A 72089-nucleotide genomic window follows, 5' to 3' on the forward strand; every position below is an offset into this window, starting at 1 on the left:
GATCACGAGTCCAACACGTGGTCCATAGCAATGGTGAATCACACACACACGCACACACATACACACTCACATACACACACATACACATACACACACATTTTTTTTAAACATACACACACAAACATGCACATACACACACATACACACACAAACATACATATACACACAAACATACACACACACACACACACACACACACACAAGGACACACACACACTCTCGGTGGCGGAGTGGTAAAGCACTGGCCTCACAAGCCAGAGAACCGGGGTTCGATTCCCCGGCCGGGCGGAGATAAATTGGGTTTGTCTCCTTTCACGTGTAACCCCTGTTCACCTAGCAGTGAGTAGGTACGGGACGTTAGTCAAGGAGTTGTGACCTTGCTGTCCCGGTGTGTGGTGTGTGAGTGGTCTCAGACCTACCCAGAGATCGGCAAATAATGAGCTCTGAGCTCACTGCCGTAGGGTGGTGTCTGGCTGTCTCGACAGAGACTGCAGCAGATCCGAGGTGAATACACACACACACAACCAGGATGACGGCTTCACGGATGATTTGTTAGTGTTTTAACATGTCTAGCTGTAGAAGCATATACATAGATTCCCCTACGTACCCCATTATAACGGTGGTGGCCGAGTCAAAGCATAGCTCACCCTTCACCCATCCCACCCCCACAGACCTCTCTTCTCTCCCAACCGCGCGCGGCCGGTCGCCGCAATACCCACCATTGCTCCGGGTCGTGACGTCAAGTTTTTTTCCGCACGCCATATAATTGGTGTGCGAGGTAAACACTGTCATCAGGGCGGCAATGTCACTGGTTAGTGATGCCCCTCACCGTCCTCCCACACACGATATGATTGGTGCCCATTGTGGGGGAGGAGGGATTACCCAAGAGCGGAAGACACTGTCAACAGGGCGGCCATACCCCTGGTTTGTGTGGCCCCACCCACCGTCCTCCCACAAACGATATGAGTGGTGCCCGTTGTGGGGAGGGAGGGCTGGGCCGAGGCCGGAAGGCATTGTCCACAAGACGGCCATACCACTGGCCCGCCCACCGTCCTCCCACAGATGATATGATTGCTGCCCGTTGTGGGGAGGGAGGGCTGGGCCGAGGCAGGGAAACACTGTGAGCAACAAGGTCACACACCACCTGAGGTTAGCAAGGCCCCGCCACCGACCGCACTCCATCGCGTTAGGCCGAAAGCTGTCATCAGTGCCTCCAGACAGTGCGGTTTCTCAGCAAGGCTATCGTTTTCAATTTGTTTCTCTAGGCTTTTCTCTACTTTTGAAGTAATGTGTGCATTTATTATTTATTTGTGTGTGCCCTGTAGATCCATGTATCTACTCTACTTCCTCATGTATTACTTAATTTTCTTACCCGTGTGCCCCAGCCTATCTGTGGGTCGTCACAATTCTTTACGGGGCGTGAGTGAACCTGACTCAGAAACGCCGCCTTACCTCGATCAAGGCATAGTATTGTGGTAATTGTTTTTGGGAATCCTAGTGTTTGCCTTCGTTCTGGAAACTTTCCCTCAAAGTGTTATTTTCTTTCGATTAGGAGCCTTTCCTGAAACTTCGAACCACACCTGTCGTAACTTTAGATAAGATACGATTAAACTCCCCTTGGTTGGATAAATCGGGGACTTTGAGAAATTACTTAAAGTGAATATCAACCCGTGGCCCTTTGAGCTCTTTTCGAACTCGTAAGAGTCCCTCCGAATACAGTCCGGACTAACGTCGAGACAGACAACCCAGAGCTCTGGTTCCAGACGGACCTCTAACTTAGAAACCTCTTGGCAAGGGACCTTACGTCTTCGGCTTCAGAAGGCCTTCAAGATCTTCAAAATTCAAACATACCAACGTTTGAGAAACCAACCCGGTAGAAAACTGTGACCGGTAAGTTCTCAAACTACGTACCTGTAATTAATTATCAAACCTCAATTTTCATAGTATCACAACATGTGGCGCGGGTGTACACATTAAGTTTGATTGAGACAGCTGTGATCACAGGTACAACCATATGTTTCCGTATTCATTGATGTAAAGTGCCGCTTCGTGTACTCGTGATATTACTCACTGTGGTATCGAAGAAAGGGACGAACTGTCCGATCCAAAAGAAGAGATCAATGGCGGGTCGTCTTACTGTTCGAGCCGGATTCTCCGAGGTGGACGACGAAGCACCCCCTCCCCCTCACATCGTGGACGATGAAACATACCCCTTACATTGATTTCACTACGGACACTTAGTGTCCTAAGACTCCTTTTAGTTGCTGAGGCAATATTTCTTGTTCTTTTCTTGGAGTTCCTAGCCATACATTCGAGGCACCAGCGTTCGAACATGTCAAGTCATAATCTCCATCCCACCCCAGCCCTTTTCAATAAGGAAAACCACCCTTGATTCAGTGGAAGTAAGTCTCCTTGGTGCGCATAGGCTGGACGTCACAAGGGGTGACAATTATGAGTGCCCGACCGCAGACCTTTTGGTCTATAACGAGGTTGGATAGAAAAATAAACCCTTTTAGATGTTTATCCAAGTCGTGAATTTTAAAATTTTGAACCATATTGTATTCAACTGCCTCAGCTGGAAGCTTATTCCACTTATTTACGACGCGGCAAGCAAAATTGTTTCTACCTATATCGAGGTTAGACCATCCATTGTTTCACGTCCTGTTACTATTCACAGTGAGAACATGTTCAGTTTCAAAATCTGAAAGTCTTCCCTTAAGTCCCAACCGTACGAGAGAGAGAGGGAGAACGAGAGAGAGGGAGAGGGAAAGAGAGAGAGAGAGAGAGAGAGAAAGAGAGAGAGAGAGACAGACAGACAGACAGACAAACAGACAGACAGACAGACAGACAGAGAGGGAGAGGGAGGGAGGGAGAGAGAGACACAGAGAGAGAGAGACAGACAGACAGACAGACAGACAGAGAGGGAGAGGAGGGAGGGAGAGAAAGACACACACAGAGACAGAGAGAGGCAGAGAGAGAGAAAGAGAGAGAGAGAGAGAGAGATAGAGAAAGGGAGGGAGGGAGGGAGGGAAGGAGAAAGAGAGAGGGGGAGAGGGAGAGAGAGGGAGAGGGAGAGGGAGAGAGAGAGGGAGAGAGAGAGAGAGAGAGAGAGAGAGAGAGAGAGAGAGAGAGAGAGAGAGAGAGAGAGAGAGAGGGAGGGAGGGAGGGAAGGAGAAAGAGAGAGAGTAAGAGAGAGAGAGAATAAGTTTTCCATCTTATTCTTAGTTTTCTTTAGTCTTCCTTTTTCATTTTTCTTTTTCGGTTTTCTTCTTCTTCTTCTTAGTTTTCCTTCTTTTACTTCGTTATACTTCTTAGTTTCCTTTATTGTTCTTTGTAGTTTTCCTTCTTTATCGTCTTCTTCTTCTGATTTTTACTTCTTCGTCTCAAGTTTTCTTCTTCTTCTTCTTCTTCTTAGGTTTTCTTCGTCATAATCTCAATTTTCCTTCGTCTTCTTCTTAGTTTTCATTCTTATTTTTCCTTCTTAGTTTTCTTCTTTTTCTTCTAAAAATACCCTTCTTCTTAATTTTTCTTCTTCTTTTTTTCTTAGTTTACCATCTTATTCATTTCAGTTTTCCTTCTTCTACTTTCTAATTTGTCTCCTTTTAGATTTCTTTCTTTTTCTTCTTAATTTTCCTTCTTCCTCATAGTACTCTTCCATCTTCTCCCTCCTAGTTTTCCTTCTTCTTCTTCTTGGTTTTCATTCTTCTTTTTCTTCTTTTTCTTTCTTTTTCGTTTTCATTCTTATTTTTCCTTAGTTTTCCCTCTTCTCCTTATTATCATTCTTCTATTTTTTTCTTCTTCTCATTTGTCCTTCCTCTTCTTCTTCTTCGTTTTCTTTCTTCTTGTGTTTATTTTACCTTCTTTGTTTTTCTTCTTCTACTACTCAATTTTCCTTTTTTCTTCTTTATTTTCCCTCTTTCCTTCTTTTTCTTCTTAGTTTTCCATCATCTTTCATCTGAGGTTTCCTTCTTCTTCTTCCTAGTTTTCCTTCTTCTTTTACATTTATTTCTTTTTCCTCTTAATTTCACTCTTCTTGTTGGTATTCCTTCTTCCTGGCAGGGCAAACCCTGTCAATTGCGGGAAACCGCTTTTATATATCATATTATATAATATTGTACTATATCATATCATATTAAGTCATATTACTTCATATTATAATATATTAAGTCATATTACTTCACAACAACAAATCTGGCCTGAGCCGCAGGCCATCCTCTGGCTCTGAGGATAATTCAGCTTACTGCCTGGGTCAATCAGACTTGGCCTTGTGTAATGGTGACATTTCTTGTGTTTTTATGTATATATTTCCAGTTTTGTTTATTTATTAATACATATATTCATTATTGTATATTTTTGTGAGCATTTTTGTAATCGCAATGCGATTCGTGCCTGTCTTTCCCGCCAAATGCAAGATTGGCTTGGGTTAGTCTTGTTCACGTCTTCGAAGTGTACGCACGTCTGTCAGTGCTTTGATAAAATTACTTTAAACAAATAATTATTATTTTTATTCAGCCACCCCATACACTTGGAGCCGGAGTAGGAGGGGAGTGGAAGGGGAACGGGGTGGGATGATGGTGGTGAGGGGGATTGGAGGGGGGGCGGGAGAGTGTCAGGGGGTTGGGGAAGGGACAGGCGGGGGTGTAGACTAAAGAAATTAAAAACATAAGCACATAAGAATGAAGTAGACTGCAAGTGACCATAAGGTCTACACTAGGCAGCTCCGTATCCATCACCACCTGTCATCCCCACCCCCTTACTTTATTCATATACACACAAAGGACTTGGAAAAAAAAAATACCGAGAAACTGGGATTAGTTTCAAATTCTAACAAGAAAAAATCTCAGAGATGCTATTTCTAGATGTAAATATAACAAAAAATAATAATTGTAACAATATTTTTATTATGAAACTTTAAAAAATAAAATGACAATGTTACCTTATACATAAACACATAGAGGACCTGTAGAAGAGCCTAGAGAACAGTCGGTGCGATTGACGTCATTTTTTTTCCAATTGTAAGCAAAATCCTATTATGAAACTTGCCAAAATAAAATTACTATCTTACCTTATTCATATCCAAAGGACTTGGAGAAGACTTTTACCGAAGAATCTGGAGAATACTTGGTGCGTTCTCACCTTCTTACGCCTGTCAGTTGATCAGTCTTTTCCATTTTTTTTTTTTTTTATCAAATTCTAAAAAAGAAAGAAAAAAGGGAGACAAATTTATTTATTTATTGTTTTATCTTTATTTTATTTATCTATTTATTTATTCGTTTATTTATTTGTTTGTTTTTTAGACTGCGTCACCTATGAACATGAATGAGAATGCAAAGAAATACTAAACTAGAAAGTTCAATTAAATTCAGCTATAAGAGATGATAATAATTTTAAAGAAGCTAAAATGTGAAAGCATTTGGGCCAGATTCTAAAACTGACTTAAAAACCATCAAAGTTGAATAAAAAGACCTATCATATTTGATTGCATAATGTTTGGTGGATATACGAATATCATGAGAGGTTCTTTATGTACATGTTTGAAAGGAAATTTTGTAATCAATGGGCAATTCCAGCAATAGTGTACGCATATGGGACTTTGCAGGTTAGTGATAAAAAGGGCGATATGCGGTTATAGTCTACGGATATGAAACCATCAATTCCATAGAAGCAATTTGTATATGTACTGTCACTGTCAATCTTATGTGTTTATTTATCAGATGCTATCGCCACTGCCGCCGCCCTTGTGCTCCTTGCTTATGGATATGGCGACTCACTTCTTTTAATTATAATCTTCTGTGTAAGAGAATGAAAATGTAGTAATCTTCTATATCTTCCGTTTATTCTTATACAGTGAACTCTCATAAGTCTTTGCAAGGAATCCTCATAGAGCACGTATGCAACATCCTGCGTGAGCTTTATAGTGACGTAGTGATTTCCTTAGTCCAATGATCTTTAACCTTACGTTTAAGATCCTCCCCAAAGGCGCGGTCTTACATTCGTGAATCAGTTGAATTCTCCCCTCCTCCCTTTTAACAATCAGATTCTTTGTTTTAATTCTTTACAGCAATATTGTTTACATAGAATAATCTCAAACCTCTGCATAATTCTCACTTAGGTTACAGAGGAATGTCATCCCAGCAATGCACTCAAGCTCCCGTGCTCTTATTTATAAACAATATTTTTATTACCTACACAAGCACCCGGACCTGGCTTCGCCAGGTGTGCTTGGCCTACGGCGTAGCTCGCTTCGCTTCGCTTGACAATATTTCGTAAAGATTCTCTTAGCAATATTTCGTAAAGATTCTCTTGGTAATATTTCGTAAAGATTCTCTTGTTAACATTTGGTAAAGATTCTCTTGGCAATATTTCGTAAATATTTTCTCATTAATATTTCGTAAAGATTCTTTTGTCAGAATTCCGCAAAGATTCTCTTTTTCTTGTTAGCACCACTTTCTTTTTCCATGGTAATATTAGTGTTTCCGGTGATGACTCATTTCCGGGTTGAGCCTTGCGTAGGAGGTTGGAAGGTTTAGAGAGAAATATTTTTTTATGTTAGTGGAGTGGAAATTCTCTTGGCAATATTTCGTAAAGATTCTCTTAGCAATATTTCGTAAAGATTCTCTTGGTAATATTTCGTAAAGATTCTCTTGTTAACATTTGGTAAAGATTCTCTTGGCAATATTTCGTAAATATTTTCTCATTAATATTTCGTAAAGATTCTTTTGTCAGAATTCCGTAATTCCGTTTTTATGTATATAGATTCTCTTGGCAATATTTCGTAAAGATTCTCTTAGCGTTATTTCGTAAAGATTCTCTTGGTAATATTTCTCTGAGTTTGAGTAAGATGTGTCCCCGGGAGTTAGTGTTTCCGGTGATGACTCATTTCCGGAGTAGGAGGTTGGAAGGTTTAGAGAGAAATATTTTTTTATGTATATAGACAAGGCGAAAAGCGGACTAAGACAGCTCGCTCGGGCTATTACTTACAAACAACCTACTTATAAAAAGCAACAATCTGTCTTCTATCTCTCTCTCTGGCCACTTTTCTACCAGTCTCTTACACTTACACTACGAGAAAGAGGAAGAGGAAGAGGAGAAGGAAGAAAAGCAGCAGGAGGAGGAGGAGGTGGAGGAGGAGGAAGAAGAGGGGGAGAAGGAGGAGGAGGAGGAGTAGGAAGAGGAGCAGGAGTAAGAAAATGAAGAAGAGGAGGAGGAAAAGGAAGATGAGGAGGAGGAGAAAGAAGAGGAGGAGTAGGAAGACGGGGAGGGGGAGTAAGAGGAGGAGGAGGAGGAGGAGGTAGAGAAAAAGGAGGATTAGTAGGAGGAGGAGGAGAGGAAAGAGGAGGAAGGAGAAAAGGAGGAGGAGGAGTAGGAGTAAGAGGAAAAGAAAAATGAAGAAGAGAAGGAGGAGGAGGCATAAGAAGAGGAAGAAAAGGAGGAAGAGGAATAGGAAGAGGAGGAGGAGAAAGAGAAAGAGGAGACGGTAGAAGAGGAAAATTATGAAAAGGAGGAAGAGGAGAAGGAGGAAGATGAGGAGGAGGAGGAGGAAGAAGAGAAGAAGGAGAATAAAGAGGAGGGGAGGAGGAGGAGAGGGAAGATGGGGAAGAGGAGGAGGAAGAGGAGGAAGAGGAGGAGGAGGAAGCGGTAGAGCAGGAAGAAAAGGGGGAGAAGACGAGGAGGAGGACGAGGACGAGGAATTGGAGGAGAAAGAGGAGGAGGAGGAGGAGGAGGAGGAGGAGGAGGTAAAGGAGGAACAGGAGGAGCAGGAAAGGGGAGGAGCTAGAAGACGAGGAAAAGGAGGAATGGGAGGAGGAGAAGGAAGAAGACCTAGAAGAGAAGGAGGAGGAGGCGGAAGGGGAAGGCGAGAAAAGGACGAGGAGGAGTAGGAAAAGGAAGATAAGGATGAGGAAGAGGTCGAGGAGAAAAGGAGGAAGAGTAACAGGAAGAAAGAGGAAGAGGAGGAGAGGGTGGAAGAGGAGCAAAGGAGGAGGAGGAGGAAGACAAGGAGTAGGGGTAGGAAGAAGACGAGGAGGTGGAAAAGGAGGAGGAAAAAGGAGAGAAAGAGAAGGGAGAGAAAGAGAAGGAAGAGAGGGTGGAGGAAGAGAAGAAGAAAGAGGAGGAAGTGGAGGAGGAAAGGAGGAAGATGAGGAAGAGGAGGAAGTGGAGGAGGAGAAAGAGGATGAAGAGTAGGAGAAAGAGGTAGATAGAGAGAAGTAAGAGGATTAAGAGGAAGAGGAGAAGGAGGAGGAAGAAGAAGAGGAGGAGGAGGAGGAAGAGAAAGAGGAGAAGGTGGAAGACGAAGAGGAAAAAGAGGAGGAAGAGGAGGTAGAAGCGGAGGGAAGGAGGAAGAAGAGGAGGAGGAGGACGAAAAGGAGGAGGTGGAGGAGGTGAAGGAGTAAGAGCAAGAGAAAGAAGCATAAGAGGAGGAGGAGGGGAAGAGGAGGAGGAAGAGGAGAAAGTGGAGAAAGAAAAGGAGGTAGAGAAAGAGGAGAAAGAGAAGGAAGAGGAGGAAAATGAAGAAGAGGAAGAGGAAGATTAAGAGGAGGGAGAGGATTAAGAGGAGGAGGAGGAGGAGGAAGAGGAGTAGGTGGAAGAGGAAGAGGAAGAGGAAGAGGAAGAGGAAGAGGTAGAAGAGGAAGAGGATTAAGAGGAGGAGGAGAAGAAAGAAATTGAGGTTTAGAAGGAAGAGGAGAAAGAAGAGGAAGAAGAGAACATAAGAACATAAGAATGAAGGAGACTGCAAGAGACCATAAAGCCTACACTAGGCAATTCCATATCTATTATCATCTGTCATCCCCATCCATAAAGTTGTCTAACCGTTTCTTAAAACAACCGATAGTTTCAGCGCTCACTACATGGTTACTAAGTCTATTCCATTCGTTGACCACCCTATTAGTAAACCAGATCTTGCCTATTTCCTTCTTAAATCTAAATTTGTCCAATTTAAATCCATTACTGCGAGTCCTGCCCTGTTGTCTTAATATGATGGCCTTGTTTGCGTCACCCTTGTTAAAGCCTTTGATCCACTTGAACACCTCTATTAGATCACCCCGCACTCTGCGTCTTTCTAGAGTAAGTTAAGGTGCCTAAGACTCTCCTCATAAGTTAAATTTCTGAGCCCATATGTCATTCTGGTCATTCTCCTCTATACTAATTCTAGTGAAGTGATGTCGATTATATAAGACGGATACCAAAAATGTACCGCATAGTCAAGAATGAGTCTAACTAACGCTAGATAGAGTTTGATAATTACCTCTGCACTTTTATTCGCAATCGTCCTATCAAAGGAACCTAATGCTCTGTTAGCTTTATTCCTGGCACTAATGCAGTGTTTCCTGGATTTAAGGTCGGAACTCACTAGTACTCCCAAGTCTCTCTCGGACTCAGTTTTCTCTAAAAACGTGTTGTCTAAGCTATATCTATTTTCGGGGTTGTGTAGCCCTACGTTTAACATGCTGCACTTTGAGATGTCGAAGTCCATTTGTCATTTCATCAACCATGTGAACAACTTGTTAGGATCATCCTGCAGAATTTCTGCGCCGTCTCCTGGCCTAATGGGACCTTTCGCAGTGAGCAAATTGATACTAGACACCGCCAGATTTTGTAATTCTTGCCGGAAAATAAATACTTTTTTGAGCAAGTTTTATAAGCTTACAGAGGTGTATCGTTGTACATTATTGTGTCTGAAATTTAAGTCAATTAATTTCATGATTGCAAACGGCATATAGCATTGTTTGAGCCTATATTTATAATCACAGATGATATTCGTAAAACAGCCTATAATTGTATCAAGCCAAGCAATTTGTCATTTTCTACCAACTTTAATGGACGTATACTGATATATAATTTCATTTGAATGCAGCAAGCAATAGGCAAATCCATGTAATGTATCGAAAATATAATTTTGCATCGAAGACTTAATTTTTTCGGTACAATAAACTTTGTCTTAACTTATATATATATATATTTTCAATCTGACGTGCAGTTTGCCACGGCACACGTAAAATTAGTCATATTTGTTTGAAAATAGCTCCCAGCAGATCTAAGAGGCTATTCTTTAAAAAAAAATGTCGTTAACTTCGTACGTCCGCCACCACTGTTGTTATTTTTTTTATCTCACTGATTATCTTCATATACAGGACGTGACAGTGACATCCATTATTTTTCAACACTCTCAGATAAAATGCACAAACCGAAATCAACATCCTCTTATTTTTACTGCTCATAGTTACTTCAGTAAAAATAATCACCTATTTTTAGTTTTACCTTATAATTAAATTAACAAAGCCTTATCACACACCAGTAAGTAAAAATTATAACATTAAGAGTCATGTTTTTAATTTTAAATACATTTATGCAGCAATTTATGGCGTATCTTTTTTTTAAATATCGGTTTCCAAATTAGCTAAGTCACCCCTTTGCCTCGTGAAATCCGAGACAATTGAAAATTCTAGCGCTAATAGGAATCTACGAGCTTGACTGCGAAAGGTCCCATTAGGCGTCCTATTTTAGTGTCGTTCGCAAACTTACTAACATCACTATTAATCCCATTGTCCAAGTCGTTTATGTACATAATGAACAATAAGGGACCCAAAACCAACCGAGCCCTGGGGAACTCCACTAGAAACACTCTCCCATTTGGATTTTACACAATTTATGGTGACCCGTTGTTTTCTGTCATTAGTCCAAGCTCTAATCCATTCTAACACTTTTCCTCCTATGCCATGGGCTTTGATTTTATTTAGTAGTCTCTGGTGGGGCACCTTGTCGAACGCTTTGCTAAAGTCAAGGTAAATAACATCGTAACTATCATTGTTATCTGACGCCTTATATACTTTAGTGTAAAAAGATAGAAGATTAGTCACACATGATTTACCATTGGAGAAACCATGCTGTGAGTCACGAATCAAATTATGTCTCTCGATTCCAAAGGATTACAAAGGAGGAACATGCCGACAGGAGACCTTTTGGTCCATAACTAGGTCGGATGTAAAAAAAATTATAATAATCATAAATAGATAAATAAATAAGTAAATAAATAAATAAATAAATAAATAAATAAATAAATAAATAAATAAATAAATAAATAAATAAATAAATAAATAAATAAATGAATAAATTCATAATATAAATAATAATAAATAAAATAAATAAAGAGGTTAAAGTTAAATAACAAACAAACAGGTAAATAGTAAGTAATAATAAATGAACAGATAAATGATAATAAATGATAATCAAGCAAATAATAATAAACAAACAGACAATAACAAACAAATAAACAAATGATATAAAACAAATGGTAGGCATTACAACATCTTGCTTAGGTGTTTATCTAAACGAATCTTAAAGCTTTGAACTGAACTACCGAACTACATTGTATTGCCTCTGCACAAAGTTTATTCCATTCATTAACTACACGGCTGGCGAAGTTGTTTCTATACACTTCCAAATTGAATATATTTCCTGACAGATTGAGACCATTATTTCTTGCTTGATTCTCATTCAGTGTGAAAATTTTGTCACTTTAATGAGATTCGGTGACCATGCGGAAACAGCTTATTCAAAATGTGGACGAACTAACAATATGATCTTTGATTCTATTAACTATTATTGATTCAAGCATTTTTACCTATAACTGATGTCAAACTGATTGACCTGTAGTTACATATAGACGATTTATCTCCATTTTTTAAAACAGGAACAACATTTGCCTGCCCCCAAGCAATAAGCACAAAACCAGTGTCTACCGACTTATTAAATACTTCTGTTAACTGGTTGTAGATTTCAAATTTACACTCTTTAAGCACTCGGGGAAAAATCGTCTGGACCCGGGGATTTTGTAGCTTTAATTCTTTCAATATGTCTAACTAATCTTACCTTCGTCGTTTTTAATTGGGCCCACCCTTTCCTTATTTTTTTGTTCTGTAGAGATGAAAGAAGCCCTTTGGGTTGGATCTCGCTTGTCTGGCAACCTTAATTTCGTAGTGACGTTTCGCTGTGCGCGTGTTCTTTTTAGCCAGTCTTGCCGCATCGTTATATTTGGATCGGAGGTGTGTTTCCCCGTGTTTTTTTTTTTTTTTTTTTTTTTTTTTTTTTTTTTTTTTTTTTTTTTTTTTTTTTTTTTTTTTTTTTTTTTTTTTTTTTTCCTAGCGTAAAGCCCTCTTTTCATTCCGATCTCATATCTCAGCCTGTTCGTTATTCATTTTGGAGTATTACTATTCTTCCGCTTTGACTTGAGGGGAATAAATTTATTTCGTGCATTCAGAATTAAAGTTGTAATGTTACTGTATATTTCACCCAAAATTGCTGTCCAGGCTGTTGACCTCGCTCTTGTAAGTGACCTGACCCAAAGTACGCATATTACCCTTAGTGATCCAACAACTGACTGCGCTAATGACGTCCGGAATGACCGTGTATCTTACCCCATCACAGCCCCCTGGGTCGGTCTCGTACGTGATCAATTATCTTAAGTACTTTCTCATCTTATCAAAATGGGTTCTCCTGAAGTCCGGTACTAGAACGTTATTCGTACTATTTAATTCTTCCCATATAATATTAAATCTTATTTCTTGATGATCGCTAGAGCCTAGACTATCTCCCACTTTTACGTTTCTCGTTAGGTGCTCATTATTAGTTAAAAGTAAGTCCAGAGTATTCTCTCCCCTCGTAGGATCGGTAATCATTTGTTTTATAAAATTATCCTGCACCACATCTAAGAAATTTTGCGCTTCATAACCTCCTACTCAATTGTCCCAGTCAATGTTCCTACAATTAAAGGGTGAAGCAAACAAGGTCATCATAATAAAACAACAGGGCAGGACTCGCAGTAATGGGTAAAAACTGGACAAATTTGGATTTAAGAAGGAAATAGGCAAGAATTGGTTTACTAATAGGGTGGTCGATGAATGGAATAAACTTAGTAACCATGTAGTAAGCGCTGAAACTATCATTTGTTTTAAAAAACTATTAGACAACTTTATGGATGTGGATGACATATGGTGATGTATACGGAGCTGCCTACTGTAGGCCTTATGGTCTCTTGCTGTCTCCTTTATTCTTATGTTCTTATGTTATGTTCTTATGATCACAACGTTTTTGTACTGGAACGCCCTGCGAATTTCATAAATCAGGGGATCAGTCTGCTTAATGCTGAGGTCAGGTCTATATAGGACGCCAATAATAAGTTTTTATTATTATTATTCTTGCCTATAATCTCCACCCAAAAGATTCCGTACTATCCTCTTCCTTAATCGAATTGTTGATAATACAATATATTGTATATTTAACAAAAAGTGCTTCTCCTCCCCCACTCCTGCCAACCCTACCCTTGTGAAAAAAAAAATCCTTCCATCACGATTTTCGGGAGGAAATATCTACCAGCTAGGATTCAGTAATAGCTATAATATCAAATCTCTATATGCATGCTTTACCTCGCAACAAATCAGTTTTATCTATTACGCTTCTACTGTTTGTATAGTAAAATTTTAGTGTATCCTCCCTCCACCTGATTAAGTGATTCTTTTCACAGTCCCTCACTGAGCTGTTTCTATTGCTTAAACTATATTCCGATACCCCCCCCCCCCCGACTCCCACGTAATCTACCGGAAGAAAAATGCAGGATGCCTACTTCTCGCTTAAGGGATTCAGCAAGGAGCCGAAATCCTTTGGATGACAAATGCACCCCGTCCCTTGTATATAGATGATTCTTACCGTAAAAGCGATCCCAGCTGTCGACAAATGCTCATCCATTGGCCTTACAATGTTTTGTCAGCCTACAATTCATTGTAATATCCCTGGAATGTCACATGTCTCCAACTCTAACCCTAGCAAGAATTCCACATACAACAGGAACCCCTCCCTTATCCCTAATCTCATCTAGCGCATCCCGGAACCGCGCAAATAATTCCTCACTCCTTAACTTACCTATGTCATTCTCCCCGTGCACTCAAGCAAACTAGGGGTTTCTCGCCTTCCCCGACTATACACTCTTCAATCCTGTCTCTAACATAACTTACCCCCGCCTCGGGGTAACACATCTGGATTCTATGTTTCCTATCTTTGTCGCAGAAGGCCTTATATAAACATTTCACTTGGCTATCCCCTACGACCAAAATCTTACCTGTGGGTAGGGATCTAGCGACTGCCCTACCCTTCTTCTCTTTCATCTTCTTCGTTTCTTCTTGTAGACCCGCGAGAGTTTGAAAAGAGTTTCTGCATTCAAGCGAGTCTGGTGAGGGCTTTTTACCATCTCACCGTGTTTTTTCACCGCTTTCCATCCATGCTCCAAATATGGTTTGTCGTCCGTGTCTTGGGCCTGCGAGTGAACTCGATTCTCCTCTATAAGGCCCTCAGCAGTCTTCTCTAAGGCTACAGTTCTTCTACGACTCGCCATCTCACTGTTTGAAGCAGCTACCCAAGTTTGACCTGACCTGAGTGATGAAGAGGAAAAATATCACTAATGCTAAAAACGCGGATTTACTGTATCGGGAAAGACTGCTTTCTTCCTACACTTTGTCTTTCCCCTCGGTCATATATTCCCTACATTTTGTCTTTCCACCCCTCGTTCATAAATGAAATTAATTAGCTTTACACAGATTCGCGCCTTGGCCTTTGTGAATATCGGTTTAAATATAACGGTGAAATGTTGCATTTTATATACATAAAAGTGCAGACAGGAGCGCAATAACTCACAAGAAAAGTAAACGGCATATAAGCCAAATATCAAGAACCTATACTTAATATTAGAAAAATACAAATAGTGTGATAATATAAGTCAAAAGAATATGATAGAATACATCCATTTGACGATCTTCCTATTTCCGGATACAAAAGAAGCTTTGATTTATGAACGATAAGCGGATCCAAACTACCCTATACGGGATCCGTATTGCTCACATTAACCTTTCCATCCATTGAGAATGAACATACTTTCTTGTCGTGAATGAAATCAAACTTCCGGTGGACTTAATTCTAGGCATGTACTGAGAATAACACCAATAGAGATACTGTATATATACGTGACGAGAGGGTCCCGGCGGAACTCATACCCTCTAGTCAGGGAAATATTGAGTGCCTTGAGGATGAGAAGCGTGTCTTGACGAACTGGTGTGAGAACGGGTATGCGAAGGCCTCAAACGAGAAAGGCAACAAGACACCGTTGCAAAGTGAGGAGAAACAATCTAGCGGAGGTACGTCATCACCCCCAACCCATATGAAACAAGCACAAAGGAGAGAGTAGAGAAACACAAATGTACATTACCCGTTCGTTTTATCGATGCCCAAAGTTTATCTGGATTCTCTTGCGGGACGGTCGATTTGGTAGTTTAAAACAAAGCCTTCGAAGATATGCCACAAAAAAAAATCCAAGCAGAAATTGTGCCCCATTGGAAAGTAAAGACTAGCCAAGTATTAGTTAATGGACTTGCAGAACTTTAACAAAAACGCCCAAGGATATTTTTGGTTCAAGGCCCCGTACATAAACTTACAACCAGGGAAAATAGAATTAATGCCTGATTTCCCTGTAGGTGATGTAAACCTATTGGGGGAAGTGCAAATTGACCAAGCTCGAGAGGAGAGATGTGAACAAGTTTCAGGTAAACAAGTTGGAAGCTTCAATTCAAAGGAGCAAGTTGTAGGGTTAATATCAAGGGGCTCTCGTATAAGAAAATTTATTGAAGTTGTTCATTCAAATTGTGTAGAACAAAATAGTAGGGAGAATAAGTATTGAGGGCCCTAGAGACAAAGTATGAACAAGTATTCTCCCCTGAGGACGAACCTTTAATGCTAGCTCTTATTTTTTCCATGAAATATGGTGTACCAGACCACCTGTTTTCAAACATCCATACCCCATTCCTATGAAACACCAAGAGGAGGTGAAAGCGTAGATAAAAGATATGTGTAGAAAGGGTATCATACAACCATCTAGATCACCTTACAACAGCCCCCTAGTAACCATTGTAAAGAGAGACGGATCCCTATGATTGTGTTTAGATTTTCGGTGATTGAACAAGATAATCGACGATGACAGGTTCCCGATACCCAACATCGACTCGCTCTTAAGGAGTTTAGGGAAAGACACAATATTCTCATGTGTAGATCTAAGACAAAGATATCATCAAATTCTCCTGGCACCGGATAGCAGAGAGAAAAAGCCTTCAGTACGCCATACGGGCATTACGAATACTGTACCTTGCCATTCGAATTGAAAGACGCCCCCTCATGTTTTCAGAGGGTGATGAACATGACATTAACGGGGTAAATCGGCAGAGTAGCGTTTGTTTACATGGATGATGTAGGGCCCCTATTGACTTTTTTTCTCGGCCGGGCCCCCCAGAGTTTTTTCTCTCCCATGTTTTTGATGGTGTGTAGTTTTGGGAGTTTGAATATCGCGAGCTACTTTTCGTGTGTGGACACACGATTCTCGGAGGGGGGGTCTTTGAGAACCTGATTCTCACGACCTCGTCACGACCTTGCCTAAAAGCCCATATAAAAAAAAAATAAGCGTATGGGCCTCCCATGACAGCCCTTATCGGAAGAACTAATACACCACATGAATTACAAGACCTGGTGTATTCAGCTAGGCCAGCCCACGTCGTGTAATGACTGTAGCTATTGGCCAAAAATTTATTAGTGTTTTGTCCTTAGCCAATCACGGAAACACCATGATTAAATGTACGGCCTTAGAGGGAGGTGCCTAACATTACCGAGGTATCCTTAAGGTTTAGACAGAAGGAGAGCAGTTGCTAGCCAGTTGCTCGGAGCATCGGGTCAAAGACAAATAGTCTGATTTTCCACTCCCACACACACTCTAGCACTCTTAATAAACAAGAAAACATACACCACTGGTTTGTTCTCTTACCCTAGCGAAACCTAACTTCGCACCCTCCTGGAGTCATAGCCCCTGCTCTAAGGAGTGCGACAGAGTCGAGATGAGCCATCTCTGCTGGAGACATGATGAGGCTGCTGCAGGTGGCTTCGGTGAGCGTTGGACGTGAGATGTCTAGCGTCTATAGCGGTGCGATTTGGAGGGTAGTCGAGGCGGGAGATGTTGCGCAGACCAGACGGCTGTTGGCGACGTTGATTAGTAACCTGTAATGAATGGAAAAGTTAGCATCGAGGAGAGGCGTCCTGACGTCTGTCAGGACGAAGCTCCAGAAGTCGTGACGACTCCCAAAGGTGAGCTGCAGGCCTGCAGTGCGTCAGATCGCAGTGGTCCAGTGCCATTGTTGTTGGTGCCTGTAGGCTGGCGTTGCTGCCGCGGTGGTGATTTCACCCTTGACGTTGCCAAGGACTGATCGGACAGGCGCTAAGCGGCGCAGGAGCCACATCTGACGGAGCATGTTGATGTTCCTGCTGGTTCCGTCGGCTGTGGGTGGGAAGCGAGCGATGGACATCATCTCGACGTATGCTGCGCTTGGTTTAATGTCCCCTAGTGGCTGTTGGGAGAGGTGGAGCGGTGGTGGGGGTGGCAACAACGGGAGGCAAGTCCATAGTCCTCATTCGGGTCACCAGTATAGCGATACTACTGTGAGAAAAGAAAGAGGTTTGGTGAGTTCGACTCCTTAACATCAAATTATAACTGAACTGATTTGATATGCGGCCAGGAGCCGATACATATACTGCGTGAGTAGTCACTCGTGGTGTGTAAGTAAATAATAGCACTGGATTAAATTAGGTCGGGTCAAGCAGGGTCGCACTGTCATAGGCGCATCAGGTCAACGTGTACTCCGCGCCACGTGGTTGTTGCGGTTTGTACACACCCATATAGCGCCAGTTCATTGTTTATTAGACTTCTCTTCTCCCTTTGTGTCTGTTCACTTTAACAGGCCTTGTGTTAATTGTATACATGTTTTGTCATTACACCGGCCCCTGCGGACGTTTTATGTAATGGGGGAGGGGAGTGTAGAGGTGTATGGCAACCACTACCTTCCAACCACCTCATGACTCACGGCGTCCTAACTCATAAGGCAGTCGGAGACAAGTCATAGTAAAAATTGGGCGTCCCGTTGCCTCTCTGTAACTAGGCAGTTAAGTCTCCCAATAAATATCTGAATATACAACATCTTTTTCTAACACCCACGCACAGATCATATTCTAGCACCACGGAGGAGAGGGCAAATAAAGGGAGAGACAGGTTACCGTGATTCCGGCATACAGGGGTTGATCAATTGTGTGAGAGCTGTGGAGCGATGTCGCCCAGACGATCTGATAGGATGATGTGTGTAAATTGGCCATACTGATGATAAAAACTAAAGTCCTTTATATATATATATTTTTTTAACATAGAATTACCTATTGAGCTATCTATTGTAAAGAGTCGTCGAGTCGAGCCGTCGACGACAACACTGCAATAAGTACGTGTAAGTTTGAAACGATCAGACGATTTAGAATCGCCCGGGCATTACATTTATCGTCCGGTCATTATCGGGCAGTCCCGGGCAAAATCGGGCAGTCCTCATTGACTTCACTCGGTATTGCATACTTTACAATAACATATATTAGATACACACATCTGCAGCCTAGTGATGAACATGGATATCCATTCATACTCTAAAAGATCAACGGATGGTGAGTATGAAGGTTCTCTTGGACATATAATTAAGTCTATTATAGTTTGTTTTCAACTTACTCCAAGCGTTGATCTCTGTGATAAGGATTGAATGGGAACATTACTTTTGTTTATTCGGGGGAATTTAACATTCTAAGATCGTAACTGATACCAAACCAGTAAAATAACACATTTTTCCGCGCCAAGAAGCATGTAGACTGCATGAACGAAGTGTGGAGACACAGTAGACATAACAAAACAAACAAAACTATCGTAGATATCCATAGAAACGCTGAGTTGCGTCCGATACAATTCACACTTGTTATTGATATTATAATTTGAAAAAAAAACTACAGCATATGAAGAGCAGAAACAACATCAATTGTCAAAGCCGTTCTTAATGTTAATAACTTCAGTCGATCAATCGGTATTCCAGTTGTCTGGAGACTAAATTTGTCGATTGTACAACAGTTAGTGACGAATGAATTGTGATTAATTTTAAACTTGAATGAGTATATGTGTTGTATAACTTTGCAAGATGAGTAAGTGGAAAAACGAATGCAAAACTGTAAGGCGATATGTGAAGAAATGGGAGGACAGATTCAAATGGCTGTCTTTAGTTGATGATAAATGTTATTGCCATTGGTGCAAATGTAGTCTGTCGAACATGAAAATATCAGCCTTGGAATTGCATGAAAGAGCAGCAAAGCATAAAAGAGCAATAGAATTACGTACAAATGAAATGAACGATTCAAAAGATGAGAGCTTAGTGAAAAGTGAGAACAATGCTGGAAGACATTATGTGAAGCAGTGGGAAGAAACTTTCAGATGGCTTACTTTGGTTGACAATAAGTGTTATTGTGAATTGTGCAAATGTAGTCTGTCTTATATGACTAAAAAAGCCTTAGAGCAGCATGAAAAAGCAGCAAAACATAGAAAAGCCCTGCACTTGCATGCAGGTTTTGTGAAACCATTTACTACTAAAGGTATGGTAATAGTCAATAGATTAAAATTGGAAACAATTTGGTAGGATTTTTATAGTACATTGCAAGTAATTTTTTCTTCTAATTTTTTATGCTGAGGCCTCAGTGTTTGGTGAATCAAGATGAGTATTGGTACCATAATGTAAATTCTGCCAATATATTATATATCTTCCTAGAGAGTTATATGAATATGGGAAGGCTTGATGATTGTTGCTAGGTTCCAGTTAGTGTTATCAATTAGTGAAACTTAAAGCAGTAGTTATTATTAATTGTGGATGGAGTCACGTGGGTAAAATTTTAGAAGTGCATACCTATCCAACATTGCAATAAAAAATTAAATGATTTTGTATATTAGGTCAATTTATAGTTTCACCCAACCAACGAATTTGATGTGGCTTATGCGATTCTGGTTAGAAATGTGATATGAACAATGGTGTACATATCCATCGCAAATGCATACTTTTAAAATAATTAATTATTGAAGTTATGCATTTATGCCTACATTTGCTCCCCAATCATCTGGGGGGACCTGTGGGAAATTGGGGTTTTTGGGTGGGGAGCACTAATAAATTGAGTAATGCACATTTCAAAATGGGTATAAAATGAACAAGAACACATAAAAAATGAAAGAAAATACAATAATTTCATCTTTGTGGGTGGGAGTGTGGTCGGCTAAGGCCATGGTAGCCATATTGTTATTCAGGAGCGCTAGTAAAGAATCACTAAATTTCTCGTTATATCCGCAAGATTTAGTGAAGCCCACTCAGCCCACACAAAAGTTGCTAACCATAAAATAGGGAATAAATGCATGAGGCTTGGAGAGGACCAATGGTTGCGAATTTGTGTACAGCTAACATAACGTAACCTCAACTTAACTAAACCTAACCAAACCTAACCTAACCATAACCTAACCTAACCAAACTAACCTAACCTAACCAAACCTAACCAACCCTAACCTAACCAAACCTAACCTAACCTAACCTAACCTAACTAAACCTAACCAACCCTAACCTAACCTAACCTAACCAACCATAACCTAACCAACCCTAACTTAACCTGACCTAACCTAACCTCTCTTCATAATCTAACCTAATGTCACCTAATCTAATCTAACCTAACCTAACCTCAATGTAACCTAACCTAACCTAACCAACCCTAACCTAACCTCAACCTAACCTAGCTTGGAGGCTTTGCCCCCCAGACCCCTCCAATCCACACAAAAACACTCTTAGTAACGTAGCTTGAGGTCTCTTTAAAAGTATAACAATTAGTATAAATGTGTGTTTATGTATTAGAACTAATAGGTAATAAAGTAGATGGTAAGCATATATTCCGGAAAATACATAGCCATTCTACTAACTGATAGCGTAGGCATTCTGATAGGCTTGGATAAATGTGGCAATGCTGCTCAACAGAAATGCTCGCTTTTATGTATTTTCATATATTGTTTATGTGATTGTCATAGTTTCCGACCTGTTTGGTAACAGGCGTTACTCGATGTAATAATCGCCCACCCAAAACCCCCAATTTTCAGCAGAAACCCATAAGCCACATAAGGAAAACGTTGGTTGGGTGAAACTAGAGATAAATTTAGCAATTCATTGGTAGCGCTCCTGAAGAACAACATGGCTACCATCACCTTAACCACACCAGTCCTGCCCTCAAAGGTAAAATTTATATATTTTCATATAGACTTTGTGTTCTTGTTGATTGTAGACCTGTTTTGCAATGGTCATTACTCAATGTATTAGTGCTCCCCACCCAAAAACCCCGATTTCCCACAGGTCCCCCAAGATCGTTGGGGAGCAGATGTAGGCAGAAGTGCAAAATTTCATTAATAAATTTTGTGAAAAGTACGCATTTGCGATGGAAATGATGTACACCATCGTTCATATCACAACATTTCTCACCAGAAACACATAAGCCACATATCAAAATCGTTGGTTGAGTGAAACTATAAATTGTCCGTAAATTAAAATACATCAATGTAATATACATTCTTGGTGGATATCATTTTTCTCACACATATTACCTCACTACCTCACCCCCCATCACCCCACCCATTCCACCTCATGCATCACAACATCATCCATATACAACCAATCTCCATTCACCCCTGTCTTCTGTCCTCAAAAGACATTCCCCTCTTCCCCAAAGCCCCCCTCACCCCATCCATCTCATCCTAGGTCGCCCCCTCATGTTCACTTCTTCCACATCTGCCTTCCATACCTCTTTTGCTAGTCTTTCTTCACTCATTCTTTCCATGTGTCCAAACCATCCTAATACTCTTTCATCAACCCTATCTCCCAACTACCTTACCACCCATCCTCCTCCTCACCTCCTCGTTTCTCACTCTATCCAGCCTAGTAATCCCCATCATACTTCTCAGACACCTCATCTTAGACACATTCAAACTCCTTCTCTCTTCCTCTCTTATGTTCCATGTTTCTGCCCCATACAGTACTGTTGGCACAATCACTCCTTCATACAATCTCCTCTTAGCATCCATTCCCAAATGTCTATTCCTCATTACACTCTTTAATCCACCAAGGCATTTACTCGCTTCTTTCAATCTACATTCTACCTCCTCCACCCGTTCCTGCCACATTAGCACCCAAGTATCTAAAACTATCTGCTTCTTCCAGTCGCTCTCCCTTAATGCTCACTTCCAGTCTGCTGCCCCTTCACCCCTTGTACATCTCATCACCTTACTTTTACCCACATTTATCTTTAGCTTTCTTTTTTCACACACGCTCCCAAACTCTATCACCAACTTCCTCAATCCCTCCTCTGATCCTGCTACAAGCACAGTGTCATCCACAAACAACAACTGGCTCACCTCCCACTTTTCTCCATTTTCTTTAAACATCTCCAATCCCTGACTCACCACCCTTGCATTTACCTCTCACACCACCCCGTCCATGTATAAGTTGAACAGCCAGGGCAACATAACACATCCCTGACGAAGTCCCACCTTTACCTCAAACCACTCACTCTCTCCATTTCTAATCCTGACACATGCTCTACTACTCTCGTAAAAACTCTTGACAGCTCCTAGAAGTTTTCTTCCTATCCCGTATATCTGCAAAACCTCCCACAGTGCCTTCCTGCTTACCCTGTCATAAGCCTTTTCCTTTTCCTTTTTTTTTTATGTAACACAAGATAATTTCCTAAAACAAATTATTACAGATCCTATGAGGGGAGAGAATACTCTAGACTGACTCTTGAGTAATAATGGGGATCTAATAAGATTTGATATTAAATGGGAAGATTTGAATAGTACATTTTAGTACCTGACTTCAGGAGAGCCAATTTTGAAAAGCTGGGGGAAATTTTAGGGCAATTGGTCACATACTAGGTCAGCCCAGGGGACAGTAATGGGGACAACTGTCCAGGTAAAAAGTATAGCGAGATCAGGTACCCTGTTAGCCCAAAGGTCATAAGCACAGTTAGTGGTGTAGACCAAGGTCATGTCATGTAGGGAAGTATGGGACACCCAAATGAGATCACATACCATACAAAGCCTGGAGGTCAGTACCAGGGTCAGCAGTCTAGATGAAATGTACAATAACCTAACCACTAGGATTTTGTGTGCCTAGCATAAATTTATTCCCCTCAAAGCAATCAGGGTGACTACTAATACACCAAAGTCTTGTAATCCAACACTCATCAACCAGCACTTGTGTGCAGATGCTTGGGTTTAGGACATAAATCCATTTCATTAATTAGCCCAGGACATAAAGCACCACCAATTCCCAAAGTGGGTTTATGTCCTGGGCCCAAGTGTCTGTAAAAGTGGCAGTTGACGAGTGTTAGATTGAGACCTAGGTGTATTCCCAATTGGATGACAGATAGGCTGCAAAACGAGATCAGAATAAAAAGTGCTTGTCTGAATAAAAAAAAAATAGGAAAACACATGTTAGATCTAAGTATGATAATATGGCTAGTCGTTAACAAGAACATGCACACAGCAAAACATATTACAATATTAAGGTTGCCAGACAAGTGGGATCCAACCCAAAGGGCATCTATCATCTCTACAGAGCAAAAAATAAAATGAGGAAAGGATGGACCCAATTAAAATCGACAAATTTCTTGATAGATTTAGAGGAAAAAATAAGTGAAGCATTTGATAAATATTTTCTCATGGTGTTTACAAAGGAGAAGTTAGATGTGATATTTGACTGACCAAATCTTCAGTGGGGATGAGGGAAGTAGACTAACATCAGCATTAGCAAGGAAGAAGTAGTCAAACAGATTGAGACCTAAAGCTACAAAATCCCAGGGTCAAGACAAAAAATTTCTAAGAGTACTTAAAGAGTAAATCTCATATCTGCAATCAGGTAACAGTAGTACTTAGTAAGTCAGTAGAAACTGGATTCATTGTTATCTCTTGTTCCTGTTTTCAAAAAGGGTGATAAATCTGTGCACAACTACAGGCTAATCAGTTTGATGTTGGATATAGGTAAAATGTTGGAATTAATAATAGCTATGAGAATCAGAGATCACATGGAGAGACAATTTGATTTGTGACTCACAGCATGGGTTCACCAAGAGTAGGTCATGTGTAACTAATCCTCTATTTTTTTAAAACAAGTGTCTACAAAGCATCAGATACAATGAGAGTAACATTGTTATTTACCTTGACTTTAGCCAAGCATTCAACAGGGTGCCTCACCAGAGACTACTAAATAAAGTCAAAGCCCATGGCATATGAGGAAAAATGTTTGAATGATCAGTGACAGAAAACAGCAGGTCACCATTAACAGTGTAAAATCCAAATAGGGGAGTTTTGCTTGTAGAGTTCCTGAGTGTTTGGTTTTGGGTCCCTTATTGTCAAACAACTTGGACAATGGGATTGTTAGTGATGTTAGTAAGTTTGTAGACAACACTAAAATAGGACACCAAATTAGGTCAGGGGAAGACACCGGGATACTACAGGGAGATCTTAACAAATGGTTTGCATGGTTGTTGAAATGGCAAATGAACTTCATTATACCAAAGTGCAGGGGGTTAATTGTAGGTTTCCATAACCCAGAAAGATATAGCTTAGAAAACCCCTTTTTAGAGAAAAATGAATGCAAGAGACGGGAGTGTGCTAGTGAGTCCTGACCTTAGATCCAGGAAACATTGCATTAGTCCAAGGAATAGAACTAACAGAACATTAGGACTCATTGCTAGGATGGTTAAAATAAAAGTGCAGAGGTAGTTATCAAACTATATCTGGCAGACCCATCCTTGACTATGCAGTACAGTTTTGGTCTCTGTCCTATAGAATGGATATTAATTCACTAGACTTAATACAGATGAGAATAACCAAAATGATACATGGGTTCAGAAATTTACCTTTTGAGGACAGGCTTAAGCACCTTAATTTACACTCTGGAAAGATGTAGAGTGAGGGGTGATCTAATAGAGGTGTTCAAATGGGTTAAGGTCTCTAACAAGGGTCATGCAGACAACAAAGCAGGACTCAGTCATGGATTTGAATTGGACAAAATTAGATTTAAGAATGAAATAGGCAAGAACTAGTTTACCAATAGAGTGGTTAACAAATGGAATAGCTTTAGTAACCATGTAGTGATTGTTTTAAGAGAAGGTTTGTTAACTTTATGGATGAGGATGATAGGTGGAAATGGACATGGAACTGTCTAGTGTAGGCTGTATGGTCTCTCGTGGTCTCCTTCATTCATATGTTCTTATGACATTGGCCCTTTTTGATTTTGGCCATTGATTTGAATGTAGTATGTACAAGCTTGAGTAACTTGTGTAGAATTTTCATTTTAAACTTATTCAGCATTATAACTTCTTTTGTACAGTTGAACCAGCAGAGTGTGTAGAGGTGAGTGATGTTGCAGAATTGGTCACAGTACCAGAGTCCTGTCATGGGACTATGCAGCCAGCACACATTGGCTTCATTGGGTGTGGGAATATGACTCAAGCTCTTCTCAATGGCTTCATCAGAAGTGGTAAGTGTAGCTTGAGGTGGAAGAAAGAATGATGATATTTTGAGCTTATTAATTCAATAGATTCAGGGAATTTAATTAATTTATTTATTTTTTATTTTTACTTATTTATATATTTATTTTTGGCAGGTTTGGTTGAACCCACCAAGGTGATAGTAAGTGCCCCATCTGATAAGAATTTGTCAAAAGTCTGCAGTCTTGGTATTACTACAACACATGACAATGGTAAGATGGATTTCTTGTGTAAAGTTGACCTGGTGACAATAATGTATCTTTATATTTTTGCATTTTATTTGTGTCATTGTCAAAAGAGCCTCACTGCCCTAGCCTTGCCTAATGAAGTACTTGTTAAACATGGACTGATACAATGTTGAGTGTCAGGGATCAGTTGAGTTGGCTGCTAGGGCATTCTCTGTCAGATCAACCAGTGCTTAACACCCTCATCTCTCAGATTTTGCTGAAATTTGGTATAGAGGGAAATTGTGGGCCCTGAATCAATTTCTGAAATTTTTAGATCAATCGGACAAACAGTTCAAAAGATATGACCTCGGGAATTTTGAGGTTGCGTGTGAGGTCATATGTTTTCAGTGACCCATAACTTGGTTAATACATACATACATATACCAAGGCTTTTTCCCCCTTACTAGGGAGGTAGCCAAAAAGGAAAAGGCATAAAATCATTCCCACCCATTCCATCCCTGAAAACACTCCACACCCCTCCACCTTCCCTCCCATCTTAGCACCTCCTAGATGACGGGTCATCCCTGCACCCTGTCCACTGCCCTGGGTCAGAAGCAGTGTCGCAAGACACAGCACATCCACAGCAAGGCCGCTTCATTAAATCGGCAACCCCCCCTTTCCGTCCCCCCATATAAGGGAGAGGACGGGGAGAAATCCCTTCGGGCTTTGTCAAAATTTTGCTCACACACACTACCTCACCCCCCATCCACCCGTCCATTCCACCTCAAGCATCACAACATCTTCCATATACAACCATTCTCCATTCACCCCTGTCTTCTGTCCTCTCCCGTCCTTCCTCAACAGACATTCCCCTCTTCCCCAAAGCCCCCTTCACCCCATCCATCCACTTGGTTAATGATAATCATAATTGCATATTAGTGATGTGCCAGAACCAAAATTTTTACCGATACCGATATTTTTTTTAGCATTTTACCGATACCGATACAGGAATTTAATGGGTTACCGATACCGATATTTTGCGCATTGCTCACAATGCCTTGTACTTTATTGTGCACTTTTTCATAAAGCTCTGGGATAGTTGTGTTAGAGATGTATTTCCTGCTTGGGATCTTATAGTTTGGTTTTAAGTGATTAAGGAGCCTAGCAAATCCCAGATCTTCTACAATAGATATAGGTTGACAATCTATTGTGATCATTTCAGCAATATATTTGTGTACCTCTTTTGCTGGAGCACTGTTGATGTCCCAAATCTTTTTGTACTGGAGAGTAGCTTCAAGAGTTGGCTGTTGAGATACCTGTTTTGCACTTGAACAGCCTGTTTGACTTTGACTAGAAGTTGAAGTTGAAATTTTTAGCTTTTTGGTAGGTGGAACATTTAAGAATGAGGCAAGTGTTGGGTTTGATTCAGCTGCTTTTTTCTGCTCCAATTCGGCATTTCCAAACTCATCAGGATGTTTATGTTGAATATGCTTTCTAATATTTGTTGTTGTTTGGGTTTGCCTGTTTATTCCTCCTCTGCTTAATATTGTATTACAGAAATTACAGGATACTTTTGAAGAATCATCTTTGCATACTGTCACTAGATTCCATATAACACTTTGCTTTGACTTAGGCATTATTGCTAATTCTGGCAATTCTAATTGTAATTTAATAAATTTATCACAATATTGACTATCTGAAAAATGCAAGTTCAAATATTAAATATAAATAAATAATTACAATAAATAAATATTAAGAATGAGATCGAAAAGGGTAATAGGATAATAGCCATCAGCTAGCTCTCTTCTCTTCTTACATAAGACGCAAATGATTCCACAACCACATGGCGTGAAAGACACCCTTTACTTTATATATTCATATAATTATTTATTTGTTTCATGAATGAAAGTAATTTAACTTAAATTTTCTCTCAAGGTATCGGTATCGGTATTTATTTTTCAATACCGATACCGATATACCGATACCTTCTATTTTACCGATACCGATATATACCGATACCGATAGCTTGAAAATAAACCGATATTTACCGATACTGATACCGATACCGAAGCTTCGGTACATCATAATTGCATATATGTATATATATTTAGAATCAGAAAAAGCCAAGGAATTTAAATATACAGGTTTTAAAGCTCTAGGCTGAAAAATTAGAAAGTTATACAAAAAATTTAAGGTCACAATTTGACCTCTGGGGTATCAAATGAGAATTTTTTTATAGATTTAAAAAATTAAGGCAAGGGCATTAGCTATTAGAGTCAGAAAAAAAAATTGTGCATGTAATTATTTTTCATAAAACTAACCTATAAATGATCACCATATTCATAAGTCTGGCATCAGTTCTACCTATTTTTCCACACTTAAGCCCATGTTTTGATGTATAGAATTTTTTTATAGATATAAAAACAAAGACAGAATTATTAGCAATGAGAAACAATCATAAAATGTTGGGTAATGTTAGTACTTTTTATGTAACTAATTTACAAGTGAACAAAATAAAAAATAATTGTTGGTACTTTTCATGTCATTTAAGAAAACACCAAATTTATAAATTGCATATGTATTCCAGGAATTGTAATGTCTTAGTCCTTAGATTTGAGGTTGGCAAACACCAAGATTATAAGAAACGAAACTTATATTACTCTTAACCTGCACTGAAAATAATATATATGACAAAGAACAATGTTCACCTACTTTAAGGATTCATGTGCTAGCCAACACCAGTCTTGCATTTGCAATGCTTTCATCAATTTCTTTTTTGGGAAAAATGTATTGAATTCTGCTGCCTCCTCCTAGGCTAGGACAGCTCATTACAGATAATATATTGTTACGTATTCGCATGTACATTAACTCACCTTTTTCTCTTTCTCGTGGGCCGTGATCATGGAATCACGAGTTAAAGACAAGTTCACGCCTACAATTGTCCGGATCAGGGAAAGGCAGGAGTTCAGTCTTCTCTTGTTTATTCTGCTTAGCGAACATGAGGATTTTACACGTATGTTCAACACCAATGCTAGGCTTACTCTACTGCTGTTCGGGGTATGGCAGGCGACGCCGGGACCCCCCTGGCGTCCCCCCATCATACCCTCGCTACATCTCCCCGAACCACGCATCACTCACACGCATAACAACCATCCAGGCACACTATGCAACATTCATACATGCAATTTCGCCACAATACGATGTCCTGGCACAGCACATGAATCCTTGTTTGAGGGATGATAATATGAACTTGTTCCTGATGACCCAGAAGGGTGTAGAAAGTTCACTATGAAATCATCAAACTCTTCACAGTATTCTTCCACAATTCCATACCAAACTTCCTTGTAAATACACCCAATATATTCTCCTGGTTTGATATGCTTCGGGTCACCAAGTATTTTAGGTTCATTAGAAATGTGACCTTTCCTTATTCTTTTCTTTTCTCCAATGCCACTTGAGATGGGATACCCCATTAGCTCTTCCTTGTTCAGGGGTGCAAGAACTGAGGTTGAAGGATTTTCCACTGTGAAGCAATCACTGTCACTTTTCACATCTTTAATGGGAGACATGTTACTCAAATCACTGTCAATAGCACATGGTTCACTTGAATCTTGATCAGACTTGTTTTCAGTGGTACTAAGTACAGTGGGGTTTTTCATTATAATTTTCCAACAGTTCACACAGAACAATGAGTCTTTTTTCAGTCTACCATCACATTTTTCAACAAGTTTATATGTCACTTTTCTAAGATTGATTGTTATGTGTTTTTTAATTGGATCCTGGCAATATTTCAAATGTCGAACCATTGTGATATAATCTGTAAAAATATGAACACAGGAAAATCAATTACATACATACATATACCAAGGCTTTTTCCCCCTTACAAGGGAGGTAGCCAAAAAGGAAAAGACATAAAATCATTCCCACCCATTCCATCCCTGAATACACTCCACAGCCCTCCACCCTCCTTCTTTTCTTAGCACCTCCTGGGTCAGAAGCAGTGTCGCAAGACACAGCACATCCACAGCAAGGCCGCTTCATTAAATCGGCGACCCCCCCCCTCTCCGTCCCCCCATGCATAAAAGGAGAAGACAGGGAGAAATCCCTTCGGGCTGCGTCAAATTTTGCTCACACATACTACCTCACCCCCCATCCCCCTGCCCATTCCACCTCATGCATCACATCATCATCCACATACAATCATTCTCCATTCACCCGTCTTCTGTCCTCTCCCGTCCTTCCTCAACAGACACTCCCCTCTTCCCCAAAGCCCCCTTCACCCCATCCATCCACCTCATCCTAGGACGTCCCCTCATGTTCACTACCTCCACATCTGCCTTCCATACCTCTTACTAAAGTAAAGAAATTCAATTAGATGACATAATATTTTTTTTTTTAGAAAATATAGCCATGTACACTTGATGTTTTGAGCCTTGAGTCACGAAGGATCAGAGCACCATACCCACCAACCACCCAGTTATATGGCTGCAACTGTACGTGGACAAGGATGCTAAAATTAGACAAGTAGCAACTTGTTTCAACAGGCTGTTTAGCAACACTGTTAATTGTTTCTCATAGCTTACCAACATACACTTTGGATTTTATGATTGTTTCTCATTGCTAAGAACCCTGTCTTTGCTTTTATATCTATATAGAAAAATCTGTGTCAAAGTATGGAAAAGTAGGTAGAATTGACGCCAGACTTAGGAATATGGTATTCACTGATAGGTTAGTTTCATGAAAAATACTTACATACACAAACTTTTTTGCTGATTCTAATAGCTAATGCCTTTGCCTCCATTTTTTACATCTATAAGAAAAATTCTCATTTGATACCCCGGAGGTCAAATTGTGACCTCAAATATTGTTTTTTGTATAACTTATTTATTTTTCAATCTAGAGTTTTAAAACCTGTATATTTGAATTCCTTGGCTTTTTCTGATTCTAAATATGTATACATATGCAATTCTGATCATTATTAACCAAGTTATGGGTCACTGAAAACATAATTTTAGTGTTCTAACTTCTTCTAAGTTATATTTTCATGCATACATACATACATATACCAAGGCTTTTTCCCCCTTACAAAATATAAAGAAATCTAAAACCTTCTCAGTTGACCTTTAAAAGCGAAAATGACAGCTGATGAGGAAGGATCGCCATAAAGATGGATAAAATCTCCCAGCAACAACTGGAAAAGAAAAAGGACCAACTGGTATGGAAAGGATTAGATTAACAAATCCCGATTGAAAAAAAAGAAGGATTGTCCACAAAAGCTGTTTTTCAAAGTTAAAAGGAAATTCGCCCTTCTGGCATCATCTTAGGGAATTTTCTGGAAGATGAATATTGCCAAGTATCTTGGACATCATAGTGCCAAACAATGTCATATTTATTGCCATATGACTCTTGTCAGAATCTTTTTGCAAACACATAGACAAACAAAAACACAAACATCAACTTCAATATGTGTATATGAGTGTGTGTGTATTTACCTAATTGTATTTACCATATTGTAGAATACAGGAAAGGAGCAAAGGTGGTTGGGTCCCATCTATTCACTAATTTTTTATCATACCTTGCCTCAGATTTTTGTTTGTGTGAATTAATAGACAAATAAATGTTCTTTTATGTGACGCAGCCCGAAGGGATTTCTCCCCGTCCTCTCATTTTATGCAATGGGGGAACGGAGAGGGGGGGTCGCCAATTTAATGAAGCGGCCTTGCTGTGGATGTGCTGTGTCTTGCGACACTGCTTCTGACCCAGGGCAGTGGACAAGGTGCAGGGATGACCCGTCATTCAGGAGGTGCTAAGATAAGAGGGAGGGTGGAGGGGTGTGGAGTGTATTCAGGGATGGAATGGGTGGGAATGATTTTATGCCTTTTTCTTTTTGGCTACCCCCCTTGTAAAGGGGAAAAAGCCTTGGTATATGTATGTATGTATGTATGTGAATAGCAGGTTTTAGGTAAACCAAAAGACCTAACTCGTGTATTTTACATTTCAGATTTAGTGGTAGCATCAAGTGACCTCATCTTTTTGTCAGTAAAATCTGAGGTGCTTGAAAGTGTGATAAATGACCTTAAACCAATTGAAGGAGATCATAATCCATTGTTTGTGTCCATCGTTGGAGGATTGACCATTCATGACCTAGAAATGGTAATCAGTTTTTGTTTAATTGTTTGCTCTTGCTGTGTTAAAAAATTAGTGTGGATAATCTTGCTATCTCAGTATTTCTAACCTTAACAACACAATATTAAATACTAGAGTGACCTATGGGTCCACCTGATGGGCATTATCAGTTACATGGGAGCCATCACTACACAAGAGACCACACACACACAGATACAATAAACAGATCTCTGAAGACAACTCTACACAGCACCATTCTCTTATCTCCACTCAATACACTGACACAGTATACACATATAGTACTCACAGACAGCTAGTCTGGAGCCTAGTAGGATCTTTGTGTACCCCCCACCATGGATACACAAATTAAAATCAAGCTAAAGAGAATAGATGTTGATGTGGTCATCACCCAACATGTAACATGTTAACAAGACAATACAACAAATAACATGTACTCACTTTACCAGAATACATAACATAGTCACACACATCCTCACAGATTGCATAGTACTGGCAACACAGATATAAACATGGTATATCTGGTAAGACTCTGGTGGGAACCCAAGAAGGCAGTCAATTTCATTTATAATAGGCTCATGTGGGTCATACAATAACAACAAGTCAACACAACTATATGCTCATACATCCCTTCCACAGACATGCTTTTAGAACACCTCCCACTTTCACCTCCCTCACTCTATGGCCAATCTTGTACATACTGCAGCACTCCATTTTTCTATGTTATTCACTTCATACATATGAATACCCTTTAATGCCATTGTCTTCTATTTTGGTTAAGAAAAAATCTGGAGGTATATGATATTTGTAGTAAAATTTCAATAGATCAATTTTGCTATGAATGGAAACAGATTGAAAGGATACACACATATCAAAGGTCCTTTTCCCCCATATGTAGGGGATGGCTGATTGAAAGCATACACCCACCCTTCACCCATTCCTTGCCTACATACATATACCAAGGGCTTTTCCCCCTTACAAGGGAGGTAGCCAAAATCAAAGGCATAAATTCCCTCCCTCCCATTTCATCTCCACATACCTCCCATTTGCCACCCCTCCCTCCCTCTTTTCTTGGCTCCTCGTGGATGACAGCTCATCCTTGCATCTTGCCCACTGCCCTGGGTCAGAAGCAGTGCAACAAGACACAGTGCATCCACAGCAAGGCTGCCTCATTTAATCGGTAACCCCCCCCCTCCATCCCCTCCTGCAGAAAAAGAGAAGACAGGGAGAAATCCCTTTGGTCTGCAGTAAAATATCCTTCACACATACTCCCTTACCCCCCTCTGTCCTCCACCCACTTCCTGTCCATGCATCACAGCATCATCCCATTTTCTCCATTTTCTTTAACCATCTCCACTCCCTGGCCCATCACCTTTGCATTTACTTCTAACACCACCTCATCCATGTATACATTGAATAGCCATGGCAACATGACACATCCCTGGTGAAGTCCCACCTTTACCTCAAACCTCTCGTTCACTCCGCTTCCAATTCCAACACAGGCTCCACCACTCTCGCATAAACTCTTGACTGCTCTTAACAGCTTTCCTCCCATCCCATATATCTGCAGTGCCTCCCACAGTGCCTTCCTGTCTACCTTATCATAAGCCCCCTCCAAATCCATAAAGGCAAAAAAAAAAAACATCCTTACCTTTTCCTAAAGCTTTCCCACATATCTGCTTTACCACAAAGATCCAATCCACCCAGCCCCCACCTTTCCTAAACCCACACCATTTCTCACCAATTACTCCCTATGTTCCTCCCCTAATCTTCTCAATCAAAACCCTCTCATAAACCTTCCCAGCAACACTCAAGAAACTAATCCCTTAAAACTACTACACTTACACTTGTCCCTTTTTCCCTTGTACAATGGAACTATACAAGCATTCATCCAGTCCTCCAGCACTGTACCCTCTTTTAGACAAACATTAAAGAACTTCACCAGCCAGTCCACCATGACTGTACCTCCCTTTTTTTAGACACTCCACATGACACCCATCTAACCCAGGTGCCTCCTTACCTGCTCTCATCATTTCAATAACTGCTTTCAGTTCTCGTCTTATTTCTCCTCCATTTTCTTCATTCATCACTCATTTTCTTAGCACCTCCCACTGCAACTACCTTTCCTTCCCTATCCTCCTTCATATTTAGCACACATACATACATATACCAAAGGCTTTTTCCCCCTTACAAGGGAGGTAGCCAAAAAAAAAGGCATAAAAACTACTCTCACCCATTCCATCTGTAACATGCTCCATTCCACTCCACCCTCTTCTCTCCCTCTTATCTTGGCACCTCCTGAATGATGGGTCATCCCTGCATCTCACCCACTGCCCTAGGTCAGAAGCAGTGTCACAAGACACAGCACATCCACAGCAAGGCTGCTTCATTAAATTGGCAACCCCCTCTCAGTCCCCATATGCAGAAAAGGAGAAGATGGGAGAAATCCCTTTGGGCTGTGTCAATTTATTTCTCACGAATACTCCCTCACCCTCCCTCACCCTCATTCATATTTAGCAACTCCCTAAAATACTCTGCCCGTCTTCCTCCTACTGCCGTCTCTTCCATTATCACCTCTCCATCTGCACCTTTTACCTTCTCTTCTCTGCTTGATTTGCCTCCTCTTCATCCTCTCTTAATTTCTTTCTAAAACATCTTTTTGTTACTTTCAAAATTTTCTGTTATTACTCTTCCCCCATTTCACATCTGCTTTCCTTTTTGCCTCTTTGCCTTTGTACATGCATACAATAATTGAAGTTGGAGCTTTGTTGTATAATAGTGCTATCTTTATGTAAGCAAACTTTGTTCCATGCAAAAGAATATTTTTATATAATTTTCAGATGCTGCTCTCTGTGACTGCCATGCCACGTGTAGTTCGCACTATGCCAAATACACCATCCATGATTTCTCAGGGCTGTTGTGGTGAGTTCTAATGTTCTCTTAATGCTTAGCCATATAGGTTTTTGCATAGCTGTTCATACCTCAAGGATAGTTTTATTGATGTAAAGGGTGCACACCTTTTGGTAATTTGGTATCCTGATGGTTGTGTGAACCCTCTCCTCCCCCTTCATTGTGGATAAGATATTCTACAGTGTGCCAAAGCATTTGTTTGCTTCTGTCAATCAAAATTAAAAAAAGAAAAAAATATATATATATATATAATAATAATAATAAATCTATTTGCACTTTGGTACCAATGCAGTTGAAGGTGGTTATACAGCACTTTCAAACAAGTTTTTTTGATTGACAGAAGCAAATAAATATCTTGGGAGATTGAAAAGTATTGTGAGAAATAGGCATCTTGGAATGGATGCAAAGAGAAGATTATATAAAGGGGTGATTGTGCCAACAACACCGTATGGGACAGAGACATGTAATATAAATAGATTTATTTTATTTAATCTTATTTTATTATTCATGTATTTGATTTTATTTTATTTATTTATTTCATTACAGTTTACAGCTTAGGCTCTGAAGTGACCCCTGAGGAAGGACATGTAGTTCAAGAGCTCCTCAGTGCTGTTGCAGTATGTGAAATGGTTCCTGAGCATCTGATTAATGCTGCAGCAGGTCTGTCTGGCTCAGGACCTGCATATGTAAGTCACTATAGTTGTAATTTTAATGAGGATATGTGTGCAAAGGGGTGGGGTGAAAAAATATTCAAGTCATCTGGATTGGTAGTATTGAACATAAGGAAAGGGGTGTAAATATTTAATGCTGAAATTTCAAACTGATGTTGTATGCTCCTCTTGCATCTCTATAAATCTTCACTTGTTTTCTATTTAGCACTAGTTTTGTTCACCTGTAGGATTGTGAGAATGGCTTAGAAATTATTTTCACATTTCTATCTGTTAATAAAATGTAATCTATTGTTCATTATTCTATTGCTCTAAGCTTGCTTATTAGCCCAACAAGGGAATTGAAGGTTACAGGAAGTGCAAGCAAAATATAAAGCTCTTTGAATGTTATATTTGCTTTAGGTATTTGGGGTTGAATGTGGTTGGAAAGGGAGGAGTAGAGGAGGAGGTAAATTGTAGATTGAGAGAAGTGAGCAAATGCCCTGGGGGATTAAAAAGTGTCATGAGAAATGGGCAACTAGGAATGGATGCAAAGAGGAGATTTTATGAAGGGGTGATTGTACCAATGGCATTGTGTGGGGTGGAGACTTTGAGTTTAAAAGAGGCAGAGAGGAAATGTTTCAGTGTTCACTGTGTTCGAGATGAAATGTCCGAGAAGTATGGTAGGGGTTACTAGATTGGATAGAGTGAGAAATGAGAAGGTGAGAAGGAGAGTGGGAGTGGAAAAGGAGATGGCAGATAGGGTTGATGAAAGATTATTGGGATGGTTTGGACACATGGAATGATTGAGCGAAGAAAGATTAGTAAAATAGGTGTGGAAGGTAGAGAGGTGGAGGGAGTGAACATGAGGGAACAACTGAAGATAAGATGGATGGGTGGGGTGAAGGGGACATTGAGCAAGAGGGGATTGTCTTTTGAGCAAGGAAGGAAGTAGCCAGGAGATAGGAATGAATAGAGGACTGTATTTACCTAATTGTAGCATACAGGAAAAGCAGTACTCATTGGGTCCCGTCTCTAATCTTCCAACATACCTAGACTCAAGTTAATGTATGGTTCCAACTTAATCTATATCTTTGAATTCCAATTATCATATTTAGATTTGAACTTGTGTGTTGTGTGAGCTTAGGCTATATCACCTAAACTATTCCACATCTATATGGGAAACTGTATTTCTTAATATCCTTTTGACATGTAGCCTTTCTTAATTTACTTCTTTGACTTCTTAAAACCCTCCCATATTTAATCAAGAGATCTATTCTATCAATATAACATATCCCCATTAGTAATACTGTCATGCAAGGAAAGGAGGGGTGGGGGTTGTGGATGTGTGAATGATATTTTGATGCAGCCTGAAGGGATTTCTCCCTGTTTTCTCTGTTTCTACATGAGGGGACAGAGGGGGGTTTGCAGATGAAGTGAAGCAGCCTTGCTGTGGATATACTGTGTCTTGCTACATTGCTTCTCAAGGCAATGGGCAGAATACAGGGATGACCCGTCATCCATGAGAGGGGGGATGGGTTGGTGGATTGGAGTAGAATGGGTGGAAGTGGGTATGAACCTTTGACTTGGCTAACTCCCTGATAAGGGGAAACTCTTGGTATATAGATTTATATTTGCTGTGTGACCCTCTGAACAATTGGAGGGGTGAATTGCAATTAAAGAATTATTTTTACTAATATAGAATGTAGGAAACATTTTACTCTAATTGTCTTGTTTTATTTTTGACAGATTTACATGGCAATTGAAGCCTTAGCAGATGGAGGTGTCAAGATGGGCCTTTCCCGGCATCTGGCTCAAACATTGGCAGCTCAGACGGTTTGTACCAAATACATGGTTTGCATTAGAAGCATTTAAGGAAAATGAAGTTTTGAAAGGTAAAGGAGTTTAGGGAGGAGAGAGGTGAGAAATAGGGAAGGGAAAACCTTAGAGAGGAAGAGAAGGAGGAAGTTAAAAATATGTGAAGGTATACAGTAATCCCTTCCATAACAGACCTGCCACTATATGAACTGTCATTATCTGAACATGATTTATGTGTGTTGTATACCATTTTTATTCCTGTAGAATTTAAAACTTAGCAGTGGAGTGTTAGTGCAGACTGGGCAGAAGGGGGTAATTTTGAATTGTATATCGAAATATACATTGAGATGGATGGATGGGGTGAAGGGGGCGTTAAGAAAGAGGGAAATGTATTGAGGAAGGAAAGAAGACAGGAGATAGAGATGAATAGAGAGTGACTGTATAGATGATATTGTTATGCAAGGAAGGGATGGGGGGGGTAGGGGGTGCTTATGTGTGAATGATATTTTGATGCAGCCAAAAGGGATTTCCTTCTCTTTTTCTGCACAAGGGGACAGAAGAAAGGGGGTGGTCATTGATTAAGTGAAGCGGCCTTGCTGTGGATGTTCTGTGCCTTGCTACATTGCTTCTGACCCAGTGCAGTGGGAGGAATATGGGGATGACCCATCATCCATGAAGAGCTAAGATGAGACTGGGGAAACAGTGGTGGATAGGAGTGAGTGGGTACATGCTATCTCCCTTATAAGAGGAAAAAAGCTCTTTGTATATAGACAGACATCCAAATACTCCTCGAAGCTGAATAGTTCAGATATGGGAGGGATCACCATACATTGAAACATTACTATTTTATATACAAAAGATGCAATCCTCATTACAAAGGGGTGACTGAGCCAAAGACATGAATTCACTCACCAAATATCTAAACAGATTTCCTTCTTTAGTGTTTCATTTAGTGCTTGTCTTGTGTCTTACAGCATTTTGGAGTGTTCACTTTCATTCCATGCGTGAGTTTTAGGCGGGACATAAATCACTGCATACTTTCTGTTTTTCATATCTCTATCCTCAACTGTTATCATAATCAACTCCACATTGTTCTCTCCTTCTGTGATTTTTGTCACATTTAGGCCTTTCTTAGTTAGCATCATTACTCCTCCACCCTGCTTTGTTTCTCTGTTTCTGATCCAATAATTATATAATCCTTGGCCTATACTATTTGGTGGTAATGATCCTTTAAATTTTGTCTCCACAATCCCCCATTATATCTGTTTTTTCTTATTCCAGATTGTCATTCAATTCATCTATTCTTGATATCAATCCGTCTATGTTGGTATATGTTACCTTTATTATTATTATTATTACATACATACATACATATACCAAGGCTTTTTTCCCCTTACTAGGGAGGTAGCCAAAAAGGAAAAGGCATAAAATCATTCCCACCCATTCCATCCCTGAAAACACTCCACACCCCTCCACCCTCCCTCCCATCTTAGCACCTCCTAGATGACGGGTCATCCCTGCACCCTGTCCACTGCCCTGGGTCAGAAGCAGTGTCGTAAGACACAGCACATCCACAGCAAGGCCGCTTCATTAAATCGGCGACCCCCCCTCTCCGTCCCCCCATATAAAGGAGAGAACGGGGAGAAATCCCTTCGGGCTGCGTCAAAATTTTGCTCACACACACTACCTCACCCCCCATGTTAACATTTGTCCATTCCACCTCATGCATCACATCTTCCATATACAACCATTCTCCACTCACCCCTGTCTTATTCACCCCTTATTATTATTATTATTGTCATTATTATTATTTTTTTTTTTTTTTTTTGCCTGCCTTTTCGTCTTGCTCCTGCATTTCCTTTTCCCTTATGCAGTCTTAAGCCCATCACTCTTCAAAAAAACTCCTTCCTTTCGTTCTCCATTCTTTTCTCATTCTTTTCTTTAGCTTCCTCTTTTATTTATTTATTTATTTATTTATTATTATTTTTTTCTCCTCTTTCTCATGTTTTCCTCATCACTTCGTTCCTTTTGTATCCATAAATTTTTGTAGTTATTACTTTTTGCTAGTCTTCCTTTGTTTGTTAATATTTCTTCCACGAAATGGTCCAATCGATGGAGTGGTTGGGAAGTGTGGAGTTCCAGGAAAGAATCGTAGTGGAGAGTTGATGGTGGAAATGTGTCTAGAAAGAGAGTTGATGATAGCAAATACAGTGTTTCGGAAGAAAGTCAAGCATAAGTACACATGGGAGAGGGTGGTGGAGGGAAGGGTTAGATCAGATCTTTGTGGTAAGACAGATATGTGAGAAAGCTATAGGAAAGGGGTGTTTTTTGGGCTTATGGATCTGGAAAAGGCTTATGATAGGGTAGACAGAAAGGCACTGTGGGAGGTTATGCAGATTTATGGGATAGGAGGAAAGCTTTTGGGAGCTGTCAAGAGTTTTTATGTGAGTAGTAGAGCATGTGTTAGGATTGGAAATGGAGAGAGTGAGTGGTTTGAAGTAAAGGTGGGACTTCGTCAAGGATGCGTTATGTCGCCCTGGCTGTTCAACTTATACATGGATGGGGTGGTGCGAGAGGTGAATGTATACTCAGCAAATTTAGTCTTACTTAGAGAGGTCTATTCTTCTCTTCAGAATATTTCCCCATTCTGTATATTTCCTTTTCAAATTCTTGTCCCTCCTAAATTTTAGTATTATATTATTCTCCCCTTTTTCCCTTTGGAAAAGGAACCTGATCAGTCCATGTTTTTCTTTAATACCATAGATTACAATACTTTTTTTGTCTGTTGGGTCTCTTTCCCAATATATTTTTTTCTCTATTACTTCTGTCACAATGTCCTTTGTACTTTTGTTCATTTGTTCTTAGACTTTTTTTTTTTTTCTTTTTTCCTTCTTCTATCAACTCTGCCTGCCTCTATTAGTATCTTCTCATTAGCTTCCCTCAACAAAGTTTCATTTTTATGTGTCATAATTTTTCATCTTTTCATTATCATTTTTACTATAGTTCCTTTTTCATTTCTTCCATTTCCCTAATTAATGTGCATTTTACTTTCTCAATTCACTCACTTCTTTGTATAATTGGTTATTCCCTTTTACATTCAACAATTTCCCTTTTCATTTCAAATATTTCTTGGTTTATCAGTATGTTTTTGAGGTAAATACCTCTTTCTGTTCCAAATCCTTGGAATAATTTGTCTTCTTATCTAGGACTACTGGACTACCAATATTGCAAATTTTTTTCCTAACCACTCCCAAAGGTGTTTCATACTCATAGCTAGTCTTCTTTTGGTTGTTTCAGTGTATGTCAGTTTATCATATTTATTTTTATTCTTTATTATTATTATTACTAAACTTGATCACTTTACTACATCACGGTTCTGCCACTCTCTATCACCCCCCTTCTGTTTGTATTGCGCCACTTTTTCGTCGACGAATCACTATATCTAGTGTTAGCTTGCAGAGTGTTCTCAGGCACATCTGATTTAGACAAGGATGTGTGATGTTCTATGGATGTTCATTGTATACATGAATGGAGTTATGAAAGTGTTAGTTCATTATGGCTTTTCTCTATATTGAGGACAGGTCTCATCTTAGTAAGGAACTGTAGATTTTTTCAGAGTTTGTTCCATAGAACTATGTTGTGAAAGTACCTATTGTTGGCTTGCCTTTTCCTTTGGGTACATAGGCGAGATGCAGGGATGACCCATCATCCAGGAGGAGCCAAGAAAAGAGGGAGGGAGGGGTGGTGAATGGGAGTGAAGTATGTGGAAATGAAATGGATGGGAGTGAATTTATGCCTTTGACTTTAGCTACATCCCTTGCAAGGGGGAAAAAGCCATTGGTATATGTATGTACATAGAATTTCATGTTAACATTTGAAATATAATTTGCAATCAGAGAAGAAAGTTGTTGTGCTGGAGTGCTAATATTCAAGTGTGTGGGTTTAGTAAAAAGGTGATTCTAAGGTTTTATCGTATTTTCTTGTGGCACAGGTTAAGGGAGCAGCTGCTATGGTGATGGAGACTGGGAAACATCCTGCACAACTCAAAGATGAAGCATGTTCATTTGGAGGGATGACCATTTCTGGTATACATACTCTGGAAAAGCATGGCATAAGGTGGGTTACTTGTACAACCCATTGTTTTAGAGGGGATTGCTATCTACCTATCTATCTATATGTGAGGTGATATGGTTTAACGTCATACACTCCCCCCTATCGGGAGGCTAGGATGGTGCCCCTCACAGAGGGCTTTCTAGCATGTAATTTAATGAACCATGCCCTTGGTTCAACTTTGCCAGTGGCAGGATTCAAACCGCCCTCACCTCGACCTTCACTGCAAGTAACAACGCCCTAACTCGCTCAGCCAATACCAAAAGCAATCATGAACAACACTTATAATCACACACATATCCCCCCATCAAGCCCTCTACACCCCCTCCTCTCCTGACATCACCTTCACATCCACTGTTTAACCCCAACAACTTGGAAGGTTGTCAGAGCTTTTGAATCCAATCACCTTCCAATCATCATCACCACTAAAACACAGTACACCCCAGTCAGCCACAAACACACATACACCAATTATAAAAGAGTGAATTTGGAAGCTTTCACCAAAGAGACTGAACAACACTTTGAGACACTGAACTACACCAGTCACAAACATAGACACTGCTGTGTACACCTTCAATGCAACCATACAAAACATAGGCACCTATCCCTCCAAACATAAGAATAAATACAAACACTTAACACTGAGATCAACAGTAAGATATTTGAATACAAAACACTAAGTTGGCAAAACTTTGTCAACACAATCACAAAACAAGCACCAAAAATTATACAAGACACTCAACATGGTACACCCAAGTCAGCCACAAACACACATACACTAATTAAAAATGAGTGAACTGGGAAGCTTTCACCAAAGAGACAGAACAACATTTTGAGGCACTGAACTACACCAGTCACAGACATAGACACTGCTGTGCACACCTTCAATGCAACCATACAAAACACAGACACCTATCCCTCCAAATATAGACTATACAAACAACACCGTGATCACCAATAAAATATTTGAACAAAAAGCACTAAATTGGCAAATCTTTGTCAACACAATCACAAAACAAGCACCAAAAAATTGCACAAGACACTCAACAGCATTACATTATCCAACATTTTTTGTTTTTGTCATTTCCCAGATTGTCTGGCCAAGTAGTTCCACCCCCCTGAAGAATGCCATGGCTGGAAAAGGGTTTTCCCACAAATCCCTTGTATAGTATATATTGTATTGTTGGTATTTGTGATTGAGTGCAATGCAGTCTTCCATAATGTGATGCATAGTATGGAGTGAAGTGTTGCATCCTGGACAGTTATCTGCAATGCAGTCATCTAGCCTCTTCGGGTAGGTTAGAAGGGCTAGATGGTGGCTGCACAACAGTCTGGCCAGGTGAACTCTATCCTTTCAAGGGAGAGAGGATTTAGAGGGATGGATATCCGGGGTTCTGGCATGCAGCAGTGTATTGTCTCATTTTGTTGATGGAGCAGTAGATACATACATATACCAAAGGCTTTTTCTCCCTTACATGGGAGGTAGCCAAAAAACAAAGGCATAGAAACCCCTCCCACCTATTCCATCCCCTACATACTCCACTCCCCTCTACCCTCTTCCCTCCCTTTTATCTTGGCATCTCCTGATGCCGCTTCATTAAGTCGGTGACGACCCCGTCCCGTCATGCAGAAAAGGAGAAGACAGAGAAAAATACCTTCAGGCTGTGTCAATTTATTTCTTATACATACTCCCTCACCCCCCTGCCCCTCATCCCCCACCCACTCCTCCTCATGCATCACAGCATCATCCATACACAACCATTCTCCATTCACCCCTATTTTCTGTCCTTTTCTGTCCTCCCTCAACAGATATTCTCCTCTTTCCCAATGCCCCTTTTACCCCATCCATCCATCTCATCCTAGGTTGCTCCCTCATGTTCACTCCTTCCACCTCTGCCTTCCAAACCTCTTTTACTAATCTTTCTCCACTCATTCTTTCCATGTGTCCAAACCATCCCAATACTCTTTCATCAACCCTGTCTCCCAACTCCTTTTCCACCCCTGTTCTCCTTACCTCCTCATTTCTCACTTTAGCCTAGTAATCCTTATCATACCTAGGCATATCATCTCAAGCACATTCAGACTCCTCTCCATGCTTATGTTCCATGTTTCTGCCCCATACAGTGCTGTTGGCACAATCACTCCTTCATACAATCTCCTCTTAGCATCCATTCCCAAATGTCTATTTTTCATTACAATTTTTATTCCCCCAAGGCATTTACTCACTTCTCAATCTACATTCTACCTCCACCTCCACTCCTCCCTTTCCTGCCACATTCACACTCAAGTATCTAAAACTATCCACTTCCTCCAGTCTCTCTCCCATAATACTCACTTCCAATCTGCTGCCACTCTCTCCCCTTGTACATCTCATCACCTTACTTTTACCCACATTTATCTTCAATTACCTTCTTTCACACACCCTCCCAATCTGTGTCACTGACTTCCTCAATCCCTCCTCTGATCCTGCCACAAGCACAGTGTCGTCAGCAAACGACAACTGGTTTATCTCCCACTTTTCTCCATTTTCTTTAACCATCTCCAATCCCTGACCCACTACCCTTGCATTCATCTCTCACACCACTCCATCCTTGTATAAATTGAACAGCCAGGGCAACATAACATATCCCTGATGAACGAAGTCCTACCTTTACCTCAGACCACTCACTCTCTCCATTTCTAATCCTAACACAAGCTCTACTACTCTCATAAAAACTCTTGATTGCTCTTAACAGCCTTCTCTTATCCCATATATCTGCAGTACCTCCCACAATGCCTTCCTGTCTACCCTGTCATAAGCCTTTTCCAGATCCATAAAGGCCCAAAATACATCCTTACCTTTTCCTATAAATTTCTCACATATTTTTCTCACCACAAAAATCTGATCAACACAACCCCTACCTGTCCTAAACCCATACTGTTCCTCACCAATTACTCCCTCTGTTCCTCTCCTAACCCTCTCAATCAAGACCCTCCCATAAGCCTTCCCAACTACACTTAACAAGCTGATCCCACTGAAACTACTACACTCACACTTGTCCCCTTTTCCCTTGTGAAGTGGAACAATACAGGCACTCCTCCAGTTCTCTGGCACTCTACCCTCTCTTAAACTTTAAGTAAACCTCACCAGCCAGTCCACCAACAATGTACCTCCTTTTTTCAGATATTCTGCATGGCATCCATCCAATCCAAGTGCCTTACCTGCTCTCATCATATTAACAGCTGCCTTCACTTCATCTTTCCTTATTTCTCCTCCATTTTCCTCACTCATCATGGTCATTTTCTTAGTGCTCCCACAGCAACTACCTTTCCCTCCCTTAAGAATACAAAGCACTAAAATCCAATCAGTTGTTGACTTACCTGGCATGAACCTGTGTCAACAATAGATGGGCAAACACCTTACCTGGCACACACTGATCATTGTAATGCCATGGAAGTTGTTGCAGTCTTGCCAGTCCCCTTTCACCTTCTTGATAGGGATGACCGGACCCTTTTCTTCAGTCTGAGGGAATGGTATCAGACTGCCAGACAGCAGACAGTACTGCATGCAACCTATGGATCATGGTCTCACCTCAAGCTTTCAGCAACTCTTCACTGATGTAGATGCCAGCTGCCTTTCTACTCTTAAACTTACAGCATATTTGACTTTAGTCAGAGAGGGCAGAGATTTGTCTGTTGGTGGATCAGGAAGTGCCACCTGAACACCATCAAGGGGAAGCTGCCCACTTGGAGGGTCACCCATAAGCAACTGCTCAGAGTACTCAGTAAAGGGGCCACATCCCTCCACACTTAACACTAGTTCACCATTAACTGTTCAGATTGTGCTCCTGTGGGTCACAGATTTAGAGTAGAGTATTTTCAGAGCTTGGTGAGCAGGCAAGAGGTTATTGGCATTAAAGTGGCCTTCAACATCCTCAGTGATTTCCCCTGACATACCTCTCCTTATCCATTCTCATGAGAGCTTTAGTTTGCCTTTTCAGAGTCCTGTGCATTAAATGGGTTTAAATATTTATGAAATGTGGGGAGTACTTTGAGATATCCACTTTGTAAGGACCTGTGGTAAGTGTTTATACATTTTATGTCCCTACTTATTTTATTTTATTCAATTTTTTATTTGTATATGTTTATATATGTATATATTATTTTTTTTTTCAGAAATGCTCTGATTTCTGCCGTGGAAGCCTCTAGCAACAAATCTAACGAGATTGATCACAGATAGAGCGAGAGGTTTACTATGATTTGTCAAAGATAGATTTTAAATTTACAATCTCCACTGCAGTTATGCACTGCAGTGACTTATGTCTTCTGGGTAACTTGTACTCATGTGTATTTAAGTTGTATGCCAGTCAATCAATCAGACCCCTGTTGTCTCTTGCAAAGAATAGCTCCTAAGTAACTGGCTATGGCCACTGGTGATATGTTTATGGTATGAACAAGGGTTTTTGCCAAGGTTCTTGAGGTGGGTATGGTCTACAGTACAATGTGTCAGGCAACAACAAACTAACAGTAAGTCTGTTAGTCCTTACTACCTGTTCATAAATTAATTGTGATACTGTGGTACTTTCTGACCTCATCAACCTTGAAGACATCAGACACTGCAGTACACAGGAGTAATTGTACCAGTCAGGAAATGTATCATGTAAATAAATGTTATTAGTTTTTTTATAATAATAATACCTTGAATTTCACTGATTGGAAACTCATGGGCCTATTATGACTGACCCTCAGGCCAGTGTCCTTAGGCCCTCCCTCCAGTAGTTCTCCCTAGGAAGAAGTTTTTGATTTGTGTTTGTTTTGTTAGTGTGGGACAATTTCTATGTCATTAGCTTATGATAATAGGAGGGGAGCAGTTGCCATTTCTTAGTTCTCCATACATTTAAAGATGGAAGAAATGCAGTTGAAGTTGATAGAAACAGATTTTGGGTCCAGTCTTGACTCAGCCCCATGGGGCACCTCCGGATGGTGGTAGGGAGATGATTCTATCTGATGTCCATCTTGTCATGATAATTACCATATGTAAACATTCAGGACCACTGTTGATAGTGAATTAAAGTGACAACAAATTGCCTTACAAAGTTTCTCACTTCCAACCATGTGTTCCTTATGGTTGCTATTCTACAGAACTTTAGATGTATTTACCTAGTTGTACCATACAGAAAGGGGAGTTATGCTCATGGTGACCTGTCTTTGTATCTCACAACATCTAGTTTGTTCTTAATTTCATGTGTGGTGTTTGTTTATTTTTATTTTTTTCCAAATCTCTTCTGTAATTGTTCTATTTTAGTTTCTTTTCATGTCCCTTGTTTTTCTTCTATCCCAATTTAATAAGTCTTCTCTGTCAAGGACTTCCATGCCTTTCATGATTCTGTAAATGGCCAGTAGATCACCTCTTTCTCTTCTTTGTTTCAGGGTTTGTAGTTCCAGTTTAGACAATCTTTGCTCGTATGTCAATTTTGAAAGTGTTGGTGCCATCTTTGCATTGCTCTTTGGATTCTCTCTATTTTCCTTATATTCTTTTTTATACTGGATGTCCATAGTGTCACTGCATACTCCAATCTTGGTCTTATCAGTGACTAGTATTTTCTTTACCATTACCTCATCCAAATAATTAAAAGCTGGCTTTATTGATCTTAGTAAATTGTAGGTTTCTCCAACTATTTTGTTTATCTGCTTGTCTGGGGACATGTCTTTGGTGATGATTACTCCTAGCTCCTTTTCGGAACCAACTTTCTTTACTTCCTTCGTACCAATTTTATGTTGTCCTGATATTCTTTTTTTACTTTTTCCAAATTCAATTATATTACATTTCTTAATGTTGAAGTCCACTTCCCACTTCTGACTCCATTCCCAGAACTTTAGAATATGTGTGTGTGTGTGTATTTACCTACCTAGTATTTACCTAGTTGTATTATACAGGAAGGGGAGCTATGCTCGTAGTGACCCATCTTTGTATCTCTCAGCATCTAGTTTGTTCATAAAATCTTGTATGGTTTTTGCACACACTACTGTTTTGTCCAATTTGTTCCAGACATTCACTACTGTGTGATTTTTTTTTTTTTTTTTTTTTTTTCAAACTCTTCTATAACTATCCTTTTTAAGTTTCTTTTCATGCCCTCTTGTTTTTTCTCTTATCCCACTTTAATAAATCTTCTCTGTTGAGGACTTCCATCCTTTTCATAATTCTGTAAATGGCCAGTAGATCTCCTCTTTCTCTTCTTTGTTCCAGGGTTGGTAGTTCCAGTTTGGACAATCTTTATTTTTATGTCATTTTAAAGTGTTGGTGCCATCTTTACCATTGTTCTTTGGATTCTTTCTAATTTCTTTATATTCTTTTTTTTTACTGGGTGTCCATAGTGTCACAGCTTACTCCAATCTTGGTCTTATCAGTGTGACTAATATTTTTTTTACCTTTACTTCATCCAAAGAATTAAAAGCCTCTATTGATCTTAGTAAATTGTAGGGTTCTCCAACTATTTTGTTGATTTTTTTTTTTTTTTTTTTTTTTTTTTTTTTTTTTTTTTTTTTTTTTTTTTCTCCAAACTCCATTATACTACATTTCTTAATGTTGAAGTTCACTTCCCACTTTTGGCTCCATTCCTGTAGTGATTAACAGTCTTTTTCTATACTTTAGTATTTTTGTGTCATCTGCAAAGAAATTCATATAACATTCTACACCTTCATCCATATCATTTATATATATAGCAAACATTATCAGAGCTAATAACCTTGTGGGACACCACTTATCATTTCTTCCCAGGTCAAGTTTCTATCTCAAATTACCACCCTCATTTTTATCTCATGCAAGAAATCTTCCATCCATTTGAATAACTTTCCTTGTACACCTGTTGTTTCAAGTTTTCTTAATAGCTTTTTGTGTGGTACTTTATCAAATGCCTTTTATAAATCCAGGAAAGCACAATCTGCCCATATGTCCCTTTCTTGCATTATATCTATTAACCTTGAATAAAAACAAATCAAGTTTGTGGCACATGATCTTACTTGTCTAAAGCCAAATTGTTTTGGATTCAGTATATTGTTTTCTTCCAGATGTTTAGTCCATCTACTTTTAGTAACTTTTTTGCATTTCTCCAATCTTCTGGTACTTTTCCTTCTTTGAGTGAGCAATCTATTATTTTATATATTTTGTCCATTAGTTCATCCATACATTCTTTAAGTATCCAATTTGCAATTCCATCTGGGCTGTGTGATATTCTGACATCAAGGTTTATTATTTAGTCCCTTGTTTCTATGTCAGTTATTTCTTTCATCCGGTTTTTTTTTTTTTTTTTTTTTTTTTTTTTTTTTTTTTTTTCCTTCATCCCAGTTGTGTGTATTTTCATTTGTGAATACAGATTTAAAATGTTCATAATGGCAGCCATTTCTACATCTATATATTCCAAATTCCCTTGACACAGTTTCACTTTTTCTGTTTATTTTTTAATTTACCATTTACTGTATATCTGTAGAATAATTCAGGTTGATCCTTACATTTGTCTATTATGTCTTTTTCCTAGTTTACTTTTTCTTCCCCGCATATTTTTACATATTCATCTCTTAATTTGATATATATTTGCCACTTGACCAGTTTTTTTTATTTGTTCCAAATTTTGTCTGTTCTATTTTTTGCCTTACAACATTTTTTGTTGTACCAGCATTTAATATACACCTTTTCATGTTTTTGTTTTGGTATATATTTATCTTTACTTTTTCTTTTAGGAATGTCCCCTGTGGGGCTACAAGGAGAAGGATGCCTAGTTCCAATCCCTGTCCCTTTCTTCTCGCCTCTTACAATCCAAGTGGGAATACTGGATAGTTTTAGATACTTGGGTGCAAATGTGGCAGAAAAAGGTGGAGTGAAGGTGGAGGTAGAATGTAGATTGAGAGAAGCGAGTAAATGCCTTGGTGGATTAAAGAGTGTAATGAGGAATAGACATTTGGGAATGGATGCTAAGAGGAGACTGTATGAAGGAGTGATTGTGCCAACAGCACTGTATGGGGCAGAAACATGGAACATAAGAGAGGAAGAGAGAAGGAGTTTGAATGTGTTTGAGATGAGGTGTCTGAGAAGTATGATGGGGGTTACTAGGCTAGATAGAGTGAGAAATGAGGAGGTGAGGAGGAGAACAGGGGTGGAAAGAGAGTTGGGAGATAGGGTTGATGAAAGAGTATTAGGATGGTTTGGACACATAAAAGAATGAGTGAAGAAAGACTAGTAAAATAGGGATGGAAGGCAGATGTGGAGGGAGTGAACATGAGGGGACGTCCTAGGATGAGGTGGATGGATGGGGTGAAGGGGGCTTTGGGGAAGAGGGGAATGTCTGTTGAGGAAGGACGTGAGAGGACAGAAGACAGGGGTGAATGAAGAATGGTTGTATATGGAGGATGTTGTGTTGCATGAGGTGGAATGGGTGGCGGGATGGGGGATGAGGTAGTATGTGTGAGCAAAATTTGATGCAGCCCAAAGGGATTTCTCCCCGTCTTCTCCTTCTATGCAATGGGGGGTCGCCGATTTAATGAAGTGGCCTTGCTGTGGATGTGCTGTGTCTTGTGACACTGCTTCTGACCCAGGGCAGTGGACAAGGTGCATGGATGACCCGTCATCCAGGAGGTGCTCAGATAAGAGGGAGGGTGGAGGGGTGTGGAGTGTATTCAGGGATGGAATGGGTGGGAATTATTTTGTGCCTTTTCCTTTTTTGGCTACCTCCCTTGTAAGGGGGGAAAAAGCCTTGGTATATATATGTATGTATATATTTATCTATTTCTCCATGACAGATTTCTTTTAATATCATCCATTTCTCTTCCATTTTTGTTTCTTTATTAAAGAAGTTTTCCCAATTCACTTTTTGAAAGAATTTTCTGAGTTTCTCAAAATCCGTTTTGTTGTACATTAGTCTTCCTTTTCCTTGTTTCTCGTTTCTTCCCAAATAAATTACCACTTTTAGTTCAACCTCAAGTAGTATGTGGTCACTCTTCCCAATTGGTGTCTTGTATTCCATTTTATCCACCATTTCAGGCTCAGACATAAATGTTAAGTCTAGTCTCAATGGTTCTTCATTATTTCCATATTTGGTATTTCCTTTTACCCATTGAGTCATTGTGTATTCAGTGGTTATATCCAGTAGTATATTTCCCCAAAGGTCCTCTCCGCCTCTCACTGTCATCTCCTCCCAACATATTTCTTTAGAGTTGAAGTCACCCATAATTACTAAGTTTCCTCCTTTCAGTATTTCATTTAATGCATGCTTTGTGTCTTCCAAAATTTTGAAATGGTCACTCTATCAAAGAATATATTTTTGGGAGCACATATATCACTACAAATTTTCTACTTTTCATGACAGTTTTCAACTTTTATCATAACCAATTCCACATTATATATTCCTCCTGTTATCTTTGTCACATTTAAGCCTTAGTCAAAAACATGATTCCTCCACCGTGTTTCTACTTTCTATTTTTCATCCAATGGTTGTATAGACCTTGTTCCACAGTATTAGGTGGTATTGGACCTTTTAATTTCATCTCTACAATTCCCATTATGTCCGGTTTCTCTGCCAAATTGAAGTTTAATTCGTTTAATCCTGAAATCATGCCGTCTATGTTGATATACATTGTTAATTTATATATATATATATACCATTTTCTCAGCCTCAGGTCTAGTACTCTCCAAGAAAAAAAATCATTCTTTTCAGTCTCTGTTCTTCTCTCGTTTTTTCATTTGCTTCATTTCTTATTGTCTTTTCTCTCTTTCCTCATCACTCATTTCTTTTTTATCCATACATTTTTGTAATTTTCACTTTTTGCCAACTTTGTTGTTTTTTATAGTACTGCTATCATTTGAGACCTTAGTTTAATTTTTAGTGGTCTATATTTTCTGTAGAGTATTGTCCCATTCTATGCACTTCTATTTCTTTTTCCATTGCTTGTCCCTCTTCTTGTATCTCACAATTTCTTTTGCCATTTCTTTTTCTTTTTCTCTTTGGTATCTAGCTACATTATATTTTTCTTTAATGCCATAAACCACTATGCTTTTTTTTTTTTTTTTTTTTTTTTTCACTGTGACCCAATTCTCTTTTTTCCGTAATTATTGTTTCTTTAGCATTTTATTCCATTTGTTGATGTATTATTTCTTTAAAAGTTATTATTTTTTTTTTTCTTGTTCCACTTTCCATTGATTTTTTATTTCTTGGAGATATGGCTCTTTAATTGTTTCTCTAATTTTCTCAGTCACCACTTGTATTCGTTCTTTTACTTCTTTTTTCAAAGCCTCATTTTTGTTTATATCTTTATTTTTCATTCTTTTGTTTTCACTTTTAATTGTTTGATTCCTTTTTTAGATCATTAAGCTCCGTTAGTTTCAGCATTCAGTTTTTTCAGTTTGTTCACCTCTCTGTATATTGCCATGTATTCAGCTTTCAGATCTATAATTTCAGTTATCAATTCTATAATCTCCTGATATCTTAGGATATTTCTAAACCTTGATTCTATTTCCAATTCTAAACCTCTACTTAGTATTCCACTTTCTGTTATAAACACTGAATTTTTTTTATTTCCCAACCTTTGAGTTGATTTCAGGGTTTCCATGTTACAAGACTTTTTAGATATGACCCCCAACAGTGATTCTACCCTGCTTACATCCAATCTTCTCTTCATTGGTTCATTACGTTTTTGTCTTTCTCCTTCATCATTCTCCATTTTTATTTTATCATTTCAGTCACTCGATAAACACAGTTCCCTATCCTGTATATAAATACAACTCTAGGTATTTCCTTCAGATTTATCATAAAAGCACTACACATCAGAGCTCGTTTCTAGCCGTCCGTTCCCGCCTGTGGTACGTACATCCATTTGAGTATGGGACAGTATAGATGTACTCTGTGTGATGGTTTCACCTATGGCAATTGGTTTACATTGCCAGGCTGATTCCGTGTTTCTACTGTTTTAGTGTGTGTGTGCGTGTACATGCACTAGGTGTTATAAGAATGGATGGTAGGAAATGTGGAGGTGACAGAAGATAATAGTTAAATAGGGTAGAATAGAATACTGAAAGGATTTGGGCACATGAAAAGAATGGGGGTAGGGATTACAAAGAGAATGTGGAAAATAGAACTGGGTAAAGTTAGCTTAAGAGATAGACCAAAAATGAGTAGTACATACATACATATACGAAAGGCTTTTTCCCCTTTACAAGGGAGGTAGCCAAAAAACAAAGGCATAAAAACCACTCCCACCTATTCCATCTCCATCCACCCCTTTCCCTCCCTCTTATCTTGTCTCCTCCTGGATGATGGGTCATCCCTGCATCTCGCCCACTGCCTCTTTTTCAGAAGCAAAAAAATTAACAAAAAATAACTTTTAGGGCATTCATGGACTTCAGGGACAGTATATGACAGGGTTGATAAGAAGCAGGTAAGTACATGTTGCAGATGTATAGAATAGGATATGTTGAGAGCAATTACAGTTTTTTTTTTTTTTTTCTTCTTTCTTTCTTCTTCTTCCCATAAATAATAGGAAATGTTCAAGAGTTATGAATGGTGTGAGGTATGTATAGGGCTGCATGATTGCGTGATGTCATGGTTGTTCAGTGTGTATATAGATGGAATGGTAGTAAATGCAAGATTGCTAAGGATAGGTTTGGAATTAGTGAGAATGTAAACAAAATTTCAAAAGAATTGAGGACTTTCCCATGGCCTATAGATATATTACATCTTTACTTTGTTAATACACATTACCACAATCTTTACTCTTTTCACTGTCAGCTCATGGTCTGTGTATAAACTATTTTCATGCTTCTATTGCATGTCATCATTTTGCAGCTCCTGTTGCAGGAGGATAAGAATGTTGCTATTTTGTTTTCACACTTGTACAAAGCAACTAAATGGTGCAAAGTGAGGAGATTGAAAGATTTCTTCTTCCACAAGAAATCAAGAATGCTTTGACTTGTCCACCTTACAAAGGGAAAAATGAGTACTGTATATATATGTATATATATATATATATATGTATACACACACACACATACACTCATTCATATATATTTACGTATATACACTCATTCATATGTTTCTAAAACAACTTTCATGACCTGCTAGAAGTTAGATGAAGTATATGAATTAATGAAAGTAAATAATTGATTAATATATTAATTAAATTAACTAATTTAATTAAAGTAATTAATTAATGAAGTAGATGAAGATGAAGTTCTTTTCTTCTGGTAATCGGCCTTCATATTCCTTGTTGAATATCAATACCACCAGTGACTCCTTGAACATCAGTAGTTATACATCCCTGTCCATTCTAACTGCCTCCATAAACAATGAAATCACACTTTTCTGAAGTCTTTCTTGTAGATCAGAACTAGTTGATGGTACTTATAATTTGTGCATCCAAAATATGGGATCAGGAATAGGAAGTTGATCCTGATGAGAATCAACTGTTATGCATATGCTGTTATATAAATTTTGTTAAATGTTATTATGTGTGAAAGAACAATTGCATCCATTAATGCAGTTGAAGGGGCATTAGTATAAATAATTGAAATTGAAAGAGTATATAAGGTTTATACATTTTCTCAGTCTTATTGGGTGTGTAAAATAGCACCTTGGATTTGAACCATCAACAGACCTATTGGTCTTTACAAGGCTGTTTTAGTATTATATATATTTTTCTAAATAAGGGTGTTTTTTTATTTAGCTGTATGAAATGTGAAAATCCATGGCTGGGCTGAAAAGAGTTATGAATAAAGAAGTATTTTGCATCATTTGAATTTAATCTTTGACCTGTAACCCAGTAATATATTTTTTTAGGAGAAATATGTCCAATATTTCCTAGTAATAAGCTTCATTTGAAGCCCTTGGAGATGTACACTACCTCAGTGCCCCTTCTATCACTCCCTTGTATTCTAATTTTCAAATAAAATACCTCAGCCTTGTCTTCATTCAAATCTGCTTTTTCCACATTTATGTTATTTGTCACAACAGTTATCACCCCACCACCTGTTCTATTCTATATGCCTCACCTCCAGCAGCTTTGGATCATCATTCCTTGGGAGCTGAGATTCCACTAAGCACAAAATAGGTTTGTCTGCCATCAAATAGTTATTTATTTCCAACCTTAGGTGAGGAAAATATGCAAAAGATTAAGAAATAGAATGAAAACAGAAAAAAATATTATTGTTTTAAAGATATAGTACAACAACAGATGCAGGAAACTGCAAAGGATACAATCGTTCAAGTAATTAAAGAAAAGGCAAATTAGGTTAGAGGTACAGTGGATAGAAAAAATGTATTATGGCACATGGACTAAAGGAAAAACATGGTCTGGTGAGGTATATGAGAGAAAAAGAACAGCAATATCAGTTCTTAAAGAAATGCAAGATGGTGACCAGGAAGTAGAGAAAGATATAGAAGTGTATAGAATGGGACAATATTCTAAGGAAAGAAATCACCGAGATTAGGTGCCCAGCATGGGCAACACCCTTCAGACCATACAAAACAAAGCATTAAAAACAATTACAGGCTGCACATGTACAACACCTACAGACCACCTATACTATGAAACAAAAGTCCTCAAAGATCACTTTGACATGAGAGGCACACAAACACTTGCTGCAGCCTCCACAAACACAGCACACCCACTACACTACATAGCAGAACAACAACACACCAAGAAATAAAAAGAAAAAGAAAAAAATATATCACACACAAATACTCTCTTCTCTACCAAATACCAGCCTCCGGAAACATATTCATAATCACATCACTCACTGCTCCATTAACACCCTAAAAGACAACACATTGCTGCATGCCAGACCCCCAGATATCCATCCCTCTGAATCCTCTTTCCCACAAAAGGACAGAGTCCACCTGGCTAGACTGCGATGTGGCCACCACCCAGCCCTTCTAAGCTACCAGAAGAGACTGGATGACCGCATTGTGGACAAATGCCCAGGATGGAAAACTTCACCCCATACTATTCAACATGTCATGGAAGACTGCATTATACACAATCACGCATGCAAACAACACAACATACACTCCATAAAGGATTTGTGGGAAAACCCTGTTTCAGCCGTGGCATTCCTTGGGGAGACAGGACTGTTCAGACAGACAGTCTAGGGAACAACAACCCCTAAAGGTAAAACTAAAATCACAAATGGTAGTAGAAGACATATTAGAAAAAACAAGTAAATTGGCAAGGAGCAAACATTACAAGATATGGATAAAAAGAGAAATGAGTGTTGAGGAAATAGAAGACACTAAAAGGTGAAATTAAGGAAAAAATGCAAAGAAAACAGAGACTGAAAGCAAGGAATTCTATTGGAGGGTCATAGACATGATGGAAATCTATAATGAAGGAGTGAATTGGTACATACCAAGACAGAAACAAGAGGTGTACTTTAAATGCTGGTTCAACAGAAGGTGCAGTGAGGCAAAAGATAGAAGAAACAAAGCTTGGAAAAGATGGAGAAAATATAAAAAAAAAAAAATGGAAAATGGCGAACATATATCAAATACAGAAATGAATATGTAAAAGTGTGCAGAGAGGAAAAAAGAAAATATGAAAGATATAGAAAAATGTAAAGATGAACCCAAACTATTCTATAGATATGTGAATGGCAAACTTAAAAATAAACAGGAAATGGTGAAACCACGCCAAGGAAATACAGAATACATAGATCTGGAAATGGCCGAAGTCATAAACAATCACTTCAAATTGGTTTTCACTAGAGAAAAAGTACAGCATTGGGACAAAGGAAGTGAAGTGTTATCTCCCCCATGAGGGAATGATAATAACACAAAAAGAAATGATGGATCAATTAATGAGCCTTGAAGGTAGGAAATCACATGGCCTGGATGAAATTTCAAACTGGATACTAAAAGTATGCAAAGAACTAATAGACAAAATATACAATATAATAAGTTGCTCACTCAAAGAAGAAAATCACCAAAGGACTGGAAAAATGCCAACATTGTACCAATATATAAAGGAGAAAACAAGAAAGAGTAACTAATTACAGACCAGTCTCCAGAACAAGCACTGTAGCCAAAATTTGTGAGAAAAATATCAAGAATAGATGGATAAAGCACCTGGAAGAAAACAATATAATAAATTCGAGACAATTTGGATTAAAACAAGGAAGATCATGTACCACAAATTTTATCTGTTTCTACTCAAGACTAATTGATATAATACAAGAAAGGGATGGATGGGCCTATTGTGCTTTCCTAGACTTACAAAAAGCTTTCAACAAAGTACCACAAAAAAAAAAAATTATTTTAAAAAATTGGAAAACCTAGGAAGGATACAAGGCAACCTACTAAACTGGATGGAGGATTTCCTGTATGGTAGAAACATGAGAGTAGTGCTTAGAGAAAAGTGTTCAGGTTGGGAGGTGTTTAGTGGAGTTCCGTAGGGATCAGTATTGGCTCCAATGTTCGCTATTTATGTGAATGACATGGATAAAGCTGTGGAATGTTACACAAGTTTCTTTGCAGACAATGCTAAATTTTTTAGGGAAGTAAAAACTGAGACAGACTGAATCAATACAGAGAGACCTAAACAAGATTTGGAAATGGAGTCAGAAGTGTGATGTGGACTTAAACATTAAGAAATATAGCATAATGGAGTTTGGAAAAGTAAAAAGAAAAAAAAAAGTATCATGACAATATACATTTGGAACTAAGGAAGTAAAAAATGGATCTGAAAAAGACCTAGGAGTAATTATCTCAACTGATAAACAAACAAACAAAATTGTTGGAGAATGCTATAACTTGCTAAGATCAATAAAAGTGGCATTTACTTAAACGAAGAAATGATAAAAAAAAAATATTAGTCACACTAATAAGGCCTACACTGGAGTATGCTGTGACATTATGGTCACCCAGTACCAAAAAGAATATAAAGAAAATTGAACAAATCCAGAGAGCAACCACAAAAATGGTCCCAGCACTTTCAAACTTGTTATATGAAGAGAGAGTGGCTAAATTGAAGTTACCAACTTTGCCCAACTTTGTAATAAAGAAGAGAGGTGACCTACTGACCATCTACAGAATCATGAAAGGCACAGAAATGCTTGATAGAGAGGACTTACTAAATTGGGACAAGAGAAACACAAGAGGACATAGAAAAAAAAACTCAAAAATGGGTAGTTATAGAAGGGATCTGAAGAAGAAAAAAACATACAAACACTGGAGTGTTAGGGAGCTGTCGGAGCTGCAGGGAGGTGTCATGCAGGTGTAGGAGATCCTCGTCGTTACCCTGGGAGGCAGCAATGCGGGCATAGTCAACGTGGTGGTGATTGGGGAGGATGCTGGAGGTAATTCTGGACAAGGCATCGGCCACTTGGTTGTCCTCTCCCTTGATGTACTCGATGTGAGTATCAAATTGGGATAGGAATGACCCTTCCCGAGAGACTTGGTGAGTGGTGGTCGGAGATCCTGTCCATTGTATGGGCGAGCAGTTTGTGGTTGGTAAGGATGGTAAATGGCCGGCCTTCTAAGAAATAGAGGAAGTGCTTCACAGCTGAAAATATGGCCAGAAGCTCCCTGTCGGATGCACTATAGCGCATTTGGGAAGTATCCAGTCGTTTGGAGAAGAATGCAATTGGCTGGAGCTGTCCATTGACCCTCTGCTGGAGGACTGCGCCTATCGGTGGTAAGGAAGGTGGGGGCATGGGCCACTGGGTAGGACAGGCGGGCAGCCTGTGCAATAGCAGCCTTGACCTGCCCAAATGCTTGGGTAGCTTCAGGAGACCACTTCACGGGTACGACCGACCGCTTGGAACGGTTCTTGGTGAGGTCGTTCAGTGGTGCGAGTTTGGCGGCTGTATCGGGGATGAATCTATGAAAGTAGTTGACAATCCCTAGGAATTGGCGCAGGATCTTGACGGATGTTGGCTGTGGGAAGTCTATGATGGTATCCACCTTCTGAGGGAGAGGGTACAGGCCTGCTGTTGAGATGCGTTGTCCGAGGAAGTCGAGCGATGACACTCCTAGGAGGCACTTAGACGGGTGGATACGGAGGCCATACTCTTGCAGTCGGCGGAGGTGTTGGTCGTGATTGTCAGAGGCCACCAATATATCATCGATGTAGACGGTGACGAAGTTGAAGTCTCTGAGGGCGTGGTCCATAAACCGCTGGAACGTCTGGGCAGCATTACGCAGGCCAAACGACATCATTTTCCACTCGAAAAGACCGAACGGCGTGACGATTGCTGTCTTCTGGATGTCCTCTGGTGCCACAGGAATCTGGTGGAACGCCCTAACCAGGTCGATCTTGGAGAAGACTTGCTTCCCGGAGAGCTTGAAGTGGAAGTCTTGGGAGTGCGGGATGGGATAGCGGTCGGCCTTGGTGATGCGGTTAAGTTGGCGATAGTCGCCGCAGGCCCGCCACTGGTTGGGTGGTGGAGGTGGCTTGGGGACCATGTGGAGTGGCGATGCCCACGCACTCTCCGATGGGCGGATGATGCCTTGGTCAAAGAGGTCTTGGAATTCTTGTTTGGCGGCGACCAACTTCTCTGGGGACATGCGTCGAGGCTTGCTGTAGACCGGCGGGCCGATTGTTTGAATGTGATGCACAATGTTGTGGGGACGGGTAGTGGTGGCCTTGCATGGAGACGTCAGCTGAGGAAAATCTTGCAGGATGCGTGTGTATTCGCCAGCTGGCTGAAGGGAAGATACTTTAGAAGAGGCGTTGGTGGTGGTTCCTGGTATGCGTCTTGTTGCATGGTACAAGCAGTTATCCTTGGCGCTGACTGCCATTTTGTAGTATTGTAGGAAGTCGTAGCCAAGAATGGATTGATGGACATCTGCGATAACGAAGGTCCAAGGGAACTTACCATTCTGGAGGTCCAGGACGCTGTAGTGGCTGCCGTACGTGGCGATGGGTGTACCGTTGGCTGCAAGCAGGTCGTACGACGGAAGGCTTGTACCTTGGCTCGGGTCTCCCGTCGGAGGCATGATGCTGACGGCTGAGCTAGTGTCCACCAGGAGCGATAGGCCAGTATGACTATCGCGCACTGAGAGGAGGGTGTGGGCCTGGTTAGCGGGGGAGGGAGTGCTTACCGACCCCCGCGTCTGGAGTTTCCCGACCAGCTACAAGGTTGTGTACACTTGAGCGCCTTGTTGCCGAAACGGGTATGGTACCAGCAGGGGCCACTATCCTGTCCCGGTGTGAACTAGCCAGCTCTCCAAGTCATGGGAGAAACTTGGGAGTTTAACCCGTGAGTTTGCCATCTTCCTGGTTGTCCTCACTCGGGGACACACTTTGTTGTGATATGGTTCGGACAAGCCAGGGAAATGAAACTCACGATAACACTACGCACTCGGCTTTTAATTAACTCTAAACTCGTAAAGGGAGAACCTAGGAGCAAAGGGGAACTTGAAGATTGGAGATGACTGTTGCCTGGAGAAGAATACTGCTTGATGGGGAGAGCTGCTTGAAGGGAAGAGCTGCTTGGAGAGAGGAGCTGCTTCAAGAGAGGAGCTGCTTCAAGAGGAGTGCTACTTGATGAGGAGAGCTGCTTGTAGAGGAGAGCTGCTTGAAGATGTCGTGTCCTGGAGTGAATTGCGACTTGCTAGGTAAGACCACTCGCTTGCGCGGGATCTTTTTTTTTTTTTTTTTTTTTTTGGGGGGGAGGGGGGATGCCTGTAAGAAAATGAAAAGATAGTAGTGTATAAAATAGGGCTTTTGCCATCGGGCGATTCAGCGAGCAATTAGGGGCGGTTGGTGGTCGTGGCTCAGGAGAAATGGGCAGGGAACTCGGACGCCGACGGCCGGGATTAGAATCACAAAATGGTGGGAAGCGTAGTAGTAAAGGTGGAAAAACGGAAAAATCTTTAGTGGGAGATAAACTGAAATGAGAAGATGTAGTAGAAGAGAAAATTAGAAAGGAAGCTAATTTTAGTCGAAGAAAAAGTACGTGTAGATGTTTGTGCGTGGGGTGTGGTTATGTTCGTGAGAGGTGTGTGTATGTATCTTACGGGAAGTGAGTAGAGTTCACTACCCGCGTGTAGAGCGCATTCCTGATTAGCCCAAGGTTAAGGCATAAGCGTCCCTGTTTAGACCCAGGTTGGGCTTGAGCGATGAGCGAGCGATGTCCGAAGCGTAGTCAGGAGAGTGGATCCAATGGTGCGAGAGTGGGTGGGTGGGCAGGCGGGCGAGTGTCGTTTTATCTTTCTCCTTCCAAGCACAACTCTGAAAGCAGAGAATTAGGTGACTAGGGAATTGTGTGTAAATGTCATAAGTGTAAACCCACTCGCCAGCGTCAGCAGAGACCAGGCCTTAGGTGCGGGCCGGACGACAAGAGAGGCTCCCCAATTCCTCTCTCGCGACTAGCCGTCGAAGAGTTAAGGGCTCTGAATTAGAGTTGAGTTGTGGGCCTCTGCTAAGCGAGCGAGCAGGTGTGCATGTATCTCTTTTCATCCAAGCACAACTCTGAAAACAGAGGATTACGTGACTTGGGAAATGTGTGTATTTGTCTTTGGTGTAAACCCGCCTGCCGTCGCCAACGAAGAGGTCAGCCTTGGGCCAGACCGGCAGCAGCAAAGGAGACAAGTCTCCTCGCCACCACCGGCCGGCGAAGATTGCTGGACGCTTGTCGAGAGAGCTGGAGTGAAGAGCGACGTCCGACCTCTAGGAGCGCTGTGTTGAACTTGCGACTTGCAAGGTAAGACCACCCGCTTGCGTGGGATCGGTTTTTGTGGGAGGGGAAGAATGTCTGTAAGAAAATGAAAAGATAGTAGTGTATAAAAGAGGGCTTTTGCCACCGGTCGATTAGGGATATCTATTTCGTGGCGTCGTGGCCTTGGAGGTATGGGCAGGAGACTTGGGGTTGGAGACTGCGATTGATGTGTAACCCTGAGGTTACGTGGAATATCTATTCTTCTTATCCTCATCCAACAAAGTTAGAAAATGAGTAAGAGGCTTAGTCTTAGGGAAAGATAGAGAAATTTGAAATAATTTTAGTGGTAGGTAAACTGAAATGAAAAGATGCACAGGGTGAGGCAGAGCAACTTGCTTATTTAAATATGGCACCCTGAAGCGATGGTTGCTTCGAGGAGGGTGGGGGTAGGCACATTCGAAAGGACGGGACGTAAAGTTGTACTGGGCCGCTTTTTCAGTTAGCCTCATGGAGTGGACGAAAGTGGGGCGCGCGTTCTTTGTTGAGGTATGCTTTTCCAGCGGTCGCTCAATCATAGCCACGTAACTTGTATTTCAATATTGGGCCCCATAGTCGTGTTCCTGCCCGGCAGTTGATAGTTTCATAGGTAAACAACTTAAGGGAAAATGGTGATGTGAAAAAACAAACAAACAGACTGGCATTCCACAAACAGTAAGGTCACCCCAAAACCTTGTCGCGATAAGGCTTTCTGATTTGCGATCCCCTTAACGCTCTGCCCGCAAACATGCAGCTGCTGTTAGGTTGTCTACTCGTTCTGTGAAGCGAATCCTTCATGAAGAACTAAAATTTCATCCCTACAAATTGGCTGTGGTGCAGGAACTTAATCCACGCGATTTTGTTGCTCGAGAAAATGCATGTGAGGCGCTTCTTGGCATGCCTCACGACACACTTGTTTTCTTCAGTGATGAGGTTCACTTCCATCTTTCGGGATCAGTAAATAAGCAGAACATGCGCTATTGAAGCCCTAATAACCCCAGACAACTTCTTCAGCGTCCCCTACATTCACAACGTGTAACTGGTGTGCATTATCGCGAGTTGGGATAATTGGTCCATGTTTTTTTTTTTTTTTTTTTTTTTTTTTTTTTTTTTTTTTTTTTTTTTTTTTTTTTTTTTTTTTTTTTTTTTTTTTTTTTTTTTTTTTTTTTTTTTTTTTTTTTTTAAGAAAACAAACAGGCAGTTTCGGTGACTTCTGACTGTTATGTCCACATGATTCAGGAGTTTTTCCTTCCAACACTCAACCAGATGGATGTGGGAGATGCATGGTTCTAGCAGGATGGTGCCACGGCACACACATCGAGTGTGTCAATGTCTGTTTTGCGGTAACACTTCCCAGGACGCCTCATCTCCTTGAGGGGCGATCTGCAGTCGCCAGATTTAGCACCCTGCGACTATTTTTTTATGGGGCTGTCTAAAATCATTTGTTTACAACAATCGTCCTAGGACCCTGGCTCACTTGAAGAACAACATTCGTCAAGCTGTCGCCAACATACCCGTCGATGTGCTGGACAGAGTTGGACGAAACTTCCAATTTCGATTAACGCAGTGTATTGAGAATAAAGGATGCCATCTACCTGATATAATATTTAAAACTGGGAAAACAAAAAATTTAAATGTTGAACTTGATGTTCAAAAAATTAAATATATATATCTGCATTACTTTCGTTTTAATTGACTTTCCAAATAAGCAAGAGAAAGTTGAAAATGAAAATAATTTCAGTAGAAGAAAAAGTTTATGTAGTTGTGTTAGTTTTGTTTGCGGTATGGTTTTGTGTGTATTCTACACATAGAGGGCTGATGCCTCCAACGTGTATGCTTATAGCCTGTCAATTAATGGGCTACATGCAATATTGTTATCATTATATTCATCATCATCATCATCATCATTATCATCATTATTATTATTATTAATATTATTATCATCATTATTATTATTATTATTACTATTATTATTATTTATCATTATTATTATTGTTATTATCATTATTATTATTATTATTAATTATTATTATTAATTATTATTATTATCATTATTATTATTATTATTATTGTTATTATTATTATTATTATTATTATTATTATTATTATTATTATTATTATTATTATTATTATTATTATTATTATTATTATTATTATTATTATTATTATTATTAATTATTAATTATTATTATTATTAATTATTAATTATTATTATTATTGCGGTGTTGATTCTGCCGTCTCGGCTTGGTCCCCCTCCTTATAAAGGAGGCTGGTGCGGTACCAGGCGAATTTTCCGGGCTCCTGATTGGTCCGCTTAGTTTCGGTGTGGACGCCTTTGCTAACTATGCTTACCAACTATAGGTAGGCCTAGGTCGAGTCGTATGCCGACCGGTCTCCGGCGAGTTTTCCAAGCTCCTTACTCGTCAGTTGCCTTGCGGTCGAACGTCCTTGCTGACTACGCTTGCCAACTATGGGTCATATAAAAGCCTATGTCGGAATGTGTCACGGCCAGTCTGGTTTAGACCAGTGGCGCGTCGTCACACTCTAAAGTCTATTCAGAAAAATTGTATTTTTGAATAACAGAGAACTATTAAGCCAAAATGCATAAAGATGTATTGTTATATATTTACTTGTCAAAATACACAAAAAATAAAATCTATAAACGATTCGTTTGGTTATAAATTGCTGAGGAGTAAGTGGGAGCAAATCTGTCCACCCATTTTTGCACTTGTAAGCAGGTAAAATCGACTGTCTACGGACGCCCGGACGATTTACTCCCATATTACTCTCGCTCAATTTCTGTTGTATAAACTTTGCTGTTTCAAAAAAATAGATATTATTTTTAGTTCAATTTTATATAAGATATAAAAAAATAAAATAAAAAATCAATTAATTTGCTCTTAACATTTACTCCGGCTTCTGCTGTTGTTTTAAAAGCATTGGCATCGGCATCAGCAAAATATTGCCGATGCCGAATCCCATTGTGAAAAATAAATAAATAAATGAATAAATAAAAAGCCGATGCCAATTCATCAAAAAAGCGCCGATTCTTGCTGTTGCCGATTAATCGGCATACCCTTAATTTCATCTCAAACATGAAACAGTGAAACTACGCCTAGGAAATATAGAATACACAGAGGATACAGAAATGGCCAAAGTCATGAGTAAGCACTTCAAGTCAGTTTTCACCAGAGAAAATGTAAAACCTTAGGATGAAAGAGGAGAAGTACCCCCCCCCCACCACCACCACATGAGGGAAATAAGAGTATTGTGGAAAGAAATAATGGGCCAAATAGTGAACCTTGATGTCAAGAAATCGCATAGCCCGGATGGAATAGCATATTGAATACTAAAAAATGTAAAGAACTAATAGATCAAATATATAACATTACAAGTTCTTCACTCAAGGAAGGAATAACACCAGAAGACTGGGAAAATGCTGATATAATACCAATTTATTAAGGAGGAAATAAGGAAGACCCAATAAATTACAGACTGGTTTCCCTTATAAACACGGTAGCCAAATTTTGTGAGAAAGTTGTAAAAATAGATGGATAAAACATCTGGAGAACAATATACTAAATCCGAGACAATTCAGTTTTAGACAGGGAAGATCATGTACCACAAATTTGATCTGTTTTTAGTCAAGACTACTGGATATAATACAGGAAAGGGATGGATGGGCTGGTTGTGCCTCCCTATATCTACAAAAAGCTTATGACAAAGTCCCTCACAAAAAAACTATTAAGAAATCTGGAAACCATATGAGGATTACAAGGTAAACTACAAAAATGGATGGAGGACTTTTTGCACGGAAGAAAAATAAGGGTAGTGCTCATAGAGAAAAGTTCTACTTGGGAAGAGGTGATTAGTGGAGTTCCACAAGGATCAGTATTGGCTCCAGTAATGTTTGTTATTTATGTGAATGACATGGATGAGGGTGTGGAATGTTACATGAGCTTCTTTGCAGATGACACAAAACTGTTAAAAAGAGTACTGAAACGGACTGTAACTCACTGCAGAGAGATCTGAACAGGGTTTAGGAATGGAGTTAGAAGTGGGAAGTGGACTTCAACATTAAGAAATGTCGGAAATGGAAATTGAAAAAAGTGAATATATATATATATATATATATATATATATATATATGTATATACACATTTATATATACATATATATATATATATATATATATATATATATATATATCAGGACAATATAAAATTGGTGCAAAGGAAGTAAAGAAAGTGGAATCTGAAAAAGACCTGGGAGTAATCATCACAAAGGATATGTCCCCTGACAAACAGATAAACAAAATTGTCGGCGAAACCTATAACTTGCTAAGATCAATAAAAGTGGCTTTTACTTGGATGAAGAAATGGTAAAGAAAATACTAGTCACACTGATAAGGCCAAAATTGGAGTATGCAGCGACACTATGGTCACCCAGTACTAAAAAGAATATAAGGAAAATTGAGGGAATCCAGAGAGCAACTATGAAAACACTATCAAAACTGTCATATGAAGAAAGATTGCCAAAACTAGAATTACCGACTCTGGAACAAAGAAGAGAAAGAGATGACTTGTTGACCATCTACAGAATTATGAAAGGTATGGAAGTCCTGGATAGAGAAGACTTACTAGATTGGGATAAGAGAAACACAAGAGGACGTGGAAGCTCAAAAAGGACAGTTATAGAAGAGACCTGAAAAAGAACAGCTTTCCCCACAGAGTGGTAGATGTATGGAATACACTTGACGAAACGATAGTGTGTACAAAACAATACACGAATTTAAGGACACATTAGACATGGCAAGATACAGAGACGGTTACCACGAGCATAGCTCCCCTTCCCATAAGATATAACTAGAAAAATACAAGGACCAACCTTATCTATTCTACAGATATATAAATGACAAACTAAAAGACAAACACGAAATTGTGAAACTGCGCGAAGGAAATAAAGAATATATAAATGATACAGAAATGTCTGAAATTATGATCAAGCATTTTAAATTTGTATTCACAATTGAAGACTCACAAAATTGGGATGAAGGACAAAGAGAAAAATTCCCTCAATGAAAGAAATAACGGTCACACAGAAAGAAAGAAAAAAAATGTTAGAAAGTCACATGGGCCGGATGGAATTGCAAATTGGATACTGAAAGAATGTATAGATGAACTAACGGACAAAATACACAAGATAATTGATTTCTCATTCAAAGAAGGAAAAGTACCACTAGATTGGAAAAATGCATACTCTTACCGCCTTCCCAACTACACTCAACAAACTGATCCCTCTAAAACTACTACACTCACACTTGTCCCCTTATCCCTCATAAAGTGGAGCTATACAGACATTCCTCTAGTCCTCAGGCACTCTACCCTCTCTTAAACAAACAATAAACAATCTCACCAGTCAGTCTACCATCAGTGTATCCCCCTTTTTGAGACAGTCCGCATGACACCTATCCAATCCAGGTGCCTTACCTGCTCTTATCATTTCAATGACTGCTTTCACCTCATCTTTTCTTATTTCTCCTCCATTTTCCTCATTCAATACTGTCATTTTCTTAGCTCCTTCCACTACAACTACCTTTCTCTCCCCTCCTTCACATTTAGCAACTCCTTAAAATACTCTGCCCATCTTCCTACCACCGTCTCTTCCATTGTCATCTCTCCATCTGCACCTTTTACCTTTTCTTCTCTACTTGATTCACCTTCTCTTCCTTTCTTAATTTCCTTCTAAAAAATATTTTTATTACTTTCAATAATTTTGGTCATACTCTTACCCCATTTCACAGCTGCTCTCCTCTTTGCCTCATTTATCTTATGTTGTCATCAATCCCTTGGGGTTATATGTGGCAGGGAATAGAGAAGAGTAGAGATCAATTATAGTGTACAGACAAATAAATGCCTTGGGGGGTAATGAAGTCTTAAGAGAAAAATGTATGCGGGGATAAATGCAAAAGGAAGGTTGTATGAAGGAGTGACCATGCCAACAGCACTGTATAAAATGGAGACTTGTAATTTGAAGGAGACAGAAAGTAAGAGCCTGTATTTACCTAATTGTGTTTTAGATGAAGTGTTTGAAGGAGTATGGCAGGTGAAATAAGAATGCGATTGGAGTGAGAAATGTGGAGAGGTGGAAAAAGTAGAACAAAGAGTAGAAAGCAGAAGTAGGTTGAAGGGAAATCCAAGGATAAAGGGAGCACAGACAAGAGGAATATTTGTTGATCAAGAAAGAGGATGTTCTTGTATGCTCCATAAATTTTTGGAGTATTTAAGGTGGTGGGGTGTGGTCTTGCCATACAATGAAGTGGAGGACCACCTCTAGCTGTCGAGTCCTGCTGTGGAAGCGCTATTTATTCCATTGCCATTTATCTTATGGCGGAGGGGCAGTGATAACCCAACTATGAGGTATTGAGATGGGAGGGACAAGAAATAGGTCTTGGGCTATATGTTTGACTCGGTCAATCCCCCCCCCCTCCCTGTCATGTTAATTTTTGGACGTAGATATTGTCGACGTCGCGGGTGCTAGCTATTGCAAGAGTTCAAATGTTAAAACTCCCAACCATTAACGCAAGACTTATCCGATCCTAACTTTACACAATGTATATTACATGAAATTTACGTAAGTTGACGTAATCAAAAGATTAGGCATTGACATAAGCTAATGTTGTATAAGATGACACTAACATCTGGTCATTTTATTGCCAAGAACATAGGTCTGCCTATATTTCTATTGGGGCATAAGCAGCTAAATTGTAACTTTTTTTTTCCGCCGTTTTAAACAAAATAAGACAGGCAATGATATAGGCAAATTAATATATGTTCATTACTGCTACTTTATATGTTTGTCCTGTAGACTTTTGGTTACTATATGCCGAATAAAATAAATTGGTAATAGCCAGAACCAAATCCTTCTAGTGACCTTATTTTCTCTTGCTCGGCAGAAGGCACTAGAAAATCGAAAAATTACGCAGATTTCCTCGAGGTTAAATGGAAAATACTTTAATGAAAGACAGAAACTAAATATGGTAAAACACCTTTTGTGTAGTCTCTTGATCCTTAATACATGTTTTAACAGGAATTTTTTTTTTTGTTTTTTGTTTTTTGTTGGGAATAGACCACTGTCCCATTTAAAGTTTATTTTTAAAGGTAGAGAGGGATTTAGGGAGTAAGTAACCTGAAAAAATAAACATGGCTATGGCACGCCGTCTATTTTTCATATATCTATGTATTAGTTTATCTTTGTAAGAGGATGATTTTCTCCTGTTTCGTTATAGAATTCTGTTGATACTGTGTATATATATTTTTTCTTGCCTTATTACTCCCCTCCGAACTCAGGGCTACCAACTAATGTCAGTCCGCCATCAAGTGGCGTAGGCGATATTGTGTGGCGATATTTCGGCGTAAAAAGTGGTGCAGTCAGCTGAGCTGGCTGAGTTATCCGAACCAATGTCGATTGATGAAAATATTAAGAGAGAGATGGACGACTTAAAAAGTTGCGATAAAGAAGAATGTGAAGACTCTTTAGAGGAGCCGGTTGTTAAGAAGAGACGATCTGCTGGATCATCACGAGCTAAGCGTCGCTTTAGTCTGAAATGGCTTCAGCATGATGACGTGAAAGACTGGGCAATGCCAAATGCCACAGACAGTAGTTATACAAAATGCAGATACTGTGGAAATCTAATTCGGGCTCATTTAGCTGACATGAAAGCTCATTCACGGTCAAAAAAACACAAGCGAAGGAAAACAGAATACATCGCAAATGGGAGTACCATTTCGGACGATATTGTTCTTTTTCAGGCTAAACGGCAGCGTCGTTCAAATGGTACGTTCTTATAATATCTGAATGACAACGGCAACGTGTAAGTTCTCAATCGTTTTTACTGCATGTTTGAAATTGGCGGTAGCTTGATCAAGTTGGCGAAGAGAAATATTGGTAGCACTGGTAGAGTCTGGCGTATTTTGGGCGTTTCGGAGTCGTTTTGGCGATTTTGCAATGTAGTTGAAATTGGAAGTGGAATAAGTCAGTATGTAGACGAAATACAAAACCTCTTGTCCCTAAATATTTATTAATATGTAATAAGATAAGAGCGTCAGACTGCTCACCTTAAGAGGTTGGTTTCCAGAAGAATATACGAACAACGTTTTTCCGAGAAGGGGGTGGTCAAAAACCCGGCAAAATTCTAGAATCTCGTAATCATTTCGGTTGTCCAATAACTACTAAACTTATGTTAACTTATCTAACCAAATGTAACAATTCCACAGTAAAATAGATCTTTAAAATTCAAAGATAAGAGAAGTGAAATTCTTTGCATGATATTGAAATAGAACAGAAAATCCATTTGACCACTCTTACAGAAAGATAAGATGATTAAAAGGACATTACGTACACACTATAACTTTAACATCTGCAACTTCTAACCCAGTTTAACCTAACCTAGTTGTCCGTAGCTATAGTTACACTTAAAACGAGTACGATTTACATGTGTACTCAGAGACCTGATAGAACAATGCGAAAAGTAAATAACCTTTTAAATTCTTATTATACGTGAAAATGTGCTAACTAGGACAATATACCTAGTTAACATATTGCGGTAAGGGTATTGGGGACTTGACTCCAATTAAATATCACTGCCAGAGTCGGGAAGAAGGAGAGTAAGCTTGTACTTTTATGCATACAAAACCATAAATGATTGGACGTGTATGCTTAAGGGTACTGTGTATTCCAAAGACCACCATATTCTGAGGAAGCTCTTCCTGGTATTTTAATTATAAGGAGTACCCTGCAATTTGGTGTTGTTTGGGCCTCCATTCTACCCTTGTATGAAATGCTTAATTTTTTACATCAACATTGGGGCCATTACTATTTGTTTGCAGTAATCTTGTCTTCCAACTAATTCCTTTGCAAGAAATAAGATGTCATTTTCAGAGATCAGGCTTTCAGGGCTGCACTTGTTGGGGGAGGTAGGATAGGGGAGTGGGTAGTTTGCTAGCTGGAAGGTTGATGGGTGACTGACATCTGGGATGGTACTCATAAGGAGAGGCCTATCCCTCTGTTGAATTTGTGTGTCCACAGGATGTGTACAAATAATTTCAACTGTACTTGCCTATGCCTCCACAGCATGGTTCCTTGCAGTTAAGAAAAACATATACCAAAGGCTTTTTCCCCCTTACAAGGGAGGTAGCCAAAAAACAAAGGCATACAAACCATTCCATCCCCAACATATTCCACTCCCATCCACCCCCTTCCCTCCTCCTTATCTTGTCACCTCCTGTATGACAGGTCATCCCTGCATCTTGCCCACTGCCCATGGTCAGAAGCAGTGTTGCAAGACACAGCACATCCACAGCAAGGCTGTTTCATTAAATCGGCAAGCCCCCTCTCTATTTCCTCATTCAGAAAAGGAGAAGACAGGGAGAAATCACTTCGGGCTATGTCAATTTATTTCTCACACACACTCCCTCATCCCCCATCCCCCACCCACTCCCCCTCATGCATCACATCATCATCCCTACACAACCATTCTCCACTCACCCCAATCTTCTATCCTCTCCTGTCTTTCCTCAATAGACATTCCCCCTTTTCCCAGTGCCCCTTTTACCCCATCCATCCCTCTCATCCTAGGTCACCCCCTCATGTTCACTCCTTCCACCTCTGCCTGCCACACCTTTTACTAGTCTTTCTTCACTCATTCTTTCCATGTGTCCAAACCATCCTAATATTCTTTCATCAACCCTATCTCTCAACTCCCTTTCCGCCCCCATTCTCCTCCTCACCTCCTCATTTCTCACTCTGTCCAGCCTAGTAACCCCTGTCATACTTCTCATGCACCTCATGTCAAACCCATTCAAACTCCTCCACTCTTTCTCTCTTATGTTCCATGCCACAAATTGAGTCCCTCATTCTCAATATCCAGAGTGAGCCAGATATTTTTTCATATGCCTGGCAGCAAGACCAAGGTTGGCTGCCATCAGGGCATGCAGTGTTTCCAGGGTTAGTGCTGTTTGAGATTCAACAAGGGAGGATTACGTTCCTGGAGCTCCATGCTTTGCCTTTGATTTTAGGTAAATTCACAGTGGTTTGGCATCTGTGTTGCTGGCTATGGGTAGTGGATGTGAAATTGAACATGACAAGACTACTACTATAGTGGCACTGTTTAAGGCAGGGCAATTGGTGAAGGAAATCTCAGGAAATACAGGAGTTACAGTGCAACACTGGTTGTTACCTTTCAAGGATGGTGGGGGGGGGGGTCACTACCTACCCCATGTCAGCAATGTGGCAGACCCAGGAAATTCACACCACACACTTTAAATGTTATTAAGCTAAACAAATTCAGCAGGAAAACCCTAAGTTATTAGGTGGTGTGTCTCTTTGCACAGTGTGACACTACTCCCCCCCCCACCATCCTTGAAATGTAACAACCAGAATTGCACTGAACACACTGTAACTTTTGTATTTTCTGAGATTTCCTTCACAGAATTGCCTGCCTTAAGCAGGGCCATTATAGCAGCAATCTTGTCACATTTGATTTCATGTCCACTAACCATGGATGGCAACACAGATGCCAAACCACTGAGAATTTATGTAAAATTGAAGGCAAAACACAGAGCTCCAGAAACGTAATCCTCCCCCTGCTGAATCTCAAACAGCACAGAGCCTGGAAACATTGGTCTCACTGCCAGACATATGAGAAAATACCTGGCTTGCTCGGGATGTTGAGGGTGATGGACTTGCAATTTGTGGCATGAGTATTGACGTCAGCATTATCGCATCCAAACTTATGGTGGTTATGGTATGAGGATGTCAGCATTGGCTTAATGATTATATTTATTTTGTAGCTGAGTGACCCTCTTTGTGAATAGGCTTGGTCACTTTTTCAATGGTTACAAATATTATGAGTGAAAGAGAACTGAGTATAACAGATGTACTTTTATATTTTATAATGCACATATTGTGATGCATCATCATATGTCAAGCAGCTAATATATTTACCTAGTTATATCTTACAGGAAGGGGAGCTATGGTCTTGTTGTCCTGTCTGTATTTTGCAGTATCTAAATTGTTCATAAATTCGTGTATGATTTTGCACACACTATCATTTTGTCCACTGTTCCATACATCTAC

The 72089-nt window shown here is 39.7% G+C and overlaps 1 protein-coding gene across 3 annotated transcripts; it reads left to right on the forward strand.

Annotated features, from left to right (window-relative positions):
- Positions 1-18394: 18394 nt before the first annotated feature.
- LOC143024188 (pyrroline-5-carboxylate reductase 1, mitochondrial-like) lies at positions 18395-46366 on the forward strand. Of its 3 annotated transcripts, none has more exons than XM_076183091.1 (9): positions 18395-18561; positions 25344-25493; positions 25620-25715; positions 31672-31823; positions 34655-34736; positions 35271-35410; positions 37121-37207; positions 41181-41305; positions 45455-46366. In XM_076183091.1, exons 1-9 carry the CDS (start codon positions 18519-18521, stop codon positions 45516-45518), a joined length of 939 nt encoding a protein of 312 aa, XP_076039206.1. In that variant the 5' UTR covers positions 18395-18518; the 3' UTR covers positions 45519-46366. The 3 variants fall into 3 exon arrangements, with proteins under 3 accessions (XP_076039206.1, XP_076039149.1, XP_076039267.1); XM_076183034.1 differs by lacking the exon at positions 18395-18561 and adding an exon at positions 19074-19527; XM_076183152.1 differs by lacking the exon at positions 18395-18561 and adding an exon at positions 20717-21191.
- The last annotated feature ends 25723 nt before the right edge of the window (positions 46367-72089 follow it).

Source organism: Oratosquilla oratoria, chromosome 1 (assembly GCF_046742065.1).
Source record: "Oratosquilla oratoria isolate Oo_2021 chromosome 1, ASM4674206v1, whole genome shotgun sequence".
Classification (NCBI taxonomy): domain Eukaryota; kingdom Metazoa; phylum Arthropoda; class Malacostraca; order Stomatopoda; family Squillidae; genus Oratosquilla; species Oratosquilla oratoria.

Coding starts and splice junctions, on each gene's coding strand:
- LOC143024188 (XM_076183034.1), top strand. CDS start 19,080: ATGAGTAAGTGGAAAAACGAATGCAAAACTGTAAGGCGATATGTGAAG. Junction 31,824..34,654: donor CCATTCATGACCTAGAAATG/GTAATCAGTTTT, acceptor TATAATTTTCAG/ATGCTGCTCTCTGTGACTGC. Junction 35,411..37,120: donor CTGGCTCAGGACCTGCATAT/GTAAGTCACTAT, acceptor TATTTTTGACAG/ATTTACATGGCAATTGAAGC.